Source organism: Neoarius graeffei, chromosome 9 (assembly GCF_027579695.1).
Source record: "Neoarius graeffei isolate fNeoGra1 chromosome 9, fNeoGra1.pri, whole genome shotgun sequence".
Classification (NCBI taxonomy): domain Eukaryota; kingdom Metazoa; phylum Chordata; class Actinopteri; order Siluriformes; family Ariidae; genus Neoarius; species Neoarius graeffei.
Window position 1 is genome coordinate 40,179,929 of NC_083577.1, and position 72,089 is coordinate 40,252,017.

The window sequence follows — 72,089 nt, forward strand, 5'->3', positions numbered from 1 at the left end:
TTCATGACAGCAACACATCTCAAAAAAGTTGGGACAGGGGCAATAAGAGGCTGGAAAAGTTAAAGGTACAAAAAAGGAACAGCTGGAGGACCAAATTGCAACTCATTAGGTCAATTGGCAATAGGTCATTAACATGACTGGGTATAAAAAGAGCATCTTGGAGTGGCAGCGGCTATCAGAAGTAAAGATGGGAAGAGGATCACCAATCCCCCTAATTCTGCGCCCACAAATAGTGGAGCAATATCAGAAAGGAGTTCGACAGTGTAAAATTGCAAAGAGTTTGAACATATCATCATCTACAGTGCATAATATCATCAAAAGATTCAGAGAATCTGGAAGAATCTCTGTGCGTAAGGGTCAAGGCCGGAAAACCATACTGGGTGCCCGTGATCTTCGGGCCCTTAGACGGCACTGCATCACATACAGGCATGCTTCTGTATTGGAAATCACAAAATGGGCTCAGGAATATTTCCAGACAACATTATCTGTGAACACAATTCACCGTGCCATCCGCCGTTGCCAGCTAAAACTCTATAGTTCAAAGAAGAAGCCGTATCTAAACATGATCCAGAAGCGCAGACATCATCTCTGGGCCAAGGCTCATTTAAAATGGACTGTGGCAAAATGGAAAACTGTTCTGTGGTCAGACGAATCAAAATTTGAAGTTCTTTATGGAAATCAGGGACGCCGTGTCATTCGGACTAAAGAGGAGAAGGACGACCCAAGTTGTTATCAGCGCTCAGTTCAGAAGCCTGCATCTCTGATGGTATGGGGTTGCATTATTGCGTGTGGCATGGGCAGCTTACACATCTGGAAAGACACCATCAATGCTGAAAGGTATATCCAGGTTCTAGAGCAACATATGCTCCCATCCAGACGACGTCTCTTTCAGGGAAGACCTTGCATTTTCCAACATGACAATGCCAAACCAAATACTGCATCAATTACAGCATCATGGCTGCGTAGAAGAAGGGTCCGGGTACTGAACTGGCCAGCCTGCAGTCCAGATCTTTCACCCATAGAAAACATTTAGCGCATCATAAAATGGAAGATACGACAAAAAAGACCTGAGACAGTTGAGCAACTAGAATCCTACATTAGACAAGAATGGGTTAACATTCCTATCCCTAAACTTGAGCAACTTGTCTCCTCAGTCCCCAGACGTTTACAGACTGTTGTAAAGAGAAAAGGGGATGTCTCACAGTGGTAAACATGGCCTTGTCCCAACTTTTTTGAGATGTGGTGTTGTCATGAAATTTAAAATCACCTAATTTTTCTCTTTAAATGATACATTTTCTCAGTTTAAACATTTGATATGTCATCTATGTTCTATTCTGAATAAAATATGGAATTTTGAAACTTCCACATCATTGCATTCCGTTTTTATTTACAATTTGTTCTTTGTCCCAACTTTTTTGGAATCGGGGTTGTACATTAATGGTCTTCTCTCTCACTGTGCACATTATTTTGTAAAAAGAAAAAAAAAAGAAGAATGAAGTAAAAGGTGCTTTATTATACAGGGTATCCCATAAGTCCAGCATTGAAGGAGAAAATATAAATAAAACACATGCTTTTATTCTGAGAATTTTCCCAATATATTATCTTCTGCATCAATTTGTTTTAAGTAGAATTATGTAGATTCATTCTTCCTTGATCAGATGCATCATGATCTGTAAAAATGAATCCTGTGATGCTGGACCAATGGTCCTTGATCTGTGGGCCACCTGACAGCCAGTATATAACTCCCTGCTGTATCTGTGCAAATAAAATATATATTAAGCTTGTGTTTCTTTTCATGGTGTTCTTTGATCACGTCATAACATTTTCCTGTATGCAACCATATTCTCCTGTTGTGTTTCTTTGTAAAAATATTTCCTGTGATTGTGTGAGTGTTCGAGTGAAGGGAAGCTAACAGTTGTCCATTGTGACTAGCCCTAAAAATCTCCAGAAAGTACACAGCATTGGCCCTTTGAAGTTCATCAGTTCTTAGCCTCTCCTTTGCTGCTTCTTTACCCCAACTCATGATATTTTTAAGAAAGTCAAAGGATATTGTGTGGCTGGCCTCATCTCATGTTCAGTTCTCTGAATATGGCTCTCCACTACCCTGAGTGACTTGCATGCAGAAATTCTCCATGGCACCCTCTCCTCCTCGAGCTCCTAATTATCACAGGTTACCTACAACAGACAAAGTTGTCATTAGCATTCCACACATTCTCTCCTAGTAGCCTGCATAGAGCAAAGTGTCTCTTACTCTTCACTTAGTAATTACTCAGAATCTGTTAATTTTTCACCTTCAGTTTTAAAATGATCTTTTATACAACCCCGATTCCAAAAAAGTTGGGACAAAGTATAAATTGTAAATAAAAACAGAATGCAATAATTTACAAATCTCAAAAACTGATATTGTATTCACAATAGAACATGGACAACATATCAAATGTTGAAAGTGAGACATTTTGAAATTTCATGCCAAATATTGGCTCATTTGAAATTTCATGACAGCAACACATCTCAAAAAAGTTGGGACATGGGCAATAAGGCTGGAAAAGTTAAAGGTACAAAAAAGGAACAGCTGGAGGACCAAATTGCAACTCATTAGGTCAATTGGCAATAGGTCATTAACATGACTGGGTATAAAAAGAGCATCTTGGAGTGGCAGCGGCTCTCAGAAGTAAAGATGGGAAGAGGATCACCAATCCCCCTAATTCTGCACCGACAAATAGTGGAGCAATATCAGAAAGGAGTTTGACAGTGTAAAATTGCAAAGAGTTTGAACATATCATCATCTACAGTGCATAATATCGTCAAAAGATTCAGAGAATCTGGAAGAATCTCTGTGCGTAAGGGTCAAGGCCGGAAAACCATACCGGGTGCCCGTGATCTTCGGGCCCTTAGACGGCACTGCATCACATACAGGCATGCTTCTGTATTGGAAATCACAAAATGGGCTCAGGAATATTTCCAGAGAACATTATCTGTGAACACAATTCACCGTGCCATCCGCCGTTGCCAGCTAAAACTCTATAGTTCAAAGAAGAAGCCGTATCTAAACATGATCCAGAAGCGCAGACGTCTTCTCTGGGCCAAGGCTCATTTAAAATGGACTGTGGCAAAGTGGAAAACTGTTCTGTGGTCAGACGAATCAAAATTTGAAGTTCTTTATGGAAATCAGGGACGCCGTGTCATTCGGACTAAAGAGGAGAAGGACGACCCAAGTTGTTATCAGCGCTCAGTTCAGAAGCCTGCATCTCTAATGGTATGGGGTTACATTAGTGCGTGTGGCATGGGCAGCTTACACATCTGGAAAGACACCATCAATGCTGAAAGGTATATCCAGGTTCTAGAGCAACATATGCTCCCATCCAGACGACGTCTCTTTCAGGGAAGACCTTGCATTTTCCAACATGACAATGCCAAACCACATACTGCATCAATTACAGCATCATGGCTGCGTAGAAGAAGGGTCCGGGTACTGAACTGGCCAGCCTGCAGTCCAGATCTTTCACCCATAGAAAACATTTGGCGCATCATAAAACGGAAGATATGACAAAAAAGACCTAAGACAGTTGAGCAACTAGAATCCTACATTAGACAAGAATGGGTTAACATTCCTATCCCTAAACTTGAGTAACTTGTCTCCTCAGTCCCCAGACGTTTACAGGCTGTTGTAAAGAGAAAAGGGGATGTCTCACAGTGGTAAACATGGCCTTGTCCCAACTTTTTTGAGATGTGTTGTTCTCATGAAATTTAAAATCACCTAATTTTTCTCTTTAAATGATACATTTTTTCAGTTTAAACATTTGATATGCCATCTATGTTCTATTCTGAATAAAATACGGAATTTTGAAACTTCCACATCATTGCATTCCATTTTTATTTACAATTTGTTCTTTGTCCCAACTTTTTTGGAATCGGGGTTGTACACTTGTGTTCAAAATAATAGCAGTCCAACACGACTAACCAGATCAATCACTGTTTTTGGTGGAAATTATATTACTACATGGCAAATAATTTACCAGTAGGTGTAGTAGAGTCATAGAAAACCAACAGACCCAACATTCATGATATGCATGCTCCTGAGTCTGTGTAATTGAATAATTAAGTGAAAGGGGCGTGTTCAAAATAATAGCAGTGTGGAGTTCAATTAGTGAGGTCATTCATTCTGTGAAAAAACAGATGTCAGTCAGGTGGCCCTAATTTAAGGATGAAGCCGGCACATGTTGTACATCCATTTCTCTCTGAAAACCTGAGAAACATGGGTCGTTCCAGACATTGTTCAGAAGAACAGCGTGCTTTGATTAAAACGTTGATTGGAGAGGTAAAACGTATACTGTAAAGAAGTGCAGAAAATGATGGGCTGCTCAGCTAAAATGATCTCCAATGCTTTAAAATGGACAGCAAAACCAGAGAGACGTGGAAGAAAACAGAAGACTACCATTCAAATGGATCGAAGAATAGCCAGAATGGCAAAGACTCAGCCAATGATCAGCTCCAGGGTGATCAAAGACGGTCTGAAGTTACCTGTGAGTACTGTGACAATTAGAAGATGCCTGTGTGAAGTTAATCTATCGGCAAGAAGCCCCCGCAAAGTTCCACTGTTAAAAAAAAAAAAAAAAGATGTGCTGAAGAGGATACAATTTGCCAAAGAACACATCGACTGGCCTAAAGAGAAATGGAAAAACATTTTGTGGACTGATGAAAGTAAAATTGTTCTTTTTGGTTCCAAGGGCCACAGACAGTTTTTCAGACCCCCAAACACTGAATTCAAGCCACAGTACACTCTGAAGACAGTGAAGCATGGTGGTGCAAGCATCATGATATGGGGATGCTTCTCTTACTATGGTGTTGAGCCCATTTATCGCATACCAGGGATCATGGATCAGTTTGCATATATCAAAATACTTGAGGAGGTCATGTTGCCTTATGCTGAAGAGGAAATGCCCTTGAAATGGGTGTTTCAACAAGACAACGACCCCAAACACACCAGTAAGCAAGCAGCATCAGGGTTCAAGACCAACAAAATGAAAGTTATGGAGTGGCCAGCCCAATCCCCGGACCTTAATCCGATAGAAAACTTGTGCGGTGACATCAAAAATGCTGTTTCTGAGGCAAAACCAAGAAATGCAGATGAATTGTGGAATGTTGTCAAATCATCCTGGGCTGGAATACCTGTTCACAGGTGCCAGAAGTTCTCAGAAACCGTGGTTATACAACTAAATATTAGTTTAGTGATTCACAGGAATACTAAATCCTTAAGATTTTTTCAGTTTATACAGTAAATATTTGGAGTTTGTAATGAAAAATGCAGACACTGCTATTTTTTTGAACAGCCCAATGTTCATTTCTCTTCATTTTCTGTAAAGTAATTAAAATATTCATACATTTTTCTTCATGTTTTGATGTAGAATATAATGTGCAGTGTTCCCAATGCATGGAAATAAAAACTATTATAAGGATTTTGAGCTTTACTCACGTTTTTAAACACACTACTATTATTTTGAACACAACTGTATAGTCAAATATAGTTTCTATAGGCATTTATATAAATATCAACACGTGCCCTTACCTTAGAGTGGTGTTTCTCTCTTGTAAAGTACTGCACTGGTTGGCCCCTCAAACTGCAATTTAATGGCCTGTTTGAGGTTAAGCTGAGGGTCTGTAGTTGTGATGAACACAGATTCCTCTAGTAAGGCACCATGTGGCGAGATGGCTGAAAGGTCAAAAGCTGGGGAAATTGTTGTTTTTTTAAAGCCATCCCGGCTCTCTTTTTGTGTATGGGACTGAAGATGAAGGGGGGGATAGCCCAAAGGTGGACTGTCTCTATTTATTGGCTGTCTAATGGCCCCTTCTTGGTTTGGTGTCAACCCAAGAGACACCATTACCGAGTTCCACTTGCAACTTCCCAATTTCACAGGACTGTTTTCGAGTTCATTTTCAATTAAGTGAGGGGTTTGGGGCTTCAAGATATAGTCAGCAGTTTCCAGAGACCCAAGTCCTTTAAGGGGCACATTTGAGTTCTGTAGTCCAAGAATGGTGCATTGTGCATGGGTAGGGTTATCTTTGGAAACTGCTTTCTGTTTGTTCCTTAAAGTGCTTCTCTGTAGGCTAGAAGGGTTTGAGTCAGGTAGAGGCAAGGTGGATGGCCGACTACGACAGCGGGGTAGTGAATGCTGCTGAATCTGCTGTGTAAAGCTTAAGGTGTCTGCAGGCACAGTCTGCACTGTGGCCAAAGAGTGACATGTGGAGGAAGATGTCTGAGAACCAGGCACTGAATGGAATCTCTCAGCTGTAGAAGCAGGTGAACAAGAGGCTGACAAAGAGTTCGATGAGGTGGAGGGAGTGGATGGGCCACCATTTCTAGATCCTTCTACAGAACAGATGGAAACCTGAGTTTTCATTACAGAGGAATGGGAGGAGCTTGGAGTTTCACAGAATGAAGGCAGGAGTCCAAGGAATGGCTTTGCACCATAGCTCTCTAGTAGGCGGACAATGCTGAAATTGCCTCTCTTTCCTGCAACTTTTATTGGACTGCGGCCATAGTGATCCACAAGGTCTGCTTTAGCACCATTTTCCAAAAGCATGGCCACAATTTCAGTGTGTCCCTCCTGAGCAGCAATACTGAGTGCTGTGGCACCTTGCTTTTTGCAAGCCAGATCAACATTTATGCCCCTAGCTCTGAAAAGCAATCTGCCAGCACCCACGTGCCCCCTCCATGCCACAGAGTGCAGTGGTGGTCGACCATCTGAGTCCAGTGCATTAGGATCTGCACCATGTCTAAGCAACAGCTCAATCCCATCTAGGTCACCTTGCCAAGCTGCTACATGTAGTGCTGTACGGCCCTCTGCATCTCTTGACTCTAGTGGAACACCCCCTTTCTCTATGAGCAAGGTGGCTATATCCGAGCAGCCTTCCAAAATTAGCAAGTACAGAAGAGGTCTTCCTTCTGCATCTCGAACATCGGTGTCAGCTCCTCGTCTTAAGAGCAGTTCTATCACCTCCCTGTGCCCTTGCAGGGCAGCTGCACTGAGGGCAGAGTGTCCATCATACCCTCGATGATCAATAGGTGATTTACGGTCAAGCAGGAGTCTAACTGTACTGCAGTGGCCTTCCTGTGCTGCCAGAATGAGTGGAGTCCGGCCCTCCATATCTAGTTCACCAACTCTAGCCATACTACCTTGCTCTGTGAGAACAGAACAAATACTCTTGTGGCCCTCACAGGCAGCTGTGTGCAGTGGCGTCCAGCCCAAATCATCTTTGTGATTTTCATCCAGGCCCCGGTCCAGCAGGGCTTGCACAACTTCTACGCTGCCTTTAGCGGCAGCTAAGCAGAGTGCTGTTCGACCTTCCCCATCAATACCATCTACTGCTGCCCCCCAAAATAGCATGCGGTTCACTGTGCCTGCATGGCCCATTGCTGCAGCTGCAAGGAGAGGTGTGATAGCAGAGGGGTAGGTTCCAGCACTCTCATCCACATCAGCCCCAGCCTCCAGGAGGAGCTCTACCACTTCCTCATGTCCTTCATAGGAGGCAAGGAGTAAAGGTGTCATCCCATCTTTGTCCTTATGCTCTGGATCAGCACCCCTTTCCAGCAAGAGACTCACAACTTCTTCATGTCCTCTCCCCCCTGCTGCTGACGGCACACACAGCGCAGCCACTGAAAGTGCAGTACGTCCATCCCCATCTGCCAGATCCACTTCTGCATTAGCATCCAGCAAGATCTCGACTGCCTCCTTATGCCCCATGTAGGCAGCAGCGATGAGTGGAGTACGGCCTTCATGGTCCATGCTATCAACTTTAGCACCATGGCTAAGAAGAGTCAGCAAGATCTCCTCATGACCCCCCCAGGCAGCAGCTCGTAAGGCAGTACGACCGTCCGGATCACACCCATCTACCTCTGCTCCTGCGTCTAGGAGCATCTTCACTGCTTCTTTATGACCACCCCATGAGGCTGATCTCAGAGCAGTCCATCCTTCACTGTCTGCATGCTCCAACAATCTTCGAACAGTGTCACACCCTTGATCCCGAATCCAGTCCAGCATAATCTGAAGTACACCCACATGGCCCTGCCTGGCTGCAAGCGTTAATGGTGTCTGTCCCTGGTTGTCACTTAGACAAGGGTCTGCTCCATGACACAACAGTAGTGCAGTTATATCTACAAGCCCTGCATGGGCTGCAGTAGCAAGCAAAGTTCGTCCATCTGATGGGTCTGTCCTGTTGACATTAACCCCACTATCCAAAAGTGCTCGTATAGAGTCCTCTCTTTGCAGACCCCTTCTCACTATTGTTCTCCCTTTACCCACACAGTGTACACCAACACTGGAACCATTTTCTGGGGAACAGGTGGGAGGGTACACACCACTTTTCATCAGAAGCTGTAGCACATCTTGCTTAACCAGTACAGGTGTTTGCATGGAAAAGGACTGTTGAGAGACAGTAGCAGAAGCGCCCATCCCACCACTGCCAAGAGTGGGAACTCCAGTCCAAACCATCCATAGTGCCAGCAGTGCTGGCTCACCTGAATGTATTCCACTGCTGAGGAGGTGATGGCCCATTTGGCATACCTCTTCTATGCAAAGGCTTTGAGATTTCAATGACAGGGACATGGCAAGTGAAAGATGACCATCTTTAGTACTGCACAGAAACTTCTGTGTGCAGTACTTCACATCAGTTAACCATTCTGCAAAACTACCATGGAACAATAGCTTACTCCCTCCTGGCCCATCTACCATCAGTGTTGTCAAAGCACGCATTTGTGACTGAAAGTCCTCATGTACCAGGCAAGCATCCCTAGTTCGTGCAGCAGTGAAGAGTTCCTCAAGATTTAGGGGTCGTGGAGAGGCCAGAATAATGTTGAGTAAGGGTCTAACATGGACAAAGAGTTTATGGGGGAAAAGCCGCTGACAGAGCCAGAGGTAAAGGCCATTTAATGTTCCTGGAATGTCCCGGATTTCTCTGAGCCCTACTAAACCACTTGCTACACCATCCAGCACTCGCTCAAGGTAGAGAAAGCAGCCACCACTCTTGATATGCAGCAAGTTAAGCATGTCAGCTGTCTCTGGTGTAAGCTGCCGCCGCAGTGTCCCCTCCTGATCAAGCCTCCGCAGAATATAATGCTGAACATCTTGTACAGCCAGAGGTTTCCGCAAGTCATCTAGACATAGCTTTCGAAACCCTGCACAAAAAAGATGAGATAGATTTGATGTGATGGAAGAATGACAAAGAGTAGATGTAGACAAATGAAGAATAAAAGATTTCCAAGCTATACACTACCGTTCAAAAGTTTGGGGTCACCCAGACAATTTTGTGTTTTCCATGAAAAGTCACACTTTTATTTACCACCATAAGTTGTAAAATGAATAGAAAATATAATCAAGACATTTTTCTGGCCATTTTGAGCATTTAATCGACCCCACAAATGTGATGCTCCAGAAACTCAGGCTACGTTTACATTACGTCGAATCAGCGGATCATCAGATTAACGTTCTTAAAACGATTCGCGTTGACACTAAAACCGTTAGCCGTGCACACAGCAACGCCAATACGCGGATACGCTCGGCTCCGCAGGCATCCTGCGCTCCAAATCACTCCGCCCTGAACAGCGAGTGCCCTCTGGAGGGTGCGCACTCCGGCCCTGCGCAGCTCACACAGCGCGCGAGTGAAGTGAACAAGCCACGATTCGGGACTGAGCCGCTGTGTGTGAGATCCCAGCGCAGATCACTTATTACTTGCAAGTGGAAGGATGGCAAGCCTAAAGACAATCATAACTACACAATGGGCAGTATTTGCATCAGTATTTGCAGTATTTTCATACTTTTATACTCTTTAATGAAAGGTGATACAAGGCGGAAGTCTGCGCCGTTTTTCAGCAGTCGTGTCACATGACCAACGCCAGCGAATCAGGAAGGTGGATGTCACAGTGACGTTGTCCAATGAGACGCCAGCTAGAGCTCAGCACAGCGTATTCGCGTATTCTCAATGTTTACACAGCACCGGAGCTGATACGATCTAGATTGAATACGTGGACGCTGGCGGATTCCCGTTTCCCCGCTTTTTCAGGGGGGTTAATGTAAACGGACAGTGCGTCCGCGAAGAAAACGAGACAGATACGGTCTAGTGTAAACGTAGCCTCAATCTGCTCAAAGGAAGGTGAGTTTTATAGCTTCTCTGAAGAGCTAAACTGTTTTCAGCTGTGCTAACATGATTGTACAAGGGTTTTCTAATCATCCATTAGCCTTCTGAGGCAATGAGCAAACACATTGTACCATTAGAACACTGGAGTGATAGTTGCTGGAAATGGGCCTCTATACACCTATGGAGATATTGCACCAAAAACCAGACATTTGCAGCTAGAATAGTCATTTACCACATTAGCAATGTATAGAGTGTATTTCTGATTAGTTTAAAGTGATCTTCATTGAAAAGAACAGTGCTTTTCTTTCAAAAGTGAGGAAATTTCAATGTGACCCCAAACTTTTGAACGGTAGTGTATGTTGAGTTTTCTTATAGTTCTGTTCCTGGACAAAATTACTACAAACGTAAAGTCTGTACTTAAGTACTTAAGAAATGTTTTCATAAATGGATGCTTCAGATAAGGATTTCCAAGCCAACAAAAAAGAAAATGTACATAAAGGCATATGTAGATTGCATTGAGAGAAGCAAAACAAAGTAGGGCAGTATTACTGAATTTACAGCTAGTTGGTTTTTTAAAAGAAGTTCCTGGGTTTGAGCCCAGTGGCCAACGAGGGCCTTTCTGTGTGGAGTTTGCATGCTCTCCCCGTGTCTGCGTGGGTTTCCTCCGGGCGCTCCGGTTTCTCCCACAGTCCAAAGGCATGCAGGTTAGGCTAATTGGTGGCTCTAAATTGACTGTAGGTGCGAATGCGAGTGTGAATGGTTGTCTGTGTCTCTGTGTCAGCCCTGCGATGACCTGGCGACTTGTCCAGGGTGTACCCCGCCTCTCGCCCATAGCCAGCTGGGATAGGCTTCAGCTTGCCTGTGACCCTGTAGTACAGGATAAGCGGCTACAGCTAATGGGTGGATGGATATTTTTTTTTAAACCAGTAAAACACAAATCACAATTTTCCACAGAACAATGTGGCCCACTAAATTACAACAATATTACAAGAAGTCATGTGTTTTATGTGGCTGAATCTTAAATCTCATTTCAGATTATGCATGCATGGCAGAATTAACGGAGATTATCGGTAGGACACACAAAATCAAGTTAAATAGAAAACCACAAACTATTACTGCTAATAAAAAATATATACTGAAACATTAAAGATTATCATAAGTTCTAATGTTTCTTCTTACGTCTGCAAACAAAAGAACATTTCAAATGAGAATGAAACTTTGTCAGAAAGTCACTCGTCACTTGATTGGTCAACTGCATTCAACCAATGGATGTTCTGCTCTATTTTTTTAGTTCTATCCATATGTCCTAGCTTGATTCTCATGGCATTTTGCCATGCGCTGCCTCACTGTCTGATGAAAAAGCACTATGATATTACCAAATGTGTACAGGTGTGCATACCTGAGAACATCCTGCACACAGCCTTATTCTGTTTGCGGGCAGAAGAGACCAGGAGAATCCAGGGTGGCAAGTACTGGTGATGCCTGTGCAGGAGCTCCGCTATTGAAGTACTCCGAGTACCCACAGACCCTGTTGTCAGGCCTTCACCAACACCAGCAGTCCCACCAGAGCCAGAATCCAGAGAATCGACCACTATGTAAACACTCTGAGATGGAGAAGGTAAAGAGAGCAGGGTCTCCGAAACTGCCCTGATAGGAGCAAGAGAAAGAGAAGGCTATTTAAACAAAAGCTAACTTTGCGTATAAATATAGAATTTGACCATCTTTACATTACATTTTATAATAAAAATATATATATATATATATATATATATATATATATATATATATATATATAATATATATATATATATATATATATATATATATATATATATATATATATATATATATATATATATATACACACAACCCCGATTCCAAAAAAGTTGGGACAAAGTACAAATTGTAAATAAAAACGGAATGCAATGATGTGGAAGTTTCAAAATTCCATATTTTATTCAGAATAGAACATAGATGACATATCAAATGTTTAAACTGAGAAAATGTATCATTTAAAGAGAAACATTAGGTGATTTTAAATTTCATGACAACAACACATCTCAAAAAAGTTGGGACAAGGCCATGTTTCCCACTGTGAGACATCCCCTTTTCTCTTTACAACAGTCTGTAAACGTCTGGGGACTGAGGAGACAAGTTGCTCAAGTTTAGGGATAGGAATGTTAACCCATTCTTGTCTTATGTAGGATTCTAGTTGCTCAACTGTCTTAGGTCTTTCTTGTCGTATCTTCCGTTTTATGATGCGCCAAATGTTTTCTATGGGTGAAAGATCTGGACTGCAGGCTGGCCAGTTCAGTACCCAGACCCTTCTTCTACGCAGCCATGATGCTGTAATTGATGCAGTATGTGGTTTGGCATTGTCATGTTGGAAAATGCAAGGTCTTCCCTGAAAGAGACGTCGTCTGGATGGGAGCATATGTTGCTCTAGAACCTGGATATACCTTTCAGCATTGATGGTGTCTTTCCAGATGTGTAAGCTGCCTGTGCCACACGCACTAATGCAACCCCATACCATCAGAGATGCAGGCTTCTGAACTGAGCGCTGATAACAACTTGGGTCGTCCTTCTCCTCTTTAGTCCGAATGACACGGCGTCCCTGATTTCCATAAAGAACTTCAAATTTTGATTCGTCTGACCACAGAACAGTTTTCCACTTTGCCACAGTCCATTTTAAATGAGCCTTGGCCCAGAGAAGACGTCTGCGCTTCTGGATCATGTTTAGATACGGCTTCTTCTTTGAACTATAGAGTTTTAGCTGGCAATGGCGGATGGCATGGTGAATTGTGTTCACAGATAATGTTCTCTGGAAATATTCCTGAGCCCATTTTGTGATTTCCAATACAGAAGCATGCCTGTATGTGATGCAGTGCCGTCTAAGGGCCCGAAGATCACGGGCACCCAGCATGGTTTTCCGGCCTTGACCCTTACGCACAGAGATTCTTCCAGATTCTCTGAATCTTTTGATGATATTATGCACTGTAGATGATGATCTGTTCAAACTCTTTGCAATTTTACACTGTCGAACTCCTTTCTGATATTGCTCCACTATTTGTCGGCGCAGAATTAGGGGGATTGGTGATCCTCTTCCCATCTTTACTTCTGAGAGCCGCTGCCACTCCAAGATGCTCTTTTTATACCCAGTCATGTTAATGACCTATTGCCAATTGACCTAAGAAGTTGCAATTTGGTCCTCCAGCTGTTCCTTTTTTGTACCTTTAACTTTTCCAGCCTCTTATTGCCCCTGTCCCAACTTTTTTGAGATGTGTTGCTGTCATGAAATTTCAAATGAGCCAATATTTGGCATGAAATTTCAAAATGTCTCACTTTCGACATTTGATATGTTGTCTATGTTCTATTGTGAATACAAAATCAGTTTTTGAGATTTGTAAATTATTGCATTCCGTTTTTATTTACAATTTGTACTTTGTCCCAACTTTTTTGGAATTGGGGTTGTATATATATATATTATATATATAGTGATTCCACGCTTATGGGTACTGAAATGGGGACATGAACTTATTTTTAAAAATTCACCTAAAACCATTTCTTTTTTTACCATCAGGTCACAAAACGTAATCTTTAATGAATGATATGTTAAAAGATAACTTTAATTTTCTGAGATGTAATAAAAACATATTTATATGCCAAAGTCAAGCCTATGAGTTCCAAAATGATGTCTGTTACATTACTTCTGTTACGATTGTCCATCTCGCGTCTGTTACAAATTAATTACAATCTAGCTCTATACCATGTTAATCTTATTGAAAGAATGTGTATGTTTCTTCTACTACACATGTTTATTAATTATATTTGCTAAAACATCACCTTCCTATGTTTCAAAAAGTAATTCTACATTGTTAAAACTGAGTATATATATATGTCCACAACACTTCTGTTACGTTCTGACTTTGGCATATAAATATGTTTTTATTACATCTCAGAAAATTAAAGTTATCTTTTAACATATCATTCATTAAAGATTACATGTTTTGTGACCTGATGGTAAAAAAAGAAATGGTTTTAGGTGAATTTTTAAAAATAAGTTCATGTCCCCATTTCAGTACCCATAAGCGTGGAATCACTCATTATATATATATATATATATATATATATATATATATATATATATATATATATATATATATATATATATAAAATTAACTGTTTCTATATGTAGTACCAGTCAAAAGTTTGGACACCTCCACTCATTCATAGGTTTTTGTGTATTTTGACTATTTTCTACATTGTAGAACAATGCTGAAGAAATCAAAACTACGAAATAACATATGGAACATATGTTTCATATTTTAGATTCTTCAGCGTAGCCAGCGTTTACCTTGATGACACTTTGCACACTGTTAACATTATCTTAACTAGCTTCATGAGGTCGTCACCTGGAATGCTTTTCAATTAACAGCTATGCATTGTCAAAAGTTAATTAGTGGAATTTCTTGCCTTCTTAATGCATTTGAGATCAAACAGTAAATAGTAAATTAAAAACAACAGTAAATAGCCCTATTCGACAACCATAGCAATCTTTGTCAAGAACCACTCAACTAAGTCAAGAGAAATGATACTTTAATACATGAAGTGTCTTTTAATGAATAATAAAGAAAAACCATTCACTGGTATTGAACTGACAGACACTGCTTCATACATGTCAACCTTTGGTCAATCAAACCTGTATAACCAACCTCCAAAATCCGTATTTCCCTTATAAAATCCTTATAAGATGCAAATTAAAATAATTTACCTAAAATTTGAATGATAATTAACAATGATATATCCCAGTTACTTTTTATTCAATATTAATAACAATAAACCTTCATAATGAATACAAAGCGCCAATGTTCGACAAAAACACAAAGTGTCACTCTAATGTTCTGAATTGTACTCCATGACAGCTTTTTTAGCACTCTGCACCAATACCTCACTAGGCTGCATGTAGCAAGTGTCTAGCTGTGTTGATCTTACACTGCAATAGGCCAGGTCAGTGCATCTGCATTCAGGTTCTTTCTGCTCTCTGTGTGTATCTTCCTGACTTGAGAGAAAACTCTCTCACAGTCAGCATTACTGTGGGGTAAACAGAGCACTGCCTAACTTGAACTAAAACGCCCACTACTTTGTGTTTCTGTTTTTTCCAGTTGTTGGCATATCAGTTTTTGAGCACGCAAATACTGTCATCAGTGGCTGATTTTGCCTTTGGCTTGCATTCCGCTGATGTAGTTTCAATTTGAAATGTTCTTTCACATCATACACTCCCGATGCTGCAACTTTGATGTCACGCACACACAGTGTGCAGTGTGCGTATTCTTCGTTTTTGGAGGCTGCCGGTTGGATTATGCCATTGAAAAGGTCCTTCCATTCAGGGAGAAACCTACCGCTGTATTGTGTTTTGAATTTTTTTTGCGGAGTGCCCATTCAGAATCTTTTCAGTCGCTATTGAAAGTCGCTCAGGTGGAAATACGCTTTTCAAACAAAATGTTACTTCACGGTTGGCGGGATTCTCGCAATGCGGTGTGCGCATGATCAAAAATGGAACGAAGTCTCGCTACCACAAGATAACGCGCGATTTCATAAGACTCTTTACTGGCTGTGTTGCAAGGATAGACGGCGGTAGAGCAGACAGAGAGCCAGAAAACTTCTTCCTCCAAAAAAAATGTTTTTTATTTTTTCTATTTTCAAAACTCTTCTTAAAATAGTGCAAATATTTACAGTGCACCAACCAAAGGGTTCAAATTGCCAAAAAGAAAACTATACAAACAAAATACGAAAACAAAAAAAAGAGGCTTCAAGTTTGCCAGATTAAATTAAAAAGACCCTGAACAAAACTATTAGTCAGCCAAACCCCAGTACCTTCAAACAAGACGTTCCAACCACAACGGAGGCTCTGGAGCTACTGCAGAGCTTACATACCCACAGCCCCTCCCACAGTTGAGCCCAAATTGCAAAATTAGTCAATCAACTAAATAATAACATCCTAAATACAAAACAACAATTTAAAGAAACAAAACACAAAATATACAAACATCCAAAATAATTTCCATTAACCAAAAACCCTTCAGTGCATAGTAAAATACATGTTTCCCCAACACCAGTAAAACACGCCCGTTAAAACAGTCCGTTCTACCAAACACCCGCAAAACCCCTCCATAACAAGCCAATGGTACAGTCCCTCGGTTTCTCACAACAAACAGGAAGTATGTGGAATTCGCGTGATGAGTTGCTAAAAACTATTTTGTGTTATAAAAAAATGCTAAAACTAAACAAACTTGACGTTATAAATAACCGATTTGTACGTGTGTTTCCTAGACCATAGACAATGCTTAACAGATGGGAGATGAAAATGCTTAGAAATGTGTGATGCGTTTTACATATGAGTGGAGCCAAACAAAATGTTACTAGAATGCCGGTAGGCCTTTCCCTGCACTCGTAACAAATGCTGCTCTCGTTAGAAACTATGGCAAACGGTGGAGTATGAAATGCTTGAAAACCAGTAATACCCATACAGAAAACAGTAATGGAAATGAAGTGCAACTCACAGCGACAGGTCAGCCAAGATGTTTGAACGTTGCCGGCAGATTGCTGCCTGTGCGCTTGCATGAGAGGTGTGTGTGTGTGAAGGTGTGTGCGCGTGCGAGCGTCACGGCTCACTCCGTGACAGGCTGGCTGTGCTTTCTGTGGTGTACAGTACGTTTGTAAATGTTATGCGCTCTTTTATCATCGTGGGAACTGATTATAGCTCTAAATAAATATTGAAGTTTTTTTTGTAAAGAATCCGTATAACTTTATTTGTACGCCCGTATACTACGTTTATTGAATCAAATCCGTATAAAATACGGACATTCCGTATAGGCTGACATGTATGCTGCTTACATTTGCTGCATTTTTATTATTCTTATGCTGAGCCACAAACCAATCCCTCAGATCAGTCCTGAATTGTTTACTGCAGCTTTAGTCATCTCGCATAACACATTTGTATTTAATTAACCACGCCGACAGTAGTCGGAGGGGTTATTATTTTCACCTGCATCAGTCTGTGTGTGTGTGTGTGTGTGTGTGTGTGTGTGTGTGTGTATCTGTCTGTCTGTGTGTCTGCAAGATATCTCAAGAACCAATGGATCGATTTGGACCAAATTTTGTACATGTGTTGCCAATCACCCAGGAAGGAAACCATTAAATTTTGGAGGTCAAAGGTCAAAGGTCAAGGTCATGGCAGAACTTCGAAATTTTCGCCCAATGTATTTTAATAGGGAAAAGGCGGGGTTTGCACTCGTTAGAGTGTCCCTGTCTAGTTAAGAAATGTGGGTGCTGTTTAAAAAAATGGGAGAAGAGAGAACAAAGAGTGAGCAGGAAGTGGGGATCTAATGCTACAAATTTTTGCAACTTGGAAATTAGGAAGAGCCAACCACCTGCAAGGAAAAGTACAAACTGTTAACCCTGGCTAAATGAAACAACCTTGACTTCACCAAGAGACGATGATGTGACATCACATTAGCATTGTGGCACGCAGGAAGAGTTACATCATTAATGTTAAACACTTATCTTAAGATCATTTCAATGTAATGAGATGCATTTTTGAGTCAAAGTTAATGATAATATCACCTGTAATGGTTGCAGAGACAGGCGAATCACAAAACCAAGCTGGAGAAGAAACACTAGCTTCTCGAGCTCATCAATTTTCACAGTCTATACATTATCTTTTCAAGCTGCAAGGACTGGAACCTTTCGTAATCAGAAATATCAACTTCCCACATCCGACTTTGGAACACAGCATAAGCAGGGAAGGAAATGGAAGCATCAGGGGAAAACAGGGGAAGGGACAACAACAGAGACAAAGTGGGTAATGATGCAAGGGAGGGAGAAAAGAAAAAAAAAAACAAGAAAAGTGCTTTTAAGGATTACAGGAAAAGGAAAAGATAAGCAACCATACAAGAAAGAAAATCATGTCAGGGCAGGAAGAGAACTACCAGGAACTGAACTGGGAAAACAGCCTTCCTTTCACTCTAACACCATTTCTGAGTCTGCATTCGCCTCTTTCACACTCCCCACACTTGTGTCATCCTCCTCATTTCTGGCCTGAGGTGTGGCTCATGTGGCATGGTGAGTCAGTGCTATGGAAGCTCAGAGATTTCCTGTGTCTTCGTGCATGCTAGAAGATTGTAAGATGTTGGCACAGCACCCATGAGCATGCTGCTCTTAAAGTAGGCAGCACACACTTCAAAGTTCAGTACTCTCATATACAGCAGCCCTCTTAAATCACAACCAACTCTGACACTACTGAATTTCAAGCACATTTAAATATATCAGCTTTTAACTTTAGTAATTCATGAAATTATTACAAACTACTTGGCAAAATTAACAACTGTGCTTCTGAATCATAATAATTACCATTCAGTGCAATCCTTGCAATCGTGAAGGTTCATTCTGGTCAATCCTTGTCATTCATCTTCACAAGCTGACTGCTGAGAAGCAAGCGAGGCTAGGATGGATATATTTCCTCAATTTACACTCTACTGCTCGACTGATGCACCATAATACAGTTATATGCAGATCTGAGAATATACCGGAGCTTTTGTTGGGTCCAAAATGCTTTCATGTATACACTGTGCAAATTAAAAGACAAGCTATGATTAAAAAAAATATGATGCTCTGATTCAAAGAGACTGCCATTTCCTTATCATTAGGGTGTGCACTTTAATGATAAGGATACACATGGCTGAGGACGCTGGAATATGAGTGAACCTTGATCCTTGTAAAGATCAGATGCATTCCTCAAGATGATGACCATCTGGGCAGTGGTTAGGCAGGGGGGCTAAGGACTGGCTTAATCAGCCAATAAGCAGTGATCAAGAGGGATCTTGCATACCATAAGTGATAGAAAGAATAAAGGAGAAACTGAACATTCATTAGAAAATTTCAGCTCTCATTTATTTGGCCTGTAGTTTGAATCCAGTTTAACTAATTTACAATCAACATGGCCAAACCTCTCAAACATACCTTCATCTTGTCATCTTAAACCTAGGTCACCTAGAAAACAGCACAGTAAGAGGCCATGACATCTGATATAATTAATATTTGAAGTTTTTCTTGCTCACATCATTGATTTTCCTTTCATACATTGGTTCCAACCCATATAAACACAAAGACTCAAAAACATCTGAACGTTACGCCGCCATTTGCCAAATTAGAATTGGAGTGTAAAATACTGAGGTTTGAATATGCGGAATATAAACCCATCATGTTTGAGTTAAGTAGTAACGAAATGCTGAACAAGTGAATGTTTATATGTATAAAACCTAATTTAGCAAATTTCCTGCAGATTTTTCATCTCCCAGTCTAACACATCCCAAAGGTATTCTATGGGATTCAGATCTGGTGACTGGGAAGGCCACTGAAGAATACTGAAATCAATCATGTTAATGAAACCAGTTTTAGATAACTTTTGCTTTGTGACATGGTGCACTATCATGCTGGAAGTAGCCATTAGAAGCTGGGTAAATTTTGACCATGAAGGAAAGCATGTGGTCAGCAACAATACTCAATTAAAGCCGCAAGCGGCCTCGACGGGCCCTCGCGCCAGCGGCCAAGGGGGGCGGGGGCATGCGTCCCCGCGAAATACCTTCCACAGCTTCTTCGGCAAGAGACATTACTCCCACAATGGCGACAAAGCACAGAATTGGACACATGGCAACAATAGGGTCTCGCACTGTACGGTGCTCGGGGGGCGCTATAGAGGCCCTGAGGCCCGCCTGGATCTGGGCTTCTGGTTCTCAGTAGCGGTGGCAGTCTAAGAAAAAGGAGCCAAATTTCGTGCGTTGTCGACCATGGCAAGCGCCCCAATAAGGGTCTTGTAAAGAGTTTGCTTGCCAAGTTTGACAAATCAGAAGCTGCAATATCATTTTTGCCATAACCAGCACCCCCAGGGGCGAAAGTGCACAAAATTTGGCGTATATGTCAGGTGAGCTATGAAGAGTTTGCGTATGAAGTTTGATGACAATTGAGTAAATAGAAGATGAGATATAGATTTTTGAAGAATAAATTTTTTGGTTTTTCCCATGTCAGTAGGTGGCGCTATGCTGTACATGAGCGATTATGAGTTGGAAAAATAAGTGTCTACAACAGCAACGTACTATCACAAGGTAGTGGTGTGAAGGAAAAGCATTATGGAATTATTTACCAAAAACCCGTTTTGGAGCAATTGCGTCGGCCAAAAACAGCGCCCCCCATGGACGAAAATTCCCAAAATGTGGTATACATGACATGGGAGGTAGTAAGAGGGTGGCCGTGAAGTTTGACCAAATTTGAGGAAAGATTGGACTTTTTGCCCAAAAATAGCGCCCCCAGTGGCGAAAGTGCACAAAATTTGGCGTATATGTCAGGTGAGCTATGAAGAGTTTGCCTATGAAGTTTGATGACAATTGAGTAAATAGAAGATGAGATATAGATTTTTGAAGAATAAATTTTTTGGTTTTTCCCATGTCAGTAGGTGGCGCTATGCTGTACATGAGCGATTATGAGTTGGAAAAATAAGTGGCTACAACAGCAACGTACTATCACAAGGTAGTGGTGTGAAGGAAAAGCATTATGGAATTATTTACCAAAAACCCGTTTTGGAGCAATTTCGTCGGCCAAAAACAGCGCCCCCCATGGACGAAAATTCCCAAAATGTGGTATACATGACATGGGAGGTAGTAAGAGGGTGGCCGTGAAGTTTGACCAAATTTGAGGAAAGATTGGATTTTTTGCCCAAAAATAGCACCCCCAGTGGCGAAATATCACAGAAATTGGGTAACATGTCAGAAGCCCAATGAGTGATTTGCGTGTGAAGTATGAGCAGTTTTGAGCAATCAGAAGATTTATGAATTTTTAAGCATGTAAAATTTTGCATCGAAAATTGATTGACGTATAACTTCTGAACGGTTTATCCTACGTGAAACGTATTTAGTAACTTTTGTCAGCCATGTCTGTAGATGATGTGTATCAATTTTGGTGACATTCCCATGAACGGTCTAGGAGGAGTTGCGCCGTCTTCGTGGCCATGCATTTCGCACAAAAGTGAAATTACCTCACTTCCTGTTGGGCGTGGCTAATGCATTGGCATTACATTTTTGTCCGGCTTAGTGAGATACATATGCGTACCAAATGGCATGCCACTACTACAAACTACACGGCACCCAGGCACCTTAATGCGGGAGGCCAAAATCACAACGACTTAGGGGGCGCTATAGAGGCCCTGAGCCCCGGCCAAGTTTGGGCGTTTGGTTCTGAGTAGCGGTGGCAATTCTCGGAACTGGTGCCAAATTTGGTGCGTTTTCGCCCATGGCAAGTGCCCCAAAAATGGCCCAACAGCGGAGAAAAATAAAGAAGAAGAAGAAGAAGAAGACGGAAGAATAATAATAGTGAACTCTTACAAGAACAATAGGGCCTTCGCCCGAAGAAGACGGAAGAATAATAATAGTGAACTCTTACAAGAACAATAGGGCCTTCGCCCTATAGGGCTCGGGCCCTAATAATGTGGCATTCAATTGATGATTGATTGGTACTAACAGGCCCAAAGTGTGCTGAGAAAACATTCCCCACACCATTACACCACCTCCGCCAGCCTGGACTGTTGACACAAGGCAGGTTGGGTCCATAGATTCATGCTGTTGGCACCAAATCACGACCCCACCATCTGTGTGCTACAGCAGAAACCAAGATTCATCAGAATCTCTACATTTTTTCAGTCTTCAACTATCCAGGTTTGGTGAGCCTGTACCCACTGCAGCCTCAGCTTTCTGTTCACGGCTGGCAAAAATGGAATCTGATATGGTTTTCTGCTGTTGTAGTCCATCTACCTCAAAGTTCAATGTGTTGAGGATACGGAGATGTTTTTCTGCTCAACACAATTGTACAGCGTGATTATCTCGTTTACTGTCGACTTTCTGTCAGCTCGAAACAGTTTGGCATTCAATCTCTCTCATCAAAAAAAGCATTTCTGTCTGCAGAACCGCTGCTCACTGGATGGTTATTTATTTATTGCACTATTCTGAGTAAACTTCAGAGACTGCTGTGTGTGAAAATCCCAGGAGATCAGCAGTTATAGAAATATTCAAACCAGCCTGTCTGGCACCAATCATCATGCCACAATCAAAATACCTGATCACATTTTTATCTGCATTCTTTTGGTTGATGTGAACATTACCCATAGCTGCTGGCCCGTATCTGCACGATTTTATGCATTCCACTGCTGCCACATGATTGGCATGGATGAATAGGTGTACAGCTGTTCCTAATAAAGTGCTTAGTGAGTGTATACGGCCTAATGCTTTGCCAAAATACAATCATCAAAGTTGTCTAGGCTTCCAAATTAGAACTGAGATGAATTCAGTATTTAGAAAATTATTTAACAATAAATTAAAAAGAGCTTAATCCACATTTTGTGAAGATATTTTTGCACATGGTTGCACCATTTCCTTAACTGGAACCTAATATGAGGCATATGTTAATATTTATTTCCTTCTGTAATGAACAGCAAGAAAGTTGAGGCCCTGAAAACAGGTAGGGGGCCACAACACTACACCACACAGCACTGGGCATACTTTCACTGATGACCAACTGCCTCCTGGGACAGTAGTTAGGTATATTAAAATTATATTCTACATGTAATATTTGCTATTGTTGAACTGAAGGGTTGCTGATCTTAGCTCCACAGTAGTTTTTCTGTAAAGCAGCAGGAACAAATACATATTATACCTGGACAAAATTTAACCACCATCCTTCTACAGTGATGGTGTCATTGAGTGTATGAAACTGCATGCCACACATCGAACCCTAACACGTGTTATTATCCCCCGCTAGCCGAAATGCCTGAAGGGGGATTATGTCGTGGCGAAGTCCGTCCATCCATCCGTCCGTCCGTCTGCTCACCTTCTAAAATCAACTCCTTTCATGATTTTTGAAGGAATTTCACAAAACATGACAGGATTCTTTGTTATATGTCGGTAATATGCATATTGCAATTTTGTTCAATTCAGTCGCATTTTACCAGAGTTATGCCCCTTGATTACCAAACTCGTACTTTGACAATTTCATGAGGGCGTATTAAGCACTTATAGCATAGATATAGTTGCCAGTGGGGGCTTTTGTGCTCTCAGAGCACTTTTGTTATTTTTGCCTTGATTTAATCCAATGATTAAGTAGCCCACATCATAATGTTCTACATTTTCATTACAGGATCAAGGTGAGAGGACTGTGCTGGCTGCATCAGAGAACAGAATGACTAATTACGAACTACTAATTAGTAACTACTAAATAATTACTAACATTATTAATGATATAGGTGAGCTCACATATTGTTACCAATCCCTATTAAGTCAGGGATGGTAGAACTGCACTATATTTCAGTACATAATATGAAGCTTTGAATTGAAAGTTATTACTTTATCATCATCTACATGTTAATGCTGTGTAAGGATTTACATAAATGCTCCTTGTTTACATCTGGAAATCCTGAAAAACACCATGATTATAAATGGTATTAAAATTACTCATTGACTGAAGCCTTTACATCAATTTTTTTTAATTTCACAAACCTGTGATTTCACAATGTAGAAATAAAATTATAAAATCCAATATAAGAAAAAAATGTTTCCAGTGGGAAAGTCTAAATGCATGTGATATATATATATATATATATATATATATATATATATATATATATATATATATATATATATATATATGATGCTGATGAAAAATAACTTTCTTTAAACAAATGCAGGCATTAAAAATAACGGTTCATAAATGAAAATACCTAATCTGGCCTAATAGGCATAAAACTGAATAATCTAAGCCTCACTGTCTACTAAATTCTCTCCATTAAATTGCACACGCTATCTGACAACTGTTAAAGCTGGATGGCCTTTCGATTTCATAAAATCGGTGAAATTTAGTTTCCTCTGGAATTTGGCCATTGTGATATATGTTTATTTCTGCAATATCTAAAAAAAAAAAGTCATTCTGTGGCTGGGAAGTTATTTAATTTAAGGTGATTCCTTAGCAAATAATGTGCATGAAATCGCTTGCTTTGTGCAGTCAAGCAGACAGAGGAAGTCCGTGTGCGCATGCACAGGTTTACCTTCTTCTTTTGGGTTTTATGGCAGCTGCCATCCACAGTCTTGCATGACTGCCATCTACAGGTTTACCTTGACCGTGCACTGACAGTTCCATCATTCTGTCACTAAACGAACAGCTGATCACAGCGAGGCACTCGCTGACTGCTGCTATTTATTAGTTTGGTCCCGCGTTTCCTTTCCTTTGCAACATAATGTCTTTCCTTCTCGCTTTCCGTTACTGTAGTCGGTCTTTCACGTTTCATTCGCGTCCTCCATTTCCCTCTCTCGTTTCAAATTTGTATCCCACAATGCCTTGTGCAAATGGGGAAAGCCCACCACGTGACACATGATGTAGCATCTTGAATTGGGCCATGGTGAAGCAGGAAAAAATAGCGGAGAATTTAGGGCCATGTGGCCCTAAATTCGTTAATTGTTATATTTATAAAAACTAATAAAATTGGAAGTCTGTGATTCAAATTGAGCAGATTTCTGTCCACTAAACAAAAATAATTAGGTGTCAGGGAAAATTCTTTTTATGACCTACACTTGAAAAATCTGAAAGGCAGTCTACCTTTAAATGAAATGACTACGGTGATTTCTGAAGATTATTTTGCGTAAACTTGCCACCTAGCAAGTTAGTTTTACATCACAATTTGCCATAGTAACAAGCGTAGAGTCACTGATCTCCGTTTCTGGTATGGAACACTCCATATTTTTTCACACTCTGTGTTAACAACATTAGTAGCTAGCCCAGTTTGCACACCTTCACAGGGCTGCCAACTTTTCAAAATTCCTTGGAGTGAGATTTTTTTTGGGGGGGGGGGGGGGGGTCGATGGCAAAATTTTTCCGCACACCACGCAGTAAGTGGGAATTTTGTATTCAGTTTGATATTCACTTGTCCCCCTGTATTCTGGTGTTTTGTTTGTGGGTCGTCCAGCTGGAGATGGACAATGGGGGGGGGGGGGGGGGGTAGGGGGGGGTGTTGAGATTTTGGATTTAGTAGATGTTCCTGCATTTTGGTGGATTTTTGGAGTGGCCTGCTGTGCCATACCTACATTCTTACACACCCTGACTTGCCAGGCCTTCAGCTTGTGGCCAACAAAAGCACCAAGTTTTGGCTTAAAAGCCCCCACACTAGAAAACTACAGATGACTGCCAATGTTCCTGTAGCCCTATAGACCTGCTCTTCTGTCTGCCCTGTTTGTTGCTCTTCTGTCTGTTTTCTGTCTGTCCTGTCTGCTTTTCTGGCTTGGCTGGACTGTCAAAATAAAATATTCCACTTTTGTCCTGCCAGTGGTCTTACCCTTCAGGACATCTTATCTTTGAAAGAATTCAAATAGTCATGTTGGTTTAATAAATCTATGCAGTCACAACAACATGCCTTTTCCTGGAGGACAAGTTTCTTGTGTTTATTCTGAATCTTACCTGCTCTGAGTGGTAGACAGGCCTACAGCAAAACGGTCAAGTTCTTTGATATTACAGGTGACCATGCTTTATTTACTTTAACTGAGCAATTACATACATCATAAATAATTAAAAATAAATACCCTGTAAATAAACAATAGGTATGGTGGCTAATGGCTCTTCTTGCATTTGTAATATCTCTTACTTGCTTTATTTTACAACATTTCCAGTATGGCTTCAAATAAAGTCATAAAGTATGATAACATACAGTAAACAAACTAAAAATGCGCCTTAATAAACGTGTGCTAAGGAGGTGCTCTCCCGTGCTGCTTGTTGGGGAAGATAGAGGCTGTGGCACGGCAGTAGGCCTATAATGATTTAGCATGCCTACACAGCTCTCGATATGGCATTAAATATTCTCACAACACTTATAGGCTAAAACGATTCAGAAACTTTATAAAAGTTCATAATTATGCCAGTAACGCCACACATTGGCATGCATATGTACAAACCTGTCTGAGACACCCGTCTTCAACTCGGATACCTTCTCTCTCCTCTTCCTCTAAATTGACGGTAGGCAATTATCCAACTTCCGGCGAGTGCAGCATCATTAGATGCGCCACCTACCATAGGGGAGTGTGTACAGAAGGGAACACCTCTCTGCCTGTTTAGCCGTGCGTAAGGCGTAATTGATCGATCGCAAGTGGTTGGCGCGACGCAATGGGTAGCCTAGATCAGATAGATAAACTAGATTTTTTTCTAGCGTGAGAAATCGGAGGTATGGCGTGTGAACGTGTGAAGACAGTCAAACGCGTGTGTCTCACGCTCATTGTGTGAGAGTTGGCAGCCCAGCTTCAGATAGTCTTCCAATGAACTATTCTCTTTCTACATTCATACACACACATTCTCTTGTTTGTGTGGTACAAAAATATCACAGCAGTGTGTAAATGATGGTGTGAAGGGTGTGTTGAATGTCAGAACTTCAGCTCTGGCAATAGCAAACGGGGAACTTGAATGGTAGCAACGTGCAAAAGCTCGCTAAACACCAAGCGAGAAACAGAGAGAACAAATAGAAGAAAAGTGACAGACGCATGCCGGTGGAGACCTCACCAACTAGACCCAACTTGACACAGTGGGGACACATTTTTTCAGTCTTATGCTTTCCACTGAAAAGGGTCATAAAAAGCGACTGCCATTCTTGCTTTCCAAAGCCTATTGTAACTGCTTTGAATAGACAGCATTATTATGTTAAAGTGAATAAACAAATAAATACAAGTGCCAGAGACACAGAACAATCGCCCTTTTCCTGTCTTTGACATAAAGAATGCCATTCAAATGGGCATCACATAATGACTCGGTGTCAGAGACGAGACGGGGGGGGGGAGAGAGAGAGAGAGAGTACAAGCAGGATTAAGCCCAGATGCGCTGAAAAATTGGCACAGAATTGGGCAGTGATTCACACTTCTGCAAAAACAGCTGTTAAGATGCAAATAAGAATCAAGATCTTATTTCTTTGTGAAATGTGAAAATTAAAGAAACAGCTCATTGAGATCTAGCAAGTGTAGTTTAAGATAAGAAAAGACTAAACTAAGTTTGATCAAAATCACCAATAAATGAAATATCTACCAAAAAAAAAAAAGAAAACCACATGCTTCTCAAGCAGAGATAAAGAATAAAAGTAAACTATGATCTTTGTATGGAAATGGAAAACTATCTGGTTACAATGAAGTAATATTAAGGAGGTCTTTAAAGTGTGATTTCACTGGCATGGCTAACACCACTGAGTGTCAGATGGAACAAGAGAAATGCCAGGGATTGTTAGTGGAGAAAGCAACACAAAAGAACACAGCAGACAGAAAATAGTAAAAGATCTTCAAAAAGCAGACAATACAGACAACATGAAAAGCAGAGTATTAAAAGAGATATCAGAGCATCAAAGTAAAAAACAAAGTTAATATGAATAAAACTGGATGACTCCATGAAATATTTGTATGCTTACAAAATACACAGACCTAAAAAAGCAGATTTCTCCTTTGACACAGGCTTCAGATAAGTGATGCATGGTTTTGTGTACATTTTCCATTTCTAAATCTATCTTCTTCTTTCGGCTACTTTCGGGGTCACCACAGCAGATCATCCTTTCCAGTTTTATGTTCCATATATTTGATTTGGCATAGTTTTTTTTTTTTACACTGGATGCCCTTCCTGATGCAACCCTCCTCAGTCTACCCAAGCTTGGGACCAGCACCAAGTATGCACTGGCTTGTGCAACCCCAGTGGCTGCGTATTTTACCTAACCGGCATGTCTTTGAACTGTGGGAGGAAAAACACGCAGACACAGGGAGAACATGCAAACTCCACACAGAACGGCCCCTGTCAGCCATGACGTTCGAACCCAGAACCTTCTTGCTGTGAGGCAGGCTTGTAGTACCTGAGTCCAAGATTGGACTCGAGTCCAAGTCGTGCCCTAATTTTAAGGACTCGTGACTTGATGTGGACTTGAGCACTGTTGACTTGGACTTGGACTCAGACTTGTGCATTAACTGCATTCGGACTCGTAAACTGGAGACAAGGACTCTGATTATTTTTTCTTGATTTTTTGTAACATGCCATAATAATTTAGCATAAGATATTTATATCTACGTTAATTTTTATACTAATTTCGTGCAAGAGAATGCACATTCACCTGTTCATACGTGGGAACAAACTAACGTTAATGGTGCTAAAATGCCTGGAGAGAAGCTCCTAGGATTGTCCGCTTTGCTTATACAGACTTCTCGTACAGTGGGAAAAACGCACTGCTATGTGTTCCATATGTAGAAGAACTATCGAGGAGACAACAGGGACAACCTCGAACTTCAATCGTCATTTGGCAAGACTCCACCCAGAGAAGTACGTGACACGCTATGTTCATTGCCCTGTTGATAGTGGGCGGGGCTTGCTTGCTGAGCGATGAACTAGCTAGTGTTAAACCTCTCTCATGTTATTTGCCCTGTTGATAGTGGGCGGGGCTTGCTGAGCGATGAACAAGCTTTTTATCTGTAGCCTATGAACAAAAATGGGGCAGTCAAGCAGTAATGTTAGTCCAACACAGCAGCAGAGACGCTTTCACATAAAGGCAGCAACAGCCACCGGTAAATGGTGCGGTTGGAGTCTTGTTCTCAGACTCGACTTGGATCAATAGTGGATTTGACTCGAAATTTTCTTTAATGTCTCGAACTTGACTTGGACTTGAACACTGGGGATTTGAGACTGGACTTGGACTTGAGGTTTAGTGACTCAATTGCTGTGAGGCGACAGTGCTAACCACTGCACCACCGTGCCGCCCTCCATTTCCTCCAAGCAGACTCCATTTCTAAGTCTATACCTGAAGCATTATGAAAGGGATACAGAACACAGATCTGAAGCACTCACCGTTTAAATGTGTCATCTGGGTCACGTTGACAGTGAAGAGGCTCCAGGCTGGCAGCAATAGCAGGGTTGGCCAACAGGTTGCCATAGTTTGGTGCCAATAGAGGACTTGTACGCAGCTGCTCTACTAGACCCAGCACAAACCTCCAAACCTCTAGGCTGTCTGCATCTTCCCATTGACAATAGTGCCAAGCCAGACACCGTGATGCCAGTCCAGATGCCCTCCCTGGTTCTGACTGGGGCCACACCAGCTCTGTGCAGAAGGCTGTCTTACCTGAACCAGGCCCACCTATCACCAGGACACCTGAATGGGGATGGGATGAGTCCTGCACCCCTTTGTCCTGATTTCTTGCCTCCAGGTATCTCTTCACCTTCTCCAGGGCCCATTCCCGACAGTGGAACCGCCGGCCCTGCAGCAAGCTTGGGCTGCAGCCCCTCATCTGGCCCAGAAAAAAGGAGTCAAGCCTGTGGATTGACCTTTCTCCATACTACAGCACAAGTTGCACAATGGATAGTCCAAAGGAAAATAATCCAAACATATCTCAGCTCATCTTTCTGTAATTTGCATCAACAATCACGCAGTGCTGAATTGTGTTGAACTCATATAGTGAAATTTCTTCCAGGAATGAAGATTTGAAAATGTGTCTTCAGGTGGTGTCTGGCTGCAGGTGCATCGGAATTCTGCTTTAGTTAGGAATCAGTTTGTCATGATCCCTGTTAAAAGAATAAAAGCAGACAAATAACAAAAACTAATAAATCTTGATGCCTTTTTATAGTAGCCTGCCTCTTTCATTTTAGACTACTACAGTCGTCTCCATTTCTCAAATGAATTAAAAGTTTCACATTCTATAGATGAATCAAAGTAATGTCTCACTCCAAGCTAAAACCTAAACATGTTTAATAAGAAAGCATAATCTTGATCTAGTCATCATCAGTTAAGCTGACTTGAACAGATATGAACAAAGAATTTAAAAAAAAATGAAAGTACAAGCTCTTACTCAGATCTCCGATAGTGATCTATGCATCCGTTTTCCCTTCCTTTTTAACGTGCTCCTAGCAGCTTCCAATTTCTTTTTTTTTTCCAAAAAAAAATCTTTTTCACAGATTTCCGCCAGGTCAGTCTCCTTCTTTCCTCCAAACAGGTCTCTGGGATAATGCTGACAGGACTGGATTCTTCTCCTTCTTTCACACCCTCTCTCTGCTTCACAGCTGCTCACCAGTTTTTCTTGTTCTCCTTTATCTCCTCCCCTTCAGTTCCTAGCATGTCAGGGCATGAAGAAGCATGGGCAAGTGAGAGAGAGAGAGAGAGAGAGAGAGAGAGAGAGAGAGAGAGAGTGTTATAGGGCACTTATTTGGGGATCAAAGTTTCTTCAGATAGGCATGCCATAGCTTCCACCTTTCCCTTTTTCTCCTGATTGCATCAGAAGCGGAAATGAGGAAGGCCTGTAGATCTTTGCTCTAAATATAAGTCACATGTGTACAATTCACCAGAAGCCATAAAACAGAAAGGTGTTTGTACTGAACGAAGTAGATTCCTTGTTCCAGCTACTGAAAGCCTGCTGTCACACTCAAACACTGGCTACTATAGATTGTATAGTAAGCCTAATGGTTAGAGAAGCAGCTTTGGGACCAAACGGTCGCCGGTTCGATTCCCTGGTCCAGCCGGAATGGCTGAAGTGCCATTCTCATCTCATTATCTGTAGCCGCTTTATCCTGTTCTACAGGGTCGCAGGCAAGCTGGAGCCTATCCCAGCTGACTACAGGCAAACGGCGGGGTACACCCTGGACAAGTCGCCAGGTCATCACAGGACTGACACATAGACACAGACAACTGTTCACACTCACATTCACACCTACGGTCAATTTAGAGTCACCAGTTAACCTAACCTGCATGTCTTTGGACTGTGGGGGAAACCGGAGCACCCGGAGGAAACCCACGCGGACACGGGGAGAACATGCAAACTCCACACAGAAAGGCCCTCGCCGGCCCCGGGGCTCGAACCCGGACCTTCTTGCTGTGAGGCGACAGCGCTAACCACTACACCACCATGCCGCTGGCTGAAGTGCCATTGAGGAATCAAATCAAAGTCCTTCCCACGCCATGTGGCGCATAGGGTGGCACCGATCTCTGTTTCCATAGCCCTCGGCCTCTCGCCTATCACACAGCTAGGGTTACAAGAAGGTACCTAAACCCTAGCTGCTCTCCAGGCTGCTCTGGATAAGAGCGTCTGCTAAATACCTGTAATGTAATGTATTTCAGATGCTTATTTACTCAAATGCTGCTCATTTACAAATAATAATGGATACAGTACTCAAGAACTACATGAAACATAACTTAACAACCTGCTCACTGGCAACACAGGAAATGGCAGACATATAAAATGTAAAGGCGCACTTCCGGGATCCAGACGCACCTATCTGCAACACCTGCACGCGCCTTGTAACCACGCCCACATTTAAACGCCATTTCCTGTCAAGATCTGCACATGGAGGCTACAGTATTTACATTTCGCTTCCCCTGCCCTTCTCTTCACAAATAAAGAAAATCAACACACGGATACAAATAGGATAAACTTACAGACACCCCAGTGATACATATTTTAACTCGTTTAACGACTGAACTGCGAAAATAAACTTCAGGGCTGGATCAAAACTTGTGCAGTTTTAAATGAGGTGAAGGACGCTGAGAGTGCAGAGCTGAGCAGCCCTGGCTGATCCACACACACACACTGCACAAGTCAGTCGGATCCACGCGACCGCGGCTGCTTGAAATCATTCATCAACATGAAAACGTTCGATCGTGACGCTTTGTGAATGAAACACGGTACCGTCATCACTGTGCGCCGCGAGGACTCGCTGGCGGTCTCCGGTCTCGCCTGGGTTTCGGTCCGTGTCCTGTTCTGCTTCTGCCAGTCCCAGGATTGTTGTGTGCATGTTTAACTCCAGCAGCTTATTTTCCGCAGCAGGTCAAAGCGCATTATGAACCTGTAAATCCGTCCTCCAAAGTTTCCCACGCGTTCATCACACCACCGACACTCGAGCTTCCGCGTGCAGTCACGGCATCCAACGACAGACGGACCGTGACCGCTCCCACCTCTCCAGCGCCCGACATCACATCACATCACATCACATCCCATCTACACTCAGCAGGCTCGTGCTCCATCGACTAAGTTTGATTTCTCAAACCGATTCTTCCATTATTTTTGGAGCTGCTCGTTCTCACAACATCTCAAATGACTAAACCTCCAGGAATAAACAGACCCTATTTTCTATCAATATCCCAATAACAGAGTTTTCCAGGGGGCTGCAAAAGTAGGTATACAGTAATCTCATCTCATCTCATTATCTGTAGCCGCTTTATCCTTCTACAGGGTCGCAGGCAAGCTGGAGCCTATCCCAGCTGACTACGGGCGAAAGGCGGGGTACACCCTGGACAAGTCGCCAGGTCATCACAGGGCCGACACATAGACACAGACAACCATTCACATTCACACCTACGGTCAATTTAGAGTCACCAGTTAACCTAACCTGCATGTCTTTGGACTGTGGGGGAAACCGGAGCACCCGGAGGAAACCCACGCGGACACAGGGAGAACATGCAAACTCCACACAGAAAGGCCCCCGTCAGCCAATCCCATCCAATCCCATCTACATTCCATACTCAGCAGGCTCGTGCTCCATCAACTAAGTTTGATTTCTCAAACCGATTCTTCCATTATTTTTGGAGCTGCTCGTTCCCAAAACATCTCAAATGACTAAACCTCCAGGAATAAGCAGACCCTATTTTCTATCAATATCCCAATAACAGAGTTTTCCATTCAGCCACTGCACTAATTGTGCACCTACAGGACGGTATACAGGGGCTGCAAAAGTAGTTATACAGTAATTAAAAACAAAACGTTCGCACAAAATGTTATTTTATTGATTGTCAATAATAACATCCATCCATTATCTGTAATTGCTTATCCTGTCCTACAGGGTTGTAGGCAAGCTGGACCCTATCCCAGCTAACTATGGGCGAGAGGCGGGGTACACCCTGGACAAGTCACCAGGTTATTGCAGGGCTGACACATAGACACAGACAACCATTCACACTCATGGTCAATTTAGAACCACCATTTAACCTAACCTGCATGCCTTTGGACTGTAGGGAGAAACTGGAGCACCCGGAGGAAACCCACGCAGACACCGGGAGAACATGCAAACTCCACACAGAAAGGCCCTCGCCAGCCGCTGGGCTCAAACCCGGACCTTCTTGCTGTGAGGCGACAGTGCTAACCGCTACACCATCGTGCCACCCAATAATAACATATCGATAATAAACATATTAATCCCTCAAATGTTCAAACTGTTTGCCCCCGGCATTCACACATTCCACTAGTCAAGTGTGGACACCCATGCGCACACTGGCACAAAGGTGTTTATCAGCATCAATTTCCTAGCAAGTCTCCCGTATGAACTGAATCACGGCATCAACAGAACGTGGCTTGCGTGCGAAATCCCTATCTTTTACACATCCCCAGAAAAAGAAGTCCATAGGGGTGAGATCCGGCAAACGTGGTGTCCAGTCAACGGCTCCCCGACGTCCAATCCACCTGTTGGGAAATTATTTGTCAAGTAATGCACACACATTGAGTCTGAAGTGCAGTGGCGCCCCATCCTGCTGAAAGTAGAAGTCGTCCTGATGATGTTGTTCGCGTATTATCCTTACTGTATGCCTATTTTTGCAGCCCCCTGTATAGGCTACACTCACCAGGCACTGACTTCAATTAATAGAAGCACTCCTCATTCATACAGCTTTCCAACCAGCCAATCATGTGACAGCAGGACAATGCATAAAATAATGCAAATTCATTGGAACATTAGAAAAATATGACCTGATCTGCACCTGTCCAGCTTGGTGAGCCTGTGCCCACTGTAGCCTCAGATTTCTGTTCTTGGCTGACAGACTGATGTCGTCTTCTACTGTTGGCAGAGGTGGACAAAGTACCCAACTTCATTACTTACCGTATGTCAAAGTGTAGATCCCACTGGTCAAATTTTACTCCGATACAAGTGAAAGTTGTACAGTCAAATTTTTACTTAAGTTAAAGTACTGAAGTATTTGCTTTTAAAAATACTTAAGTATTAAAAGTACATTTTCTGTCAATGTATCATTGTATTATTGCCACAACTCTTACAAAACCTAATGCTGTTACCAAAGACAGAAATGTGAATTCACAAAATGAACGCATGCTGTGCCATCATGGTGGTTTAACATTAAGCTAGCTAGTCAGTGAAATTCCACCTGGCATGCGAGCAAACTCTTTTCAAACTTGAAATCATATTGGGTAGCTAATGCTGCTAGAAAAGAAAGATTTCTACATTCTGTTTATTTGGCAAGATTATGCTAAAACATTTCTGAAAGGACTTCAGATAAGTTAACGTTATTCATGTTAGCGTAACTCCATTTTTACATGCTAACTAACAGTGTCCAAGTTAACTGGCTATGTGTTAACGTTAGCTGTGGACAAGGCTACGGCAACTTGGCGGGCAAATCCATAGAAAGTTATTTGACGAACCAGACTGCACCGCTATTGCAACGTTATGGCTAGCTCTAAAAGCACAGACAACTTCGTTGGAAGCGTTCTCTTGGAATAAAACATTTACATACCTCAAGATGCTTCTGCAGGTTGGATGGCAAGTTTTTGTAGGCTGTGATGTGGTTCGTTTTCGGCAAACAATGCAAACATTTAAAACGAAACAAATCTTTATTCCTTTCAGAAAACTGAACCATGGGTTCTAGGTATGGCCATGGGTGTGTGTGCATTCTCCAGAAGAACCGCCTCGTTCCATTCTGCCATCAACTGATCGTGTTAAATAACGCTGCTGAGAAATCATTGAACTTGATTTTATCCAGTCTATGGACGTGAAGTGATTACCGATAGGCTGTCTCAGTGTCATCTGTGAAAAAAAAAATCATGTTTTAGAAAAGAAAAGAAAAAAAACCATCCACTTTCAAAGCCATTTCATAGTAACAAGTGACGAGGACCTTGACAGAAATGTAGTGGAGTGAAAAGTACGATATTTGCCTTTCAAATGTAGTGAAGTTAAAGTCACAAGTTTCCAAAAAAAATACTCAAGTAAAGTACAGATACTCAAAAAGTGTACTTAAGTACAGTACTCAAGTAAATTTACTTTGCTACTGTCCACCTCTGGCTGTTGTAGAACATCTGCGTCAGTTTTGATGTGTTCAGCATTCTGAGATACTTTCCAGATCACCAAGGCTGTAAGAGTGGTTATTTGAGTTACTGTAGACTTCCTGTTAACTCAGACTAGTCTGTCAGTTCTCCTCTGATCTCTCTCATCAACATGCATACTGTTTAGATCCTTGACAAAATACAGTAGATGCTTGTCTAGAAATGATTGTGCTTTGACATTTGATTGACATCTTGAGCAGTCAGGATGCTTCTGGTACACAGAATTCATTCATCCATCAACAAAAAAACAGGGATCATAAACATTTGTTTTTCTTCACACTTTTATTAATGCCTGCCCTTTTTGCTTTGAGATAATACAAATGTCATGTTGACTAGTGAGTGCAAAATATCAATTGTATTTTTTAAATGTTTATTTCTTAAGTAAAAAAAAAACCCAATGTTTAGTGGTTTATAAGATTTGTTTCACCGTGACAGTGGGACAGCAGGACTAGGATAGCAAAGGGCTTTAAGATGCACGTAAGAATAATAAATTGAACAGATAATTCTGGAAGTGTGTGTGTGTGTGTGTCTGTGTGTCTGTGTGCGTGCATGCATTTCTTTTTTTTTTTTACAGTCCATTGCAACTTCAACATATTGTTGTGACTTGATTAGTGTAATCTGACCTCAGACATGACTCTATTGTGTTTTCTTCAAGGAATAATGCATTTCAGTAGATTTTGACCAGCGGCAATGTTAGGAACGGTGTATATGGAAAGGTGTATGTATATTGGTGTGAAATCATCAGGGAGATACAGTATGAGTGGGGTTGGGGGTGATAGGTGCCTCAGTTTAGTACTGATTAAAAGCAGTGCAATGCATCTGAAAGAAAAAAATATTACATTTGGGCAAACAGAAAGCCTGGAAAGTAGTGAGAGACTTCAAAACAGGCAAGAGGTGCTTTTCTTGGACAAGTAAGACAAATATAGGTGACAGCGATGTACTGTAGTTTATGTCTTTCATCATTTTTTTCAATACTTTGGTCAGAGTTGTTTTAAATGTGCTTTCTAATAAAACTACTAACTAACTAACTAACTAACTAACTAACTAACTAACTAAGTATAAGAAAGTTTTACTTCAAACCATACACTGATTTTGCTTATTGGTGGTAAATTGGGGTGGCATTAACTAAAGCTGGGTGGCACGGTGGTGTAGTGGTTAGCGCTGTCGCCTCACAGCAAGAAGGTTCTAGGTTCAAGCCCAGTGCCTGACGGAGGCCTTTCTGTGTGAAGTTTGCATGTTCTCCCCGTGTCCGCGTGGGTTTCCTCCGGGTGCTCCGGTTTCCCCCACAGTCCAAAGACATGCAGGTTATGCTAATTGGTGACTCTAAATTGACCGTAGGTGTGAATGTGAGTGTGAATGGTTGTCTGTGTCTATGGCTACGTTTACATTACGTCGAATCAGCGGATCATCAGATTAACGTTCTTAAAACGATTCGCGTTTACACTAAAACCGTTAGCCGTGCACACAGCAACACCAATACGCGGATACGCTCGGCTCCGCAGGCATCCTGCGCTCCAAATCACTCCGCCCTGAACAGCGAGTGCCCTCTGGAGGGTGTGCACTCCGGCCCTGCGCAGCTCACAGAGCGCGCGAGTGAAGTGAACAAGCCACGATTCGGGACAGAGCCGCTGTGTGTGTGATCCCAGCGCATATCACTTATTACTTGCAAGTGGAAGGATGGCAAGCCTAAAGACAATCATAACTACACAATGGGCAGTATTTGCATCAGTATTTGCAGTATTTTCATACTTTTATACTCTTTAATGAAAGGTGATACAAGGCGGAAGTCCGCGCCGTTTTTCAGCAGTCGCGTCACATGACCAACGCCAGCGAATCAGGAAGGTGGATGTCACAGTGACGTTGTCCAATGAGACGCCAGCTAGAGCTCAGCACAGCGTATTCGCGTATTCTCAATGTTTACACAGCACCGGAGCTGATACGATCTAGATTGAATACGTGGACGCTGGCGGATTCCCGTTTCCCCGCTTTTTCAGGGGGGTTAATGTAAACGGACAGTGCATCCGCGAAGAAAACGAGACAGATACGGTCTAGTGTAAACGTAGCCTATGTGTCAGCCCTGCGATGATCTGATGACTTGTCCAGGGTGTACGCCGTCTCTCACCCATAGTCAGCTGGGATAGGCTCCAGCTTGCCCGCGACCCTGCACAGGATAAGCGGTTACAGATAATGGATGGATGGATGGATGAACTAAAGCTAGCTAATGACAGGTAATAGATCTGATGATGTAAACTAGCTTGCCTGATAATAGTCAGTTACCTTACATTATGACCAAATACAAAACAACATAGCAGATAGGTATTTGTGGTGATAGATAGGTCACATGTTTTTATGTTTCAATGTCAATTTTTGAACAACAAATCTTATGCTTTTTCCTCTCCTTTTTGGTGCAATACATCGTGCTTGCATGTACATCCACAAACAGCCACAGATGTCATACTTTGATAATAAAACACATTAAGGGATCTTTCACCTCCATATTCCTGTTGTCAGATCTGTTAGAGTGTAGATTTGTTGAAGAAATTTAATCAACTGCTTTAAGATATATTGCAGAACAGTCACTGTATCACTTATGACTTGAATATTATTAGATAGGGATGTTGTTTTAAAATGTGCTTCGCGAGCAAAGTTCACAAAAGTATGAAGTAAAAGAAGAAACTCAAGTACGGATACTTGAAACCATACTTACATAGTTATGAATAAGTATGAAAAGGTATGCTGTAATGTAACTATTAATCTGATGTGCAAAAATATCTATCTATCTATCTATCTATCTATCTATCTATCTATCTATCTATCTATCTATCTATCTATCTATCTATCTATCTATCTATCTGTGCATAAAAATCATGCAGAAACAGGTCAAGAACTTCAGTTAATATCACATCTATTATCAGAATGGGGAAAATTGTGACCTCAGTGACTCCGACTCTTGTTGGTTACTTCAGAAACTCCTGGGATTTTCACACGCCACAGTCTCCAGCATTTACATAGAATTGTGCAGGGGGAAAATCCAGTGAGCTGCATGCTGTAGCCTTGTTGATGATAAAAATCAGAAGAGATTGGCCAGACCAGTATGAGCTGACAGGAAGTCTATGGTAACAAAAATAACTACTCTTTACAACCATTCTGAGCAGAAAAGCATCACAGAACACACAATATGTCATAGTCTGAGACAGATGGGTTACAACGTAAGCAGTGTGTTGACATTTAGTCATAAATGATATCACAAATTTCAGGGGAACTTTTAAAATAATGGAGTTTAATTCAGTGGCACGGTGGTGTAGTGGTTAGCGCTGTCGCCTCACAGCAAGAAGGTCCGGGTTCAAGCCCCATGGCTGACGAGGGCCTTTCTGTGTGGAGTTTGCATGTTCTCCCCGTGTCTGTGTGGGTTTCCTCCGGGTGCTCCGGTTTCCTCCACAGTCCAAAGACATGCAGGTTAGGTTAACTGGTGACTCTAAATTGACCGTAGGTGTGAATGTGAGTGTGAATGGTTGTCTGTGTCTATGTGTCAGCCCTGTGATGACCTGGCGACTTGTCCAGGGTGAACCCCGCCTTTCACCCGTAGTCAGCTGGGATAGGCTCCAGCTTGCCTGCGACCCTGTAGAACAGGATAAAGCGGCTAGAGATAATGAGATGAGTTTAATTCAATGTCAGTTAAATGATTCATAATATATGACGTGAGATTTTAGAAAGCTGTGTATTATAGTAGTAATGAAAAAATAATTTTTAAAATTTTTTTCTTAACATTCAAAAGTGACAATATCAGTTTAAGTGTACAAGACTCATGATATCTTCAGTATATGTCTCTGATGGTAAAATCATTTTAGGGCAGTCAGTGAAACAAACTGAACAGTGTGTGATTTGACTGCTTATCTGATTGCTTAAACTTAAAAATCATAAAAATATTTTGCATATCCTATAACAACAACAAAAGAATTCTAACAATAGCTTTGTCCTGTTTAGAGGGAAATCCTCTGTGTCTGTGTGTCTGCAACAATTGTGGCAGGAACTCAGTGAATAAACTAATGCAAGGAAGATCTAATGGCATTTGGCTTCTGGCTTCCTGACAACAATCTCGCCTGCAAATGCAGTAGGTCATGTTTAACCTCTAATTATTATTTTCCATATTTCCATTTTTATGTTAGTTACAATTAAAGATTTCATCGTCACTCTGGTTTAACATTTTATTCCCTGTTGCTGATAATATTTTAATCATACTAGACAAGGAGAAAGTCATTCTCTGTGGTCTCATGGTGAAACACAAGGCTGTGTAAATACGCTGGATCCAAAGTTTATCAAACATGAAAAGTTTGCTGTTGTGGGTGAATTAGTGCCAACATGCTGCAAGAGTTGTGAGAAAAGAGCATTACTTTCTGTTAAACCTCTAATAGGGCCATTAGTAATAATAATAATATAATCTTTTACTAAATATGTCCTTGACTAATTTATTTGTATGTTTATATCGTATTAAGGTAGATACGGTATCATTTAAGTAAGAAATTACTGCATTTTTTTCAGATGATTTTTAAAATGTTATTTCACAATTATAATTTTAAAACGGCACAAATTAGAGCAACATAAATGCAGATCACAAAGACCACAGTGTAGATTAGAAAAATAAAGTTGTTAATTAATTAGATATCATTTATTATCACTGAAATAGTGTGATTTACTGTGTGGACATTTTATATACTCTTTATCTCTTAATGTGACCTCGTGCTCCTGGTCATAAAAATGGTACTGAAAGGTAATTTAAGAATAATACTAGTATAATTATGGATGTAGTCACTGGCTGCCTCTGGCATACATACCTACATACATACATACATAGTGCTGAGCGTAAATGAGTACACCCCCTTTGAAAAGTAACATTTTAAACAATATCTCAATGAACACAAACAATTTCCAAAATGTTGACAAGACAAAGTTTAATAGAACATCTGTTTAACTTATAACGTGAAAGTAAGGTTAATAATATAAACTTAGATTACACATTTTTCAGTTTTACTCAAATTAGGGTGGTGCAAAAATGAGTACATGCCACAACAAAAACTACTACAGCTAGTACTTTGTATGGCCTCCATGATTTTTAATGACAGCACCAAGTCTTCTAGGCATGGAATGAACAAGTTGGTGACATTTTGCAACATCAATCTTTTTCCATTCTTCAACAATGACCTCTTTTAGTGACTGGATGCTGGATGGAGAGTGATGCTCAACTTGTCTCTTCAGAATTCCCCAAAGAAAATAATTTCTTTACACCACAAAGGTGAAGGCTACAAGAAGATCAGCAAAGCTTTACTTATCAGTCAGAATACTGTAGCAAAAGTGGTACAAAAATTTAAGAAAGATGGAACTGCAACCATCTCACACAGACGTCCAGGTCGTCCACGAAAGTTAACACCTCGACAGGAGCATCTTCTGATGAGAAGGGTTGAAGAAAATCAGCATGCAAGTTCACTGCAGTTATCTAAAGAAATAGAAAGCCAAACTGGGGTGACTATTTCCCGTGACACAATACGGCGTACACTGCAGAGGAATGGCATGCATGGATGCCGTCCATGAAAGAAGCCTCTCCTAAAGCCCAGGCACAAAAAAAGCCCATCTAGAGTTTGCCAGGGCCCATGCTGACAAAGATGAAGACTACTGGGACTCTATACTCTGGAGTGATGAGACCAAGATAAATGTTTTTGGAACTGATGGCTTCAAAACTGTATGGCGTCGCAAAGGTGAGGAATACAAAGAAAAATGCATGGTGCCTACAGTGAAACATGGTGGTGGCAGTGTCCTTATGTGGGGCTGCATGAGTGCTGCTGGTGTCAGGGAGCTGCATTTCATTGATGGCATCATGAATTCACAGATGTATTGCTCTATACTGAAAGAGAAGATGGTACCATCACTCTGTGCCCTTGGTTATTGTTCACTTTTCCAACATGACTAAACGCATATCTAAGGCCACTGTTGGATTTCTGAAGAAGAACAGGGTGAAAGTGATTCAGTGGCCAAGTATGTCTCCTGATCTGAACCCGATCGAACACCTATGGGGAATTCTGAAGAGACAAGTTGAGCATCACTCTCCATCCAGCATCCAGTCACTAAAAGAGGTCATTGTTGAAGAATGGAAAAAGATTGATGTTGCAAAATGTCACCAACTTGTTCATTCCATGCCTAGAAGACTTGGTGCTGTCATTAAAAATCATGGAGGCCATACAAAGTACTAGATGTAGTAGTTTTTGTTGTGGGGTGTACTCATTTTTGCACCACCCTAATTTGAGTAAAACTGAAAAATGTGTAATCTAAGTTTATATTATTAATCTTACTTTCACGTTATAAGTTAAACAGATGTTATATTAAACTTTGTCTTGTCAACATTTTGGAAATTGTTTGTGTTCATTGAGATATTGTTTAAAATGTTACTTTTCAAAGGGGGTGCACTCATTTACGCTGAGCACTGTACATACATACTTTTTCAAAAAATATATACTGTGATAGATGTAAAAGATATGTAAAAGCAAACATGTAAAAGAAAAAAAGGGTAGCATAATTACATAAGAGACCACTTGCGTAATATGCTATGTAAAAGAAATGTAAATGTAAAAGAAAAAAAGGGATAGCATATTACATAGACCACTTTTCAGACAAAAAACATAATGAAGGCTGCTGGGTTTTGCTGCAAAAAAAGAAGCAAGTGACAGTCAAAATTCTCAGAAGAACTATGGCTTCAAAATTCTCAGTAAAACTTTCCAGCTGATTTCCTTATAAAACTGCACAAATTATATCTGAGACTACTATTTAAGAGGGAAAAAAGGGGAAAAAAAGGCTCGTCACACCATACACTGAGGTTATTTATTACTGTTTACTGCATGTTATTCAAAGATTTAATTTAATTATTTTTAAGTCATCTTTACTTTACAGTATTTATTTGCTAGTGCCTATGGTTCTTGCACAGTACTATTAAATATTACATCCTATTACATTGAAATGATCTTAAGATAAGTGTTTAACATTAATGATGTAACTCTTCCTGCGTGCCACAATGCTAATGTGATGTCACATCATCGTCTCTTGGTGAAGTCAAGGTTGTTTCATTTAGCCAGGGTTAACAGTTTGTACTTTTCCTTGCAGGTGGTTGACTCTTCCTAATTTCCAAGTTGCAAAAATTGTAGCATTAGATCCCCACTTCCTGCTCACTCTTTGTTCTCTCTTCTCCCATTTTTTAAACAGCACCCACATTTCTTAATTAAATACAAATGTGTTATGTGAGATGACTAAAGCTGCAGTAAACAATTCAGGACTGATCTGAGGGATTGGTTTGTGGCTCAGCATAAGAATAATAAAAATGCAGTAAATGTACAGTAAGCAGTGTCTATCAGTTTAATAATAGTCAATGGCTTTTCTTTATTATTCACTAGCAGGTTACCTGGTGTTGCACAGGTTTTGCAAAATTCTGGGTTGCCCCCAGACTTCCATGTCAAATTTGGTGAAGATCCGTCGAGAAATGGTGATGTTAACCCAAGACAAACAAAAATCCAAACATCCACTACCCAGGGGCCCACTGGGGACCCCCTGGGGCCCAAATATGGGTTTTCTGAGTTCTGCCAAATTGTGGCTGTCTCCTGTACCTACATACCAAGTTTAATGAAGCTCTGTCGAGAGTTTGTGTTCATAAATGTAATGTGAAAGGCATTGAGGGAGGGGGTGGGTGGATGTTGTGCCCCCCAGGGACCTTCCTGGGGCCCTTACATGAATTTTATTTGTATCTGCAAAATTCCGGGTCATCCCCAGACCTACTTGCCAAATTTGGTGAAAATCCGTCGAGAAATGGCAATGTTAGCTCAGACAAACAAACAAACTTTGCCGCTTATTATATAGATTAAAAGACACTTCATGTCTTAAAATAATGATGGATGTCATTTCTCTTTACTTAGTTGAGCAGTTCTTGACATAATATGGATTACTACAGTTGTCGAATAGGGCTATTTACTGTATTATTATTTACTGTTTGATCTCAAATGCATTAAGGTGGCAATAAACTAGTCCACTAATTAACTTTTGATGAGGCACAGCTGTTAATTGAAAAGCATTCCAGGTGACTACCTCATGAAGCTGGTTAAGATAATGCCAATAGTGTCATCAAGGTAAACATTAGATACTTTGAAGAATCTAAAATATGAAACATATTTTATTTGTTTTACACATTTTTGTCTACATAATTCCATGTATGTTCCATATATTATTTCATAGTTTTGATGTCTTCAGTATGGTTCTACAATGTAGAAAATAGTCCATCCATTATCTGTAGCCGCTTATCCTGTTCTACAGGGTCACAGGCAAGCTGAAGCCTATCCCAGCTGACTATGGGCGAGAGGCGGGGTACACCCTGGACAAGTCACCAGGTTATCACAGGGCTGACACATAAAGACAAGCAACCATTCATAGTCAATTTAGAGCCACCAATTAACCTAACCTGCACATCTTTGGACTGTGGGGGAAACCAGAGCACCCGGAGGAAACCCACACAGACACGAGGAGAACATGCAAACTCCACACAGAAAGGCCCTCGCCAGTCACTGGGCTTGAACCCAGGACCTTCTTGCTGTGAGGCGATAGTGCTAACCACTACACCACCGTGCCGCCTGTAGAAAATAGTCAAAATACAGAAAAACCCATGAATGAGTAGGGGTGTACAAACTTTTGACTGGTACTCTATTGGTCTACCTTGTGTGTGTGTGTCCATACTCAAATGTGTCCATTACCAAATCCATAGGTTGATATGCATCCTCATTGTCCACACACACTTTATATGGCCTTGTTGTGTGCATAAATGGAAGAGTGAGTTATCCTGGATATAGATCAGTTGTCTTTCTAGTGGAACCAAATGATCCTTCTGACTGTGTGAGCCTGGGTGAGACCATCTGTCTGACTCACTCTCAGCTTCCTCACAAATACATTTGCAATAGCACTTCCACAGACACTTTCATATCTGCTACCTGCTAATTGCATTCATGTTAAGTAAATGCAATTTTTTAGTTTAAACTTTTTTCATTTGTAAGCTGTCATTATACCTAAAACCATATTCTACCAACTAAGTTCTTTTTAAACCTGAATACGTTTTATATTTGTAATGTTTGTAGTGTTGATAGATTTTGACATTTAATAGTGGGGCAGCACGGTGGTGTAGTGGTCAGCACTGTCGCCTCACAGCAAGAAGGTTCTGGGTTCGAGCCCAGCAGCCGGCGAGGGCCTTTCTGTGTGGAGTTTGCATGTTCTCCCCGTGTCCGCATGGGTTTCCTCCGGGTGCTCCGGTTTCCCCCACAGTCCAAAGACATGCAGGTTAGGTTAACTGGTGACTCTAAATTGACCGTAGGTGTGAATGTGAGTGTGAATGGTTGTCTGTGTCTATGTGTCAGCCCTGTGATGACTTGGCGACTTGTCCAGGGTGTACCCCGCCTTTCGCCCGTAGTCAGCTGGGATAGGCTCCAGCTTGCCTGCGACCCTGTAGAAGGATAAAGCGGCTAGAGATAATGAGATGAGATGAGATATTTGTAGTGTTGATAGATTTTGACATTTAATAGTGGGGCAGCACGGTGGTGTAGTGGTCAGCACTGTCGCCTCACAGCAAGAAGGTTCTGGGTTCGAGCCCAGCAGCCGGCGAGGGCCTTTCTGTGCGGAGTTTGCATGTTCTCCCCGTGTCTGCGTGGGTTTCCTCCAGGTGCTCCGGTTTCCCCCACAGTCCAAAGACATGCAGGTTAGGATAATTGGTGGCTCTAAATTGACCGTAGGTGTGAATGTGAGTGTGAATGGTTGTCTGTGTCTATGTGTCAGCCGTGCGATGACCTGGCGGCTTGTCCAGGGTGTACGCCGTCTCTCACCCATAGTCAGCTGGGATAAGCTCCAGCTTGCCTGCAACCCTGTAGAACAGGATAAGCGGCTACAGATATTGGATGGATGGATGGATGGATGGACATTTAATAGGTGTAAGGCGATACCCTGGAAACACACAAACACCTCCTGTCAGTATAGCTGACTATAATGTGTTCTTTAACTGGGTAATGATACAAACTCCACAGCAAGAATAGACTCTTGTCTTTTATTCATTAGCTTCCCATCAAATTAAAGATTCAGTTAAAACCTTACCTGTTCAGCAACACAAAGCTAAAACTTCATTAGTCCTTTTATAGTGTAATATCAGACTCTCACTCTCTTAATTAGAAGAAGAAGCCTTTATTTGTCACATGTACGGTACACTCAAGCACAGCAAAATTCCTCCTCTGTATTTAACCCATTTGAAGCAGTGAACACACACACAAGTAAGCAATGAGCACATACACAGAGGAGTGGGCAGCTATACAGTGCCTGAGAAGTAGTCGGGGTTCGGTGCCTTGTTTAAGGGTACTTCAGCCATGATACAGAGGGAGAGGAAAGTGCTTTTCATTACTCAACTCCCCTCACATTTTTCCTGCCAGCCTCAGGAATCGAACCAGCAACTCATTGGGCCCAAGGCAGCCTCTCTAACCTTCAGGCCATGCCTGCCCCTACTTTACTTTGCTTACACTTGTTCGATGTCCCCTCCAATCTGTCACTCTGTAGTTGGACTTCTTTAATGCATAAACTTTTGCTGTGATGACATTTGACATATATGAACATGTTTATTATGTAAGCTTTAACTAAGGTGCCTGAATACAGCTTTGAGACTCAGACTTGCAAACTGGGCATTTCTCATGTGCAGGTCCATCATGCCTATTTCACACACACACACACACACACACACACACACACACACACACACACACACACACACACACACACACAATTAAAATGTAAATAGTTGTAATGCATAATCAATCTATATTTTATTCTAATCTAAATGTTAGTATTACTGTGTAATAAGAACTTTGTCAAACACTCTCTTGAGTTAACCAGTCCTTCTTCCCTTTTTTATTTTCTTTATGTACACCTTACTTATGAAACATCTTAGCAAACATCCATAACCACTTATCCTGTGCAGGGTTGCAGGAGCCTATCCCAACTGACTAAGGGTGAGAGGCAGGGTACACCCTGGACAAGTCATGAAGTCATCGCAGGGCTGACACATAGAGACAAACAACCATTCACACTCAATTTAGCACACCAATTACCCTAACCTGCATGTCTTTGGACTGTGGGGGAAACCGGAGCACCCAGAGGAAACCCACACAGACAACATGCAAACTCCACACAGAAAGGCCCTCGTTGGCCTCTGGGCTTGAACCCAGAACCTTCTTGTTGTGAGGCGACAGCACTAACCACTACACCACCGTGCCTCCCTTAGCGGGGCTTGCAAAAACGAAAGCAACTAATAGCCAGAGACTGCTATATATGAGACAATACCTATAATTAGCCACAGATATTTCAGTGGTTCTTACCGTGACGGGTGGCATGGGTGGTGTGGTGTCGTGGTTTGCACTGTCGCCTCATAGCAAGAAGGTTCTGGGTTTGAGCCCAGCGGTTGACGGGTGCCTTTCTGTGTTGAGTTTGCATGTTCTCCCCGTGTCTGTGTGGGTTTCCTCTGGGTGCTCCGGTTCCCCCCACAGCCCAAAGACCTGAGATGAGGTTAACATGGGGCAGCCATGGCCTGAGGTTGGGCTGAAGTGCCCTTGAGCAAGGCACCAAACCCCCAACTGCTCCCCGGGCTCTGTAGCATAGCTGCCCACTGCTCTGGGTATGTGTGTGTGCTCCTTGCTCACTTGTGTGTGCATGTGTGTGTTCACTGTTTCAGATGGGCTAAATACAGAGATTAAATTTCACTGTGTGCTTAAGTCTGTGTACGTGTGACAAATAAAGGCTTCTTGGCTTGGCTTGGCTCTATGACAGCAGACCAAATCCATTTACAAAATGGTGGAATTACTAACATATGATAAATTGCATGAACTTACTTTTTTTTCCCTCTTACCATACCTGTTTGATCAGATAGGCATATTTCAGATGGTTTTAACCCTTTGATGCAAAACATATGCGCACCCCTTCTAATGCACAACATGGGTCAAAAATGACCCGCATTCATTTTCCAGGTTATTTCATGCTGACTGAGTTTTTCTTTGCTCTATCTTTTGAAATCAATTTATTTTATGATTGAATATTCCAAGTATTCTTTAAATATATTGTTTTTAATTACCACAAATCATTAATTTAATTTTTTCTCTCCTACTTTATGAACAAAAATACTTTTTATATTACTACACATGGGTCATCCAAGTGTGATTTAAAATTAAATGTCTTAATACTATAATAATAATAATTTGTTTCAAGTAGTTACTTTAGCAGTGAATGGGGCCAGTTATTTATTTATTAACTATGTAGTTAGCTAAGCCAACTACAATAAAATTAGCTAACTAAAGTAGAATATGTCAACAGCTAGGTAGCTAATAGTAATTACTTGTAACTTTCTGACAAGTAATCTACTCACTCTCAAGGTAACCTAAACATAATCAATTTTTTTCTAAGGTAATGTTAGAACAATTGAAAAGCATTACTTCCATGTATTAGATGGGCAAAGGGCGCTGTGCTGAGCTGTGAAATGTCTGACACAAGCACAATTCACAGTTCCCACCAAACGCTGGAGTAAATGCATGCGGGTCGTTTCTGACCCATGTGTGTAAACTTGATGTAGAATTACAAAAGCTGTGCTTGTTCATAACTTAAGAAAGGAAAAATAAAAATGATGATTTGTGCTAAACAAAAACAAGATATTTACTGCATATTTGGAAAAGTAAATGGCAAAATGAATTTATTTCAAAAGTATATCATAGAAACACTCAGCCATACATGAAATAACCTGGAAAATGAATGCAGGTCGTTTTTGACCCATGCTGTGCATTAGAAGGGTAGTGATACAAAAAGGGTTTTTATTCAAAAAGTAAGAAAGGAAAAAATAAAATAAGGATGTATGATGATCAAAAACAAGTTAATTGAGGAATACCTTGAATACTGAATGATGGAATTAATTAATTGCAAAGATATAGAAGATAAAAACTCAGCCGGGTCACTTTTGACCCATGTTTTGCATCAAAGGGTTAATGTGCATGTCAGTGGACGACTAAACCTTCCTGGGCACCTATGCTTTCGGGAGGACAAGCTAATTTTGTAAGGTTTATTTGTCTGTGTCATATTCAGAGCATGCCCTGCAATGATCTGGCGACTTGTCCAGGGTGTACCCCGCCTTTCACCCATAGTCAGCTGGGATAGGCTCCAGCTTGCCTGCGACCCTGTAGAACAGGATAAAGCGGCTAGAGATAGTGAGATGAGATGAGATATTCAGTGCATGACTGAGTGCCATTAATTGTCATTATCCAGTCCTATTATTTACTCTCCTAATTAAATTCTGTGCATAGTTACTATCAATACCTGTATAAATGTAGGAAAATGTTTATGTAGTGATCATGGTACCGTCTGGATATTTGTTCTCAAATATCACAAATTTATGATAATATTTGTAAGCTATTCTAATCAAACAGTTTATTCCTTTCAAAGTCAGTCAGTTTATTTTCATCAATTAATTTATTTGTCATGCCCTTTTTGTATATTTTGTGTTGCCTAGTAACTCAGAGTGAACTGAGATCATCAACACTTAGATGATACAACAGAGTAATGATGATAATGAGGTGCAGTAACCATGTTCCAGGCATACTCTCTCTCTCTCTCTCTCTCTCTCTCTGGTGGTGGGGTGTACCCTGTGGTGGTCTTTTCCGACCACAACCCTTTGACTTTTCTTTCGTCTCTGCAGAACACTAACCAGCGTTTAATGCGTTGGGCTCTTTTTCTGCAGCCCTACAATTTATCTATTAGGCACATTAAGGGGTCTGAAAATGTTATGGCCGATGCATTGTCTCGGGCTCCTGATGACTATTAGTGGGATGTTTTGTCTCTTCTCTGGCCTCTGATTCTGTGTCGTAACTTGTGTTTCCTCTCTTGCTATCCAGGCGCCGGGATTTGCTGGATGGAACGCAGTTTGGGGCAGGGAATTTGGGTGGAGGGAGGTGATTTGTTGTGGTGTAGGTGGGGTATCTATAAAAAAAAAAAAAAAAAAGGGTATTGGGTGTACTGGGTTTTTTGGGGATTTCGGTTATGAATAATAGATTTGTTAATGTGAACAGAGTCCCAGAGATGGGTCTCTGTCTTTTGGGGGGGAGTGATGTCACGCCCAGCTTGGTCATGCTGAGAGTGCTTACTCCACCTTTTTGATATATTAATCTTGAACTTGTTCTCTCTCCCCCTCCCGACCTTTAGGAGGAGCTGTTTGGTATCTTGTCACTTTGGCCAAACAGGCGGGACAGTTCAAATACAGCCTATGGCTGTCAGGTTGGGGGGCGTGCTTTGCTGGCATTTTGGTTTGGTTGTTTGGCTGTGTGCTGTTCAGGCCTTCACTGGGAGAAGACCTGCCCAGCGCATGCTTTCCTTTGTTCTTTCTTATTTTTCTTCTTTTTATTATTATTATTTAATTAAAATACTGCTAAAATTGGAACAACTGTGTGGACTCCCTTTTATGTTATGGTCACTTGAGCCTAGTGGTCGTAACACTCTCTCTCTCTCTCTCTCTCTCTCATTGAATAACCCAGTAGAATGTTGCTAGTAATCCCAGTGCAATTTCACCTAATGACCAGTAGACGGAAGCAATGTTTCACTGGTTTCATCACTCACGGTACTTGTGATGGATCACCATGGAGACTGTAGTATGACAAGCAGTGAATAAAAATTTCAAATGTGTATCTCCAGCAACAACCACAAAGAGATAGCATATAAAGTAGATAAAGGTGTCAGGAAGAATACACTTAAAGGTTTATTCTTAAAAGCCATGCAGTAAGAGGGGAAGGTTGTTCCAGATCTTAAAGTGCCATTCCACCATTGGATGTATTCTTTGGCATAAAATACAATATATTTTGACAACATATATAAATGGTATCACTAGATAGAGAAATCTTTTAGCTTCAAAATGATATATCAAACATAATTTTTTGACAACGACAAGTATATTAATTTTGCGACCAAAGTCACCTACCCTTTTAATTTCCGCGCGTGATGTCATCGGCAGGTTCCCCTTCTTGTGTACCACGCAGGGCCGGCTCTAGGTCTTTGGCTGCCCTAGGCGAGATTGAGTTTTGGTGCCCCCCCCCCCCCCCCCCCCCGAAAAAAAACCCCTCTTATAACATCTAAATAACACTTTAATCTAATCACTCTATTCTATTACTATTAAACAATGTACGGTGCATGGACAATAAACAAGGAGTCGTTTTTATCTTTTTCATTATTGTTATTATTGTTATTATTGTTATCATTATTAACATAAAGTGTCACAAAGTAAAATGACCACACAAATTCAATACATATCTCCATATAATGGGCAAAAACTCTTCTGCACCCTGTTCAAAGTATAGTGCATGGACAATAAACAAGAAATTATTTTTAGTTTCTTTTTTGCTATTAAAAGTTAAGTCATCTCTGAAGAATTAACAAATTAAATGAATAAAAAATTCTACATTTCTAAATTGTGCAAACTTAAGCACCCTGTTAGGACATCAATGGGCTGTATTTTCAAACAAAAGTGCTATTATGGGTACTTTGTTATTGAAGTCTATTGCTGTTTGCATCTAGTTAGCTAGGCAGACATTGATTCAGGCGTCTAAAATATTAATTTGCCACTATAATGGTTGATATGAGAGATTAGATCAGACTTGCCTCTATACTTGGCTCTATTTGTTTCTTCCTGTAGCCTTCGTTTGCGCCCTTGCGCACCCGAGAGTTTGGATTTCTTCATTTAAGCACTTGTAGTCAGGGCTACTTTTTGCAGTGGATAGCCATTCTCATTCCCCGATGAACACCGCTCCCCCCGCCCCCCTTATAACCTATCATTGTGCATTTTTAGTAGGCATAAGGAAATCACCGACCACTACTGCATAGGCTACACTTGTTTTTCAACCTTTTTGAGCCAGGGCGCACTTTTTTCAATAAAAAAAATCTCAAGGCACATCACCAATAGAAAATGTTGACTGAAACTAAAACGCTGTTGCCAATATTTACAATATACAGTCATTCTATAATTTTCCACGGTACACTTGGTGATCTCTCATGGCACACTAGTGTTCCGCGGTACTAGAGTTCGGCAGCACAGTGGTTGAAAACACTGTACACCACTGATGCACTTGGTAACATCTCCATTCAATAACTCCATCCCTCCTTTTTGGTGGGGTTTTGGTTGCCCTTGGCGCCCCTGGGCACACTTTGCACTTAGGCTATTACATGGCCAAAACAGAGAATAGCCGCGGATGCGAACCACTGTTGAGCGTTTATTGTTTCATGATTAACAACCACCACCCCACCCTGCTTTTTTTGACAAATCGCACCCTGACTACATGCTTTGCTGTACAATTAAATTAGGCTAAGACATTATAATGCTGACTCGTTTTCAGAATAGTGGAAGTCATAATTTTTCTCCCCCCCCGTTTCTGCGCCCCTGGATGGACGCAGCGCCCTTAGCATTTGCCTATATTGCCTATGCCACGGGCCGGCTCTGGTACCACGTGACATGTGACGTGGCACATATTATCAGCAATGGCGGATAGAACGCGATAAAAATAATACCAATAAATCTAGCTAATACCAATAAATCTAGCTAACTGAAAGATTAACTCAAAATTTTTTGCAATTTTTTTGGCCCCCATATACGAGGAGAAATGACTCTCTCACTTTGGGGGTTTCCTGGTCTAAAAATGTACCGACACGTGGTACACAAGAAGGGGAACCTGCCGATGACATCACGTTTCACTACCGCGCGGAAATTAAAAGGGTAGGTGACTTTGGTCACAAAATTAATATACTTGTCGTTGTCAAAAAATTATGTTTGATATATCATTTTGAAGCTAAAAGATTTCTCTGTCTAGTCATGTTGTCATAAAATATATTGTATTTTATGCCAAAGAATACATCCAATGGTGGAATGGCACTTTAAGGTCTCTTTTCACAGGTATTGATTACAGATACAGTTCAGTGTTCAGAGTTGGTTGAGATTTACTGGTACTTTAATTCATCCTTAGACCATTTAAAATACACATTTTGTTAGTGTATCAGTGTAAACATTGCCTGATAGAGTGGATTTAGAGTATTTTGTAGGCTGATATTGAACCAGACTTTGGCACTAATGCTTCCTCAAAGGACAAAGCAGAATACTGTCTAATAAGCTCACACTAAAAGAAAAAAGAAAAAAAAACCTCTTAGCATATTGAAAACATCTTGAATATAGTCAAATTTATATAGTTTTTCTGATTACAATACACCAAACATGAGACTATTAAGATCTATTTCTTGACTTGACTATTTTCCCCTAATTTCAAGCCTCTTCTTCTTCTTTTGGCTGCTCCTGTTAGGGGTCACCACAGTGGATCTGGATATTTGATTTGGCATAGGTTTTACACCAGATGCCCTTCCCGACGCAACCCTCCCCAATCTATCTGGGCACGCTGGTGTAGTGGTTAGCACCATCGCCTCACAGCAAGAAGGTTTTGGGTTCAAGCCCAGTGGCTGGGTCTTTTACCTAATCCACATGTCTTTGGACTGTGGGGGAAACCAGAGCACCCAGAGGAAACCCACAGAGACATGGGGAGAATATGCAAACTCCACACAGAAAGGCCCCCATTGACCATGAGGTTCAAACCTGGAACCTTGTTGTGAGGCAACAGTGCTAACCACTACACCACCGTGCTGATTAAACCAGTCTTATTCTATTGGCAGCTAATGCTTCTCATAATTCTGTTTCTTTTTAGAAATAAATGTTTAGAATTAACAGCATTATCTTCCAAAACACACACACACACACACACACACTTTAGTGGGGCAAAAAAGTATTTAGTCATCCACAAATTGTGCAAGTTCTCCCACTTAAAAAGATGAGAGAGGCCTGTGATTTTCATCATAGGTACACTTCAACTATGAGAGACAGAATGGGGGGAAAGAATCCAGGAAATCACATTGTAGGATTTTTAATGAATTAATTGGTAAATTCCTCGGTAAAATAAGTATTTGGTCACCTACAAACAAGCAAGATTTCTGGCTCTCACAGACCTGTAACTACTTCTTTAAGAGGCTCCTCTGTTCTCCACTCGTTACCTGTATTAATGGCACCTGTTTGAACTCGTTATCAGTATAAAAGACACCTGTCCACAACCTCAAACAGTCACACTCCAAACTCCACTATGGCCAAGACCAAAGAGCTGTCAAAGGACACCAGAAACAAAATTGTAGACCTGCACCAGGCTGGGAAGACTGAATCTGCAATAGGTAAGCAGCTTGGTGTGAAGAAATCAACTGTGGGAGCAATTATTAGAAAATGGAAGACATACAAGACCACTGATAATCTCCCTCGATTTGGGGCTCCACTCAAGATCTCACCCCGTGGGGTCAAAATGATCACAAGAACGGTGAGCAAAAATCCCAGAACCACACGGGGGACCTAGTGAATGACCTGCAGAGAGCTGGGACCAAAGTAACAAAGGCTACCATCGGTAACACACTACGCCACCAGGGACTCGAATCCTGCAGTGCCAGACGTGTCCCCCTGCTTAAGCCAGTACATGTCCAGGCCCGTCTGAAGTTTGCTAGAGAGCATCTGGATGATCCAGAAGAGGATTGGGAGAATGTCATATGGTGAGATGAAAGCAAAATAGAACTTTTTGGTAAAAACTCAACTTGTCGTGTTTGGAAGAGAAAGAATGCTGAGTTGCATCCAAAGAACACCATACCTACTGTGAAGCATGGGGGTGGAAACATCATGCTTTGGGGCTGTTTTTCTGCAAAGGGACCAGGACGACTGATCCGTGTAAAGGAAAGAATGAATGGAGCCATGTATCGTGAGATTTTGAGTGAAAACCTCCTTCCATCAGCAAGGGCATTGAGGATGAAATGTGGCTGGGTCTTTCAGCATGACAATGATCCCAAACACACCGCCCGGGCAACGAAGGAGTGGCTTCGTAAGAAGCATTTCAAGGTCCTGGAGTGGCCTAGCCAGTCTCCAGATCTCAACCCCATAGAAAATCTTTGGAGGGAGTTGAAAGTTCGTGTTGCCCAGCGACAGCCCCAAAACATCACTGCTCTAGAGGAGATCTGCATGGAGGAATGGGCCAAAATACCAGCAACAGTGTGTGAAAACCTTGTGAAGACTTACAGAAAACGTTTGACCTCTGTCATTGCCAACAAAGGGTCTATAAAAAAGTATTGAGATGAACTTTTGTTATTGACCAAATACTTATTTTCCACCATAATTTGCAAATAAATTCTTTAAAAATCAGACAATGTGATTTTCTGGATTTTTTTTTTCTCATTTTGTCTCTCATAGTTGAAGTGGACCTATGATGAAAATTACAGGCCTCTCATCTTTTTAAGTGGGAGAACTTGCACAATTGGTGACTGACTAAATACTTTTTTGCCCCACTGTAAATAGAGATAGGCAGATGCATTTGTGATTTGTGAAGAGTTTCATGTCTGTAATGCCATACTGGGTTTATGTCAAAACAAAACAAAAAACCCTCCAGTCATCTGTCTTTTTGTATGATTTCTACTTTGATAGGATGATGTATGCTTTTCTGATGCTGTTACAGCTATGTCATTGACGCAGGCTCAAAAATGTCTGCATAAAAGTGAAAATCAAATTTAAGGGGAGTTTCACTCTGTGTAATCATGTGGCATGACTGTCATTGATAGGCTGCACGAATCTACATGAGTCCTGGAGTAACTTTTTATCCATTAAGATTTTATTATCAGTGTAAGAAAGGAAGTTGCATTTTGTTTAGGAAATACCTGCTCAGAGTATAACCCTTGATAAGACATGAGTTTAAATACCCCCCCCCCACACACACACACACAGTGATGGCCCCATTATCATCTAACTAGCCCCACTTGCCCTTTCTTTAAGTAAATGAGAAAACAAAAATCCAGGTTTATTTACCAATCCATAAAGCCTGTTTGGCTGGTGTCATATACTGGTGTCAGTCGGCATGCCACCTGACATTTGTAGACTTATTTACAGCCATAACAATATTATTATTCCCTCAGTAAGGTATTACACTAACCTACTGAGGACTGCTTATCACCTCAGTTTAGCTATCAAGGTTTGCTGAAGTGTAATAGGATGGGTGGAAAGACAAACTAATAGGTCAGACAGTTGTAGAGCAATCAATACAAGAGAAAACAGGGTATTATATCACCCTTTAAGTGTGGAAATTTCCCAGTTTCAAATATTTGCAGAAATCTAATAGCTCAGTCAGTTCATGGGTTTAGTGTGCAGTTAAAAGTCTCCATCTAATTTTGTAAGAAGGCATTAAAATTATTAAACTATTTAGGAAAGAATAAATGTCAGAATTATTGTGAGATTAGAGATACATCCAAGCATGAGATGTTTCCTTTACAGAAAACTTGAGAGTATCCAACATCATCTTTAAGCAATTAATCCAAGGTTTAGTGCAAGAGATTAGACACAGGTCTATTACTGGTATTGAAGTCAAACCTCATTATCTCTCTCTCTAGCCACTTTATCCTGTTCTACAGGGTCGCAGGCAAGCTGGAGCCTATCCCAGCTGACTACGGGTGAAAAGCAGGGTACACCCTGGACAAGTCACCAGGTCATCACAGGGCTGACACATAGACACAGACAGCCATTCACACCTACAGTCAATTTAGAGTCACCAGTTAACCTAACCTGCATGTCTTTGGACTGTAGGGGAAACCAGAGCACCTGGAGGAAACCCACACGGACAACATGTAAACTCCACACAGAAAGGCCCTCGCCGGCCACAGGGCTCGAACCCAGACCTTCTTGCTGTGAGGCGACAGTGCTAACCACTACACCACTGTACTACCCCTGAAGTCAAACCTGATGAACCCAAATATTTTAGACTGAGAAGTGTCACATACTGTACACATAAAAAGTCTGTCTATCTATCTATCTATCTATCTATCTATCTATCTATCTATCTATCTATCTATCTATCTATCTATCTATCTATCTATCTATCATCACCAGGTATATTAGTATTTGGACAGTGACACAATTTTCTTAATTTTGTTTCTGTTCACCACCACAGTGGATTTGAAATGAAGCAATGAAGGTGTGATTGAAGTGTAGACTTTCAGCTTTAATTCAAGGGGTTTAACAAAAAATAACAATTAAGCATTTACAATTTAGGACTTAGAGCCATTTTTTTTTTTACATAGCCCCTCCATTTTCACAGGTTCAAAAGTAATTGGACAAACTAACTATTATAAACATTATTTATTTTTCAGCTTTATTGGATAGGACAGTGTAGAGACAGGAAATGAGCAGGGGAGAGAGAGACAGGAAGGGATCGGGAAATAACCTCAGGCCGGAATCAAACCCGGGTCCCCGGATTTATGGCGCCTGAGCCACGATGCCCCCATAAATGTTATTTTTAATAGCTGGATGCAAATCCTTTGCCGTCAATGACCGCCTGAAATCTGGAACCCATGGACATCAACCAAATGTTGACTTTCCTCCCTTGAGATGCTTTGCTAGGCCTTTACTGCAGCTGTCTTCAGTTGCTGCTTGTTTGTGGGTCTTTTTGCCTTCAGTTTTGTCTTCATGATGTAAAAAGCATGCTCACTTGGGTTGACTGACTCGGCTATTTAAGAACATTCCATTTCTTTGACTTAAGAAGCTCTTGTATCGCTTTCACTGTATGTTTTGGGTCATTATTCATCTGAACTGTAAGGCGCCATCCTGTCAGTTTTGCAGCATTTGACTGAATCTGAGCAAAATATAGCTCTACATACAGTGGTGCTTGAAAGTTTGTGAACCCTTGAGAATTTTCTATATTTCTGCATAAATATGACCAAAAACATTATCAGATTTTCACACAAGTCCTAAAAGTAGATAAAGAGAATCCAGTTAAACAAATGAGACAAAAATATTATACTTGGCCATTTATTTATTGAGGAAAATGATCCAATATTACATATCTGTGAGTGGCAAAAGTATGTGAACCTCTTGGATTAGCAGTTAATTTGAAGGTGAAATTAGAGTCAGGTGTTTTCAATCAATGGGATGACAATCAGGTGTGAGTGGGCACCCTGTTTTATTTAAAGAACAGCGATCTATTAAAGTCTGATCTTCACAACACATGTTTGTGGAAGTGTATCATGGTATCAGCGAATTCTAAAGGAAAATGTCAGGACATCTGTCCATGAATTGAATCTCAAGAGAAGGTGGGTCATGCAGCAAGACAACGACCCTCAGCACACAAGTCGTTCTACCAAAGAATGGTTAAAGAAGAATAAAGTTAATGTTTTGGAATGGCCAAGTCAAAGTCCTGACCTTAATCCAATCGAAATGCTGTGGAAGGACCTGAAGCGAGCAGTTCATGTGAGGAAACCCACCAATATCCCAGAGTTGAAGCTGTTCTGTACGGAGGAATGGGCTAAAATTCCTCCAAGCCGGTGTGCAGGACTGATCAACAGTTACCGGAAACGTTTAGTTGCAGTTATTGCTGCACAAGGGGGTCACACCAGATACTGAAAGCAAAGGTTCACATACTCACAGATATGTAATATTGGATCATTTTTCTCAATAAATAAATGTCCAAGTAAAATATTTCTGTCTCATTTGTTTAACTGGGTTCTCTTTATTTACTTTTAGGACTTGTGTGAAAATCTGATGATGTTTTAGATCATATTTATGCAGAAATATAGAAAATCCTCAAGGGTTCACAAACTTTCAAGCACCACTGTACTTCAGAATTCATCATGCTACTTCTATCAGCAGTCACATCATCAATAAACATCAGTGACCCGATTCTAGTGGCATCCATACATGCCCATATCCACCATGTTGGATGGATGATGTGGTATGCTTTGGATCATGAGTCCTTCCTATCCTTCTCCATAATCTTCTCTTCATGTCACTCTGTCTGACTCAGTGTGATTATGAATTTTCCCTGCAGCATAAATGCATTTGAAATAAATTAATTCTGTTATCTCTTTTTATCTTCTCTTATCCTCTTTTAATTTTTGTATTGTGTGCACTTATAAGCATGTTTGCATGGATATAATTTTAAGAGGACTAATAAAAATTATTAAAAATTAATTTGTTCTGAAAATAGAATAAAATAAAACTATGCAGCAGTGAGCTCTCTGGGGACTGATAGATGAAGACAATCAAGTCTAATATATAACTAGTCCTTTGTAGTGTTCATTAGAGGTGCTTGCTTGCTCCAACAAAAAATATTGTGTAATCCTGTGCAAGCAGATAAAGGGTATACCGTAGATATGTATGCCAAGATAAGCAGTCAGTACAACGTTTAATGAAACTCTAATTGCATTTCCATAAGGTAATATGTATTAATGATTCCAGTCATGCATGTTGCACTGGTAATAAAACCCTGGAATAAACAAAAAATCAAACAAAAATTATTTCATTATTACTTAATATAACGGAACACTGATAATAATGCAGGTACACATGATGAGCATTTCACTGCACATTGCCGGTGGTGCAGATCAGGCAGTATCATAATGAATCAAGACAATCTTAATACATGGAACTGTGCAGGAAAAGATCAGCTTCAATATTTAAAGAACGGATATGCAAAATATAACATCTGCCAAAATTTAAGTGAAATGGACTGAAGTAAGAATGAGCTCTTCTTTTTTTAATCTTTAGATTACAGTAGATTCATGAGGTGTGCAGCAGGTTAGTGTTGGGGACCTGCCACTACACAGAATATTGTGTTATTGCACAGAAGGCAGGGTTCATAGGACAGTACATCTGGCAGCAGCTGTGTGTCCTTGACTTCTCCTCAGGAATGGTCCGCACGGTCACTGACTCAATGAGAGTGCATATCATAATCTGATCTGTTCATGCTATACCCATATTCATTCTTAGATAAGCTGAGAGATGATGGTATGTAGTGGTGCATGCTATTATTTTGTTACTATTCATGTTGCAAATCATTTTTGTCGTATCATCAAGTCAGAAACATTAATCAAACTGTTCTGACGTGAACAAACCATGTATAGTCATGCATTACGTCCAATTTTCTGTGTCATGGCGGTTCTTTTCAATTCTTTGTTTAGCTTTCTAATCTGGAAAAAGGTTTTTCACCTTTACATTGGAAGGTTTCCAATTCCATAGTCAGTGCTCAAAAGGGGTTCATGATTTACAGTGTACACTATAAATCGTTTCTGCTGTTTCATTAATAAAATAAATGGTTTAATTCTGATTTTATACATTTTGATACTGTAGCTCAAGTGTATTCTGGGAAGATATTTACAAAACTATCTGATTATACTATCGCAAAAGGGTGAAGGTTTAGGGTTAGAAAAGACCTCACTGTTCTATACAGTAACATTGAGCTGACTATACAGTAATGTCACAGTAAATCATTTAATTTATTGTAATACGAGTCTCCAATAGCATTTACCTGAAACAGTAAGGGAACCACGTCTAGCTAGTTTTTCCATCTTTCATTTCTTGCATTATTTTAGTTTGACAAAATAGCACAGCTTCAATTATTTTAGAGAAGCAGGGTAAGTGCTACAAAATTAAAACCGCGCGAAAGCTACGCAAGGCTAGGCAACATTAGCTGAATTAAAAAGCAAATGTTTGCAAGGTAGTCATTTTATTATGTAACTTGATGCATGTTGTAAATATTAATTACCTTAACTACTTGTCAATCTGTCAGAGGTCTATAGTCTTGCATTTGATCCCATTTTCAAACACAAACAAAGCAGATAGACCTAAATCTATACCTATATATATCCAATCAGTTGTATCACTGAGATTCTTGACAATGAGGACTAGGCACCTAATGGCATATGCGTCCTATACTTATTTACGTAAACACCATTTTCAGCATAACTGAGGCTGCAGCAATAAATAGCAAAAAAGAACAACAAGAAAATAAAAAAAAAAACAAGGGAAATATACAACTTTACAACAACAAAATATATATACAGAAAAAAATATTCATATTCTTTAGACAAACAGTTGCTATTTTGTTTAACTTATTAGTTGATTACTTCATTAAATAACAAATATTTTTAAGGTTATCAAGTCAAGTCAACTTTATTGTCAAATATGCTATACATGCTTGACATACAGCACAGATGAAATTTCAGTCCTCTCTGACCCACGGTGCAAACAGGCAATGCAATAAATAAAAATAAAAATAGAATAATTGAAACAAACAAACAAACAAACAAACAATATAACAGTATAAACACTAGATAAGAACTAGACATAGACTAAACACTCAGACAATATAAACAGTGTAAACACTAGATAAGAACTAGACAAAGACTAAACACTCAAACAGACAATATAAACAGTATAAACACTCTAGATAAGAACTAGACGTAGACTAAACACTCATATATACATACATACAGTGGTGCTTGAAAGTTTGTGAACCCTTTAGAATTTTCTATATTTCTGCATAAATATGACCTAAAACATCATCAGATTTTCACACAAGTCCTAAAAGTAGATAAAGAGAACCCAGTTAAACAAATGAGACAAAAATATTATACTTGGTCATTTATTTATTGAGGAAAATGATCCAATATTACATATCTATGAGTGGCAAAAGTATGTGAACCTCGAGGATTAGCAGTTAATTTGAAGGTGAAATTAGAGTCAGGTGTTTTCAATCAGTGGGATGACAATCAGGCATGAGTGGGCACCCTGTTTTATTTAAAGAACAGGGATCTATCAATGTCTGATCCTCACAACACATGTTTGTGGAAGTGTATCATGGCACGAACGAAGGAGATTTCTGAGGACCTCAGAAAAAGTGTTATTGATGCTCATCAGGCTGGAAAAGGTTACAAAACCATCTCTAAAGAGTTTGGACTCCACCAATCCACAGTCAGACAGATTGTGTACAAATGGAGGAAATTCTAAACCATTGTTACCCTCCCCAGGAGTGGCTGACCAACAAAGATCACTCCAAGAGCAAGGCGTGTAATAGTCGGCGAGGTCACAAAGGACCCCAGAGTAACTTCTAAGCAACTGAAGGCCTCTCTCACATTGGCTAATGTTAATGTTCATGAGTCCACCATCAGGAGAACACTGAACAACAATGGTGTGCATGGCAGGATTGCAAAGAGAAGCCACTGCTCTCCAAAAAGAACATTGCTGCTCATCTGCAGTTTGTTAAAGATCAAGTGGACAAGACAGAAGGCTATTGGAAAAATGTTTTGTGGACGGATGAGACCAAAATAAAACTTTTTGGTTTAAATGAGAAGCGTTATGTTTGGAGAAAGGAAAACACTGCATTCCAGCATAAGAATCTTATCCCATCTGTGAAACATGGTGGTGGTAGTATCATGGTTTGGGCCTGTTTTGCTGCATCTGGGCCAGGACGGCTTGCCATCATTGATGGAACAATGAATTCTGAATTATACCAGCAAATTCTAAAGGAAAATGTCAGGCCATCTGTCCATGAACTGAATCTCAAGAGAAGGTGGGTCATGCAGCAAGACAACGAACCTAAGCACACAAGTTGTTCTACCAAAGAATGGTTAAAGAAGAATCAAGTTAATGTTTTGGAATGGCCAAGTCAAAATCCTGACCTTAATCCAGTCGAAATGTTGTGGAAGGACCTGAAGCGAGCAGCTCATGTGAGGAAACCCACCAGCATCCCAGAGTGGAAGCTGTTCTGTACAGAGGAATGGGCTAAAATTCCTCCAAGCCAGTGTGCAGGACTGACCAACAGTTACTGGAAGCATTTAGTTGCAGTTATTGTTGCACAAGGGGGTCACACCAGATACTGAAAGCAAAGGTTCACATGCTTTTGCCACTCATAGATATGTAATACTGGATCATTTTCCTCAATAAATAAATGACTAAGTATAATATTTATGTCTCATTTGTTTAACTGGGTTCTCTTAATCTACTTTTAGGACTTGTGTGAAAATCTGATGATGTTTTAGGTCATATTTATGCAGAAATATAGAAAATTCTAAAGGGTTCACAAACTTTCAAGCACCACTGTGTGTGTGTGTGTATATATATATATATATATATATATATATATATATATATATACACACACACGCACGTAAATTGGTGCAAATAAACAAACAGTCAAGGGAACTTGAAGTATAGCAGGTAAACATGAAATAAGCAGTATAAACAAACTAGCAGCTGTTAAGGTGAGGTAGTGCGGAATAGTGCAAATGAGCGAGGTAAAGTGAGATGTGCGGTCCCTGAGTTCAGTGTGTTAATGAACGATGAGATGTGTGTGTGTGTGTGTGTGTGTGTGTGTGTTTGGGGGGGGGACTGTGAGGATGACATGTCAGATGCTGAAGGGGGGGCAGGGGGGTGTGCGAGCAGAATCTGTGGCAGGGGGCAGAGGGGGGAGGAGGGGCAGAACAGGGAGGGAGTTGAGCCTCCTGACCGCCTGGTGAAAGAAACTGTTCTTGAGCCTGCTGGTTTTGGCCCGGAGACTCTGCAGTCTCCTCCCCGACGGCAGCAGACTGAAGAGGCTGTGAGATGGGTGGGTGGGGTCACCTGCAACCCTGATGGCTTTGCGGGTGAGGCGGGAGTTATAAATATCCATTAGAGAAGGGAGAGAGACACCAATGATCCTCTCAGCTGCTCTCACGATGCGCTGCAGAGTCTTGCAGCAGGACACGGTGCAGAAGCTGTACCACACGGTGATGCAGCTGGTCAGGATGTTCTCGATGGTGCCTCTGTAGAATGTGTGCATGATGGGGGCCGGGGCTCTTGCTCTCCTCAGTTTGCGGAGGAAGTACAGATGCTGTTGGGCTTTTTTGGCCAATGATGCAGTGTTGTTGCTCCAGGACAGGTCTTCAGAGATGTGCACACCCAGAAACTTGCTGCTGCTCACCCTCTCCATTTAATTTTCCAGGATGAAATTAAATGTGACAGAAAAAAAGATGTTTGTATCTGAGCAGCATAAGAGAGCACTTTTCAGATTAAAGAAGAAAACATAATGAAGGCTACTGGGTTTTGCTGCAAAATGAAGAAGCAAGTGTGACAGTCAAAGTGCCCAGAAGAACTGTGGCTGGTTCTGTAAGATGCTCAGTAAAACCTACAGCTCATTTCCTTATCAAGCTGCACTCACTGTACCTGAGACTGCTATTTGGTTTTGTTTTGAAGCAAAGGGTCGTCTCACACCTAATACTGACTTTGTTTCATTTATTATGGCTTACTTATAGTATTTTTTAATGTCAAAACATTTAATTTCATTATTTTTTAAGCCATTTATGGTCTACATCATTTCTTTACATGTGCCTAAGACTTTTGCACAGTACTGGATATAAGAGCCATTTTACCTGGACAAAGAGTAAATCACTTTTTTAGTCAGTGACTGATGTAGTCCTGGATTTCGTCTCATCTAGAGTCACAGCTTGTTTCTCAAACAAGGGATTAAATTTGACATTTACATTCAGCATTTTTTGTCAAGCAAAGGCATGGATGTGCCACATTAGTGAGAACTTTTGGGCATCATCAGTCAAACAAATGCTCATTCAATAATAATGCCCTTTACTTTTTGAGCACAAACCTTCATCTGTGTCATCTCTGACCCAAAGACTTAACCTTTCTTGAAGTGCTCATAACCTTAAGGGATTTTTATGCCATTTGGTAAATTTCATTGGGAAACTGGTGATTTCTGTGGAGTCAGTGATCCTATAAAACCATACAGGTTACATCAGGTTACCTGATGCTCCCAGGCTGCTTACAAGGTATAAATATGTAAATATAGAAGCTTCCTAGGATGGACAGACCACATGCAGTCATGCTTGAAAGTTTGTGAACCCTTGAGAATTTTCTATATTTCTGCATAAATATGACCTAAAACATCATCAGATTTTCACACAAGTCCTAAAAGTAGATAAAGAGAACCCAGTTAAACAAATGAGACAAAAATATTACACTTGCTCATTTATTTATTGAGGAAAATGATCCAATATTACATATCTGTGAGTGGCAAAAATATGTGAACCTCTTGGATTAGCAGTTAATTTGAAGGTGAAATTAGAGTCAGGTGTTTTCAATCAATGGGATGGCAATCAGGTGTGAGTGGGCACCCTGTTTTATTTAAAGAACAGGGATCTATCAAAGTCTGATCTTCACAACACATGTTTGTGGAAGTGTATCATGGCACTAACAAAGGAGATTTCTGAGGACCTCAGAAAAAGTGTTGTTGATGCTCATCAGGCTGGAAAAGGTTACAAAACCATCTCTAAAGAGTTTGAACTTGACCAATCCACAGTCAGACAGATTGTGTACAAATGGAGGGAATTCAAAACCATTGTTACCCTCCCCAGGAGTGGTCGACCAACAAAGATCACTCCAAGAGCAAAGCATGTAGTAGTTGGCGAGGTCACAAAGGATCCCAGGGTAACTTCTAAGCAACTGAAGGCCTCTCTCACATTGGCTAATGTTAATGTTCATGAGTCCACCAGCAGGAGAACACTGGACAACAATGGTGTGCATGGCAGGGTTGCAAGGAGAAAGCCACTGCTCTCCAAAAAGAACATTGCTGCTCATCTGCAGTTTGCTAAAGATCACATGGACAAGCCAGAAGGCTATTGGAAAAATGTTTTGTGGATGGATGAGACCAAAATAGAACTTTTTGCTTTAAATGAGAAGCGTTATGTTTGGAGAAAGGAAAACACTGCATTCCAGCATAAGAACTTTATCCCATCTGTGAAACATGGTGGTAGTAGTATCATGGTTTGGGCCTGTTTTGCTGCATCTGGGCCAGGACGGCTTGCCATCATTGATGGAACAATGATTTCTGAATTATACCAGCGAATTCTAAAGGAAAATGTCAGGACATCTGTCCATGAACTGAATCTCAAGAGAAGGTGGGTCATGCAGCAAGACAATGACCCTAAGCACACAAGTTGTTCTACCAAAGAATGGTTAAAGAAGAATAAAGTTAATGTTTTGGAATGGCCAAGTCAAAGTCCTGACCTTAATCCAATCGAAATGTTGTGGAAGGACCTGAAGTGAGCAGTTCAGGTGAGGAAACCCACCAACATCCCAGAGTTGAAGCTGTTCTGTAAGGAGGAATGGGCTAAAATTCCTCCAAGCCGGTGTGCAGGACTGATCAACAGTTACCGGAAATGTTTAGTTGCAGTTATTGCTGCACAAGAGGGTCACACCAGATACTGAAAGCAAAGGTTCACATACTTTTGCCACTCACAGATATGTAATATTGGATCATTTTCCTCAATATATAAATGACCAAGTATTATATTTTTGTCTCATTTGTTTAACTGGGTTCTCTTTATCTACTTTTAGGACTTGTGTGAAAATCTGATGATGTTTTAGGTCATATTTATGCAGAAATATAGAAAATTCTAAAGGGTTCACAAACTTTCAAGCACCACTGTATATGGGAGCCAAATTCCCTTCAGGTATCCCTCTACATTACATTCTGAGGAAAATAAGAATGATTTCCCATTAATATATAAGATGTATGCAGTCCAGAATTATTTTCAAACATTGTGGGACTTTAGAAAAGTGCAGTGCTTTATATACTCGGGTTGAAACAGATGATCATGACAACATTTTGCTTGGTAATATGTTCAGTAGAACTTTTTGTTCACACCATACTTACAACCAGCAACCCCTGAAGACCAACACTCCAGCCAGGCTCACATTCACACCAGTGATCTACGAGAGTGAATGTTTGCTGCTTGAAAAAGTTACATTCCAGGAAGAGCATAAAAAACCAGCCCAGATTCACCAACCCCACAGCTGGAACATCAGGATTTTAAATTATATGCCATAAATTCACATTTCTAAATCACACTTTTAGATATTGCAGGAGCAGTTATGAAAAACTGTATTGCTTAGTGAAAGTTGTACTAACAATTGCATCTGTCCCTCTTATTTTCTGTCTCTCTCCCCCTTATCTTCATACATGTTTCTATTTGCAGGATCTTCATTTCTAATTCAGCTTCACCTCATTTTCATGAAATCTAACGACCAGATCCTTCATTTGATTGATCTTCATTCTTCATTGTGATTTTTTTCTTCATTTGATTTGATTGATTGATCTTCATTTTTATTCCATAAGGCTTTCACTAAATAGTAAATACAATGTAAATCCAACACTTTTATAGGTTAATAATGATAAATTTTCTTGCCTGAAGTTGGAAGATGGTTCTATTAGACATGTACTTACTGCCATTAAAATTCAACAAAGGTGATGTCCAAGCATTCTTTTCCAGCTCATATTCAATCTATGGTCTTAGAAGTTATTAAATTCATATTTATAATTATTCACTTTAATAGCATAGCTTCAGTCTCAGCAAACTGTTTTAAACAGAGTTATTAGCAGAATTTTATGCTTTTATAGATCCATTTTGCCGTTTTCAATCTTTATAATCCGCAGTCGCACAGGTGGTTTCTATTTTCTCTTGGTTAAATCAAGTTATAGCACTTTTAACAATAGACATATTTTTACAGAATTACAGAATTTTAATGACTTTAAACATGAGCTAATTTTATCCCTAATCTATCCCCAATGAGCAAGCCTGTGGCAACAGTAGCAAGGAAAAACTCCCTCAGATGAAATGAGGAAGAAACCTCGAGAGGAACCAGACTCAAAAGGGAACCTATCCTCATTTGGGTGATAACAGACAATGTGATTAGAACATTTTTAACAGTTTTAACATGAAGTCTGTTTCGTTGATGTTATAACTCTTCATTGATGGAAACGAGTGCAAAACTGTTCATGACAACTGCAGTCCTAAAGTTACCAAGTCAACTGTAGTCCTCAGCCATAAAAGCATTCTTAATTTGTCCTGACTCTGTAATCAAGAAAGAACTAATCTTTAAAAAAAAAAAGCCCATCTTAAGATAAGCTGTTTTTAGGAAATTGGAATAGTTTGCTTAATCAAACAGTGTTTAGAGCGAACTTTTCTGCTCAGTGTACGTATGGCCTTATGAAAAAAATGTTTTAATAAGCTATTTAAACCATATGCACTAATTTAGGTGTATCAAAGTCAAAGTCCTTCCCACGCCTTACAGTACCTGGTATTCCTAGGCAGTCTCCCACTCAAGTACTAACCAGGCCAACTCTGTATGGTGGCGCATCAGGCGGCGCCGATCTCCGTTTCCATAGCCCTCGGCCTCTCGTCTATTACATAGCTAGGGTTACAGTGGGGGGCTAGTCCTCTGGTAACCACGAGAGTTTAACTCCCCATGCACATCTGTATTGCAGCGTGCCTTGCCAGATGGTAGTAGGTACCATTTTTTTGATGGTCTTTGGTATGACCCGACCGTGAACAGAACTCACGATCTCCCGATCGAGAGGCGGACACGCTACCACTAGGCCACTAGTCGGTAATTTAGGTGTATAGTTTTGTGTAACTAATTTATTAAACTATGCATTTATGCATTTTTATATTGTACTTTTTCATGTTAAACCATCCACTTGGACTCCACACTAGAAATGCTCTGGGCTTGTCCTGTTGCACTCAGGCAGGGAAAAGCACTGCTGCCTAATGATTGGATGAGACCAGATGAAAAAAAATCCCATTTGTGAAGAGGTGGAGACTTTTTGCACTTCACAAATATGACTTTAAGCACATCGATCTACAGATTAATGGCATGCTCACTTCTCATCAGATGATTCTACAACCCCGATTCCAAAAACGTTGGGACAAAGTACAAATTGTAAATAAAAACGGAACGCAATGATGTGGAAGTTTCAAAATTCCATATTTTATTCAGAATAGAACATAGATGACATATCAAATGTTTAAACTGAGAAAATGTATCATTTAAAGAGAAAAATTAGGTGATTTTAAATTTTATGACAACAACACATCTCAAAAAAGTTGGGACAAGGCCATGTTTACCACTGTGAGACATCCCCTTTTCTCTTTACAACAGTCTGTAAACGTCTGGGGACTGAGGAGACAAGTTGCTCAAGTTTAGGGATAGGAATGTTAACCCATTCTTGTCTAATATAGGATTCTAGTTGCTCAACTGTCTTAGGTCTTTTTTGTCGTATCTTCCGTTTTATGATGCGCCAAATGTTTTCTATGGGTGAAAGATCTGGACTGCAGGCTGGCCAGTTCAGTACCCGGACCCTTCTTCTACGCAGCCATGATGCTGTAATTGATGCAGTATGTGGTTTGGCATTGTCATGTTGGAAAATGCAAGGTCTTCCCTGAAAGAGATGTCGTCTGGATGGGTGCATATGTTGCTCTAGAACCTGGATATACCTTTCAGCATTGATGGTGTCTTTCCAGATGTGTAAGCTGCCCATGCCACACGCACTAATGCAACCCCATACCATCAGAGATGCAGGCTTCTGAACTGAGCGCTGATGATAACTTGGGTCGTCCTTCTCCTCTTTAGTCCGAATGACACGGCATCCCTGATTTCCATAAAGAACTTCAAATTTTGATTCGTCTGACCACAGAACAGTTTTTCACTTTGCCACAGTCCATTTTAAATGAGCCTTGGCCCAGAGAAGATGTCTGTGCTTCTGGATCATGTTTAGATACGGTTTCTTCTTTGAACTATAGAGTTTTAGCTGGCAACGGCGGATGGCACGGTGAATTGTGTTCATAGATAATGTTCTCTGGAAATATTCCTGAGCCCATTTTGTGATTTCCAATACAGAAGCATGCTTGTATGTGATGCAGTGCCGTCTAAGAGCCCGAAGATCACGGGCACCCAGTATGGTTTTCCGGCCTTGACCCTTAGATTCTCTGAATCTTTTGATGATATTATGCACTGTAGATGATGATGATATGTTCAAACTCTTTGCAATTTTACACTGTCGAACTCCTTTCTGATATTGCTCCACTATTTGTCGGCACAGAATTAGGGGGATTGGTGATCCTCTTCCCATCTTTACTTCTGAGAGCCGCTGCCACTCCAAGATGCTCTTTTTATACCCAGTCATGTTAATGACCTATTGCCAATTGACCTAATGAGTTGCAATTTGCTCCTCCAGCTGTTCCTTTTTTGTACCTTTAACTTTTCCAGCCTCTTATTGCCCCTGTCCCAACTTTTTTGAGATGTGTTGCTGTCATGAAATTTCAAATGAGCCAATATTTGGCATGAAATTTCAAAATGTCTCACTTTCGACATTTGATATGTTGTCTATGTTCTATTGTGAATACAATATCAGTTTTTGAGATTTGTAAATTATTGCATTCCATTTTTATTTACAATTTGTACTTTGTCCCAACTTTTTTGGAATTGGGGTTGTATATATTATTCCTAAAGTAAGATGTATTAGGTTTTCTATATTTAGTCAGCAGTCAGTGCTCCTAAAGTTACCAGTCTGCTCTAAAAGCTAGATATTGAACCTGTAACAAAAGTCCTACAGTTGTGTTACTTAACAAGGATCTGTATGAGATGAGATAAATGGCAAGCTTAACCCACATAAAACACATTGAATAATAACAATAATATGCTCTAGGGAGTAGTTTGATACTAAACAAAAGCCAACCACTTGGAAAAAAGCAAAAAGTACAGATGCTGTGAATATGAAACACCTTTTAGCAGTGGCAAAAGATTTAAAGATTTTATAGACAGATTCATAAACATGATTTTAAAAGTTTAACTAATCCTGTCTGCAGGATTTGGGGCAATTCATTTTGAGCTTTGTATTTACAGAGCTCTGCCTTACAGCAAGAAAGTTCTGGGTTCGAACCTCACGGCCCATGGATGCCTTTCTGTGTGGAGTTTGCATGTTCTCCCCGTGTCTGCGTGGGTTTCCTCTGGGTGCTCCAGTTTCCCCTACAGTCAAAAGACATGCAGTTTAGGTAAAATACCCAGCCACTGGGGTTGCACAAGCCAGTGTATACTTAGTGCCAGTTCCAAGCCTAGCTAAAGTGGGGAGGATTGCATCAGGAAAGGTGTAAAAACCTATGCCAAATCAAATATGCAGATCATGATAATCTGCTGTGGTGAACCCTAACGGGAGCAGCTGAAAGAAGAAGAAAAAGAAGAACATTTACAGAGCTTTGTATATTTACAGAGGATCAATAAAAAGAAAAAATGCATTCATAATATAAAATTTAAAATAATTACCAACTTTGAATGCAAAATTATGCTTTTGTCAGCCTCAAGTTATGAATTATTCAATAATTAAATAGGTATTAATAAATACCTGCCAATAAATACATGGCAATAAATATCTTCTAATTACTATTAGCCTTATGTGCATGTTCTGCCAAATAACATGTTATAAACTACAGAACAAAAAATGTTTAAAATGATTCATTATGGTCAGCAATTGCTATGGACTAGTGTCCCACTGAAGGTATTTTCTCAAATTGAACCCATGCTCCACCACTTAAGTTATATTAATGTTTAAATAAAGTAATTTTAAATGCTCTAAAGTTGGAAAATCTAATCAAAGGATACATTTAAATGCATCAAGAATGACTTATTTTTAAATATTTTGGAAATTGAGTAATTACTTTATTTTACTTGAACAAACCAGATCTATTTTATTTGAAATAGGCCCAAATCACTCTAATTAGGTTCTTGTAGCACACAAGATATTTATGTTTTTCAGCAATACAAGTGTTATCTGTGAATCTTTTATCTCTAGGCTTAACAGGTTAACTCTCCAAGTGCAACTGCGTTTACAAAAGTATTCATTTGGAACCCCATTAGGGTGTGAGAGCAAGCAGTTCATAAGTTCCATGAAAATTTTGGTTTCCTTATTTAATTGCAAATCTGTATAATTTTGTTTGGCCTGTTAATAATAATAATAATAATAATAATAATAATAATAATAATAATAATTAAAGCCGCTAGCGGCCTTGACAGGCCCTCGCATGTGTGGTTCCACAACCCAGGACATTCCGCCATCCAACAAAACAGTCACATGTCATATATTCATCAAATGTTCAAAGGTGATGTGCATGTTGCAAATGCCATGACTGCTTGACGGATGAGAGATAGACAGACAAAGACTGTAAGTGTGTGTGTGTGTGTGTTTCTGTGGTGTGAAAATGTACATTTATATATGTACAAAACTATACGTGTCTCCTCCTTATCTCTATCTCACGCTGTAATCTTAAGTCATCTTAGCTTTCCTGTGTCTGCAGTGTGTGTATGTACATGTAGAGTTTTCATATGTCTGCAACAAAATGCACAATGATGGCAGGTCACTAATATATAGATTTAGGCACTGCCTAAAAGTGGAGCTCCCATCTGTTTCTGGGTTGTAGAATTTTCTTATATCCTAGCCAGTCTCTTTTGTTTTATTTCTTTGCTGGCTAGCACTGGCCACTAGGTGGTGTGTATGACTGGTAATTACTAACACTGGCCACTAGGCGGTGTGTCTCATCTCATCTCATCTCATCTCATTATCTCTAGCCGCTTTATCCTTCTACAGGGTCGCAGGCAAGCTGGAGCCTATCCCAGCTGACTACGGGCGAAAGGCGGGGTACACCCTGGACAAGTCGCCAGGTCATCACAGGGCTGACACATAGACACAGACAACCATTCACACTCACATTCACACCTACGGTCAATTTAGAGTCACCAGTTAACCTAACCTGCATGTCTTTGGACTGTGGGGGAAACCGGAGCACCCGGAGGAAACCCACGCGGACACGGGGAGAACATGCAAACTCCACACAGAAAGGCCCTCGCCGGCCCCGGGCTCGAACCCAGGACCTTCTTGCTGTGAGGCGACGGCGCTAACCACTACACCACCGTGCCGCCCCCATCACAATCATAATACACAATATTTTGTAACGTGT

At 40.7% G+C, this 72,089-nt stretch overlaps 1 protein-coding gene across 1 annotated transcript; it reads right to left on the reverse strand.

Annotated features, from left to right (window-relative positions):
- Window positions 1–1,493: 1,493 nt before the first annotated feature.
- Window positions 1,494–32,139, reverse strand: ankrd50l (ankyrin repeat domain 50-like). Its single transcript, XM_060929477.1, has 6 exons — window positions 31,893–32,139; window positions 30,063–30,321; window positions 29,068–29,778; window positions 11,531–11,778; window positions 5,567–9,172; window positions 1,494–2,175 (listed from the first exon to the last, which is right to left on the reverse strand). The coding sequence occupies exons 3-5, from the start codon at window positions 29,502–29,504 to the stop codon at window positions 5,568–5,570; spliced, it is 4,290 nt and encodes a 1,429-aa protein (XP_060785460.1). The 5' UTR covers window positions 29,505–29,778; window positions 30,063–30,321; window positions 31,893–32,139; the 3' UTR covers window positions 1,494–2,175; window position 5,567.
- Window positions 32,140–72,089: the final 39,950 nt, after the last annotated feature.

Bases quoted from the DNA above. Each gene is read 5' to 3' on its own strand.
- ankrd50l (XM_060929477.1), bottom strand. From the start codon at position 29,504: ATGAGGGGCTGCAGCCCAAGCTTGCTGCAGGGCCGGCGGTTCCACTGT. The intron at 11,779-29,067 runs GTGAGTGCTTCA...TGCTCCTATCAG, and splicing joins CCAGATGACACATTTAAACG to GGCAGTTTCGGAGACCCTGC. The intron at 9,173-11,530 runs GTATGCACACCT...TTTTTTGTGCAG, and splicing joins TGTGTGCAGGATGTTCTCAG to GGTTTCGAAAGCTATGTCTA.